At 34.8% G+C, this 62,638-nt stretch overlaps 1 protein-coding gene across 1 annotated transcript; it reads left to right on the top strand.

Annotated features, from left to right (window-relative positions):
- The first annotated feature begins 23,297 nt into the window (after nt 1-23,297).
- On the top strand, nt 23,298-40,696 carry TLR8 (toll like receptor 8). The gene is made up of 3 exons (XM_074299997.1): nt 23,298-23,414; nt 32,350-32,440; nt 37,097-40,696. The coding sequence occupies exon 3, from the start codon at nt 37,103-37,105 to the stop codon at nt 40,202-40,204; it is 3,102 nt and encodes a 1,033-aa protein (XP_074156098.1). The 5' UTR covers nt 23,298-23,414; nt 32,350-32,440; nt 37,097-37,102; the 3' UTR covers nt 40,205-40,696.
- Nucleotides 40,697-62,638: the final 21,942 nt, after the last annotated feature.

The following is a 62,638-nucleotide window of genomic DNA, read 5'->3' as shown; positions in this document are numbered from 1 at the left end:
ATTTTTTCTTCCTTTTATTGTACTGTCACAAATATGAAAATTTCTATAAGAATTGTGAACTCTTTGGGTTCTACATGCATGTTCATTTCTCTTGAAATGAATCTGATTTTCACATAAGTCTTATGACATGGTGATTGCTGTTGATCCTGTGTAGAAGGCAAGGGCAGCTAAATGGCGCAGTAAATAGAGTACTGGGTTTGGAATCTGGAAGATTCATCTTCATGAGTTCAAATCCAGCCTCAGACACTTAATAGCTGAATGATTCTGGGCAGGTCCCTTAAACCAATTTACCTCAGTTTCCTCATCTGTAAAACAAACTGAAGGAATGGCAAACTACTCCATCAGGAGTATCAGGGCCAAGAAAACCTCAAATGGGGTCCTGAAGATGTACCAGGTATTGGGACTACAAGACTGAAAAACAGTCCCTAGCATTTAGCACAGTGCGTGGCACCCAGAAAGCACTTAATAAATGCTTATATTTTATGGCTGATTAATCAAACTCTCATGATCTGATATAGATTGATTGTTAAGGAAGAAAACTGAACAAGGGCTTCTGAGACCGAGAGGTAGGCAGTATAACAGAGCAGAATGAATGCTGGACCTGAATTCAGAATCTCATTGTTTTACCTGGGTATTCTTTAAACTGGTAGAGAAAATAAAATCATTTGATTTAACCTCTTAGAGCAGAGGTAGAGTTTATGGCAGAAAACTCACCTATGAAGGGCTCAGTAATAGGGTGGTAATGTTCAGTTATTTTTTAGTCATGTTTGGCTCTTCATGAACTCATTTGGTGTTTTCTTAGCAAAGATATTAGAGTGGTTTGCCATTTTCTTCTGCTCATTTAAGGAAACTGGGGGAAACAGGGGTAAGTGATTTATATAGGGTCATCTAGCTAGTAAGCATTTCTGACTAGCTTTCTATGCCCTATGGGGGCACCTAGTTGCCTATTAGTAGTTGGACCAGTAGCAGAGTATTGGGACAAATAGGAGTTGTTGGCTAATTTTGCTCATTAATCTATAACTATTATAAGACCTGTAGGGAGTACCAAAAAGCAATTTTGTAAAATGGAAACACTTATTATAAGACTGGAAGAGTAGGGGAATAAAGCAAGACAAGCATTTATTAAGTGCCTTCTGAGTGCCAGGCACTCCAAGGACCCTTCCTTAAAATCGAAATTCTGGAAGAAAATAACACATCCAAGAAAGAGGTTCAAGAGTAGAATAATAATAAGAAAGATCTCATTAAAGATATATGTGATTCCAGTTCTAGTGGGTCACTTTGTTACTTCTTTCTTTTTGCATTTTTCTGCATTATCTAGCCTCTTTTTTATTGCCTTAAAATCCAGTGTTCTCATTTTTATTGAAAAGTGATCTGTGCTAATTTTTTATGGAAGTAGAATTTAAACACGGTGGTAACTATGCCACCTGGAAGATAATGCGTATCTGTCAATATTTTCTTGGATAATTAAGCTTTTTTTTTTTTTTTTTTTTTAATACATTTTAAAAAACAGATCTTGTGCAGATCTGTCATGGAAATACCCCAGTGTTTCAACTAATGAAAATCTACATATACATACATACATATATACATATGTGTGTATGTGTGTGTATACTGAGTGAATGATTTACAAAAAAAAAGTTTGATTATACCTTGTGCAATACTGACTCTCAAATTAGTCTCTACCCTAAATAGAAAAAGAATGAATTTGCCATTTGTCAGCTATTTGATAAGTTCTACATTTGTGATTATTAAAAAAAAAAAAAAAATTCCAAGAGACATACTTTCTGGGTCCAATTCTCATGGTAGGAGAAGGGGTTTACAACATTTACTGGCAGGCCAAACCTGAAAGGGGTTTAGCACCCTAAAAGAGTTAGCTATAACAAAGAGAAAGACACTAAGAGACAGAACATAATAGCAGTTAAATCTTAAAAGAGATTGAATATCTACACCTAGAGAGTATCTTTTATCAGGGAAAATAACCTTAGAGGCTTGACGTCATAGCTTGGCTTTCTGATTGGATAAGTAAAAGTGGAATTTCTAAACCCCCCCCCCCCCCCATTTGGGAGGCCATAATCGAAAGTTCACTTGAACAAAATACCTAAGAACAAAAGGCTCACTTAAGTCTGAGTAGGTCTTTCCTATCTAGCTCCAGAAAGCATTATAATCCTATCAGTGCTGATATCTTCTCTCTGGCAGTCACCTCAGATTGGCTAACACAATGGGAAGTGGATTATTATGTTAAATTAAAATGAGAGTCTTAGAGTAGGCGATTCCAGTCACCCAAGTCTTGGACTAAGAGACATCAATTTCCATATCTCCTGACTGACAAAAAAAGAGGATCCACATTTTCCCAGATCTTTAGGAAGCTCACACAAAGTGTGGGAACGCACCCAAGCCTCGGTAAATCTCTCAAAGACATTTCCCACACTGTTTTGGTTTCTAGATGAGAAAGTAGAAAAGGGGAAAAATCTTGGTCCTAACAAAATAATTAATTATTTAAAAAGGCAAATAGTCATTTCTCACACATTAAATCAATTTTTGGAAGCCTATAAAATGCCTTTTGATTCAATGAATATTAGGATAACTTCATTAAGAATAGAATGAATCCCCCATGACTTTCTTCTATTAAAATACATAAAAATTTAGTTATTTCAGAGGGAAATATAATTTATGATCATCAAACACTTGAAGACAAAATTAAACATTTGTCAAAACGGTCTAAGAGGAAGAGAAACTAAAAATTGCATAACACAAAAACCAAGGCATATTTCAACAGAAAGTTCAGTACAGTGGTTAGTGGTAAGGAAAAGAAATCTAAAAATCTGTCAGCAACTGATGCTAAAAAGAGTTTATGTCTTCTAATTTCTACAGGCCATTTATTAAAGAGTTAACTAATTTTCCTGGAAATTATTTGTAATTGTAAGTTTCTCAGAGCCATAACAAGATAGGAAAATGGTCCTTTGCCACTGGACACGGAAATTTAAAACGGCTGTGTTTACAATCCTTCCATAGTAGCCCCAGGATGTCCAAAGTTGTGCTTCCTTTTTCTTCCCCTCAACTGTACTTTAAGTGACTTCTCCTCCCATTTCTATTATGACAGAAACAAAAATTGTTACAATTCTAAGCAATCCCATATGTCATTCAGTTATTCTAATGTTTAGCAGAGTAAGCTGAATAAAAGTTTTAATAGTAATCATATTTTTTTCAAAAATAACCTGACCTAGATGAACACCTATATTTCCAATGATCAACCATTATCTATTCAACACTACTCCTGGATCACACTCAATCTCCCCTTAAAATTCATTGGCTTTACTATACTATTATTTATTATAGTCCTAATTCCTGAACTTAATAGCTTTTTTAAATAGTATCCTCTAACATACCTCCCTCGGCACCACGACATAAAAAGAGTACTAGGACCTTTTATTGTTCCAGGCATTTGCAGAGTCCAGCTAGAGTAAGGATTTGGAAGGATACGATTTGGGAGAAAGAAAACTTTCTATTAAAAAAAAACAAAAACAAAAACAACACTCATATTTCTGACTTTTCATCCCATTGTTTCCTGGACACTCAAACTCATGTCTCACAATCACAAGCAACAAAATATAAGTACAATGTCTCCGCTATTGAATCATTTTTTTGAATATTCTATTTAAAAACGTACAAAAAGACACAGAAGTTCAAAAGAAAGTGCAAATATTTGAAAATAATGGGCTGAATGTACTTTTTTTTTAAAGCAGTAATTCACTTTTATATGCTGTGCTCTTTTATGCTCTATTTGCACGTAGAAATATTCTTTTTGTGTTTGTAAAGTTCAGAATTTTTTAAAAAATGTTATTTTTAAACCACCTTTCTTCTATTTAAAAGTAATGCCTTCTACTTGTACAGTATACCTGAGAGTTAATGCAGACTACTTCAATAAAAAGAATATTGCAGGGGCAGCTAGGTGGTGCAGTGGATAGAGCACCATCCCTGAAGTCAGAAGGACGGGAGTTCAAATCTGGTCTCAGACACTTAACACTTCCTAGCTGTGTGACCCTGGGCAAGTCAGTTAACCCCAATCACCTCAGCAAAAAAAAAAAATTGCAATAAAATGGATCATGAATTTTTTTGTTTACCAATGCATATAAAAGTTATATTTATGCTATATTGTATTCTATTAATTAATAGTATGTTGTTTTTCTAAATTTACATATATTAATTAAAATATTTTAATACTAATCATCATTCAAGTCTACAATGAATAGTAATAATTTTTACTGAAAAGTCTTGTTTTGGTGTTGATAGTCCCTGACTGCTCAGGATGATGGCTGCTGAAGGTTGGAATGGCTGTGACAATTTCTTAAACTAAAACAAAAATGAAGTTTGCCACATGGATTGACTCTTCCTTTCACATGAACACTTAGAGGCCAGGCGATTTACTAAATTTCAATAATATTATTTCTCAGAGAATAGGGAGACCAGAGGAGAAAGGAAAGAGGAGCAGTCAGAACACACACATTTATCAATTGTTTGCCATCTTTTATGGACATACATCATGGTACCCCAAAACAATTACAATAGTAACATCAAAGATTTCAGATTACAGATCACTATAACAGATAAAATAGAAATGAAAAAAAAAAAAAGAAAATGTTGAGAGAATTTCCAAAATGTGATATAAAGACACAATGTGAATATATTCTGTTGGAAAAATGATACTGATAGACTTGTTTGATGATGGATTGCCACAAAATTAGTTAAAAAATACAATATCTGTGAAGCACCATAAAGCTAAGTGCAATAAAACAAGGTATGCCTTTTTAGTACTTTTCCATTTATAAACTGCTTTTATAATGATGATTTCATCTGATATATTTAACAGCCCTGAGAGGTAGGTAGAAGAGAGAGCTGAAGCTGATTTGTTCTAAGTCACATAGCTGTTCAGTGGCCAAACAAAACCTCAGATGCCAGACTTTGGACTCATAATTCTGTGCTCTTTCCAAAGTGTCACTTTGCAAGCTCAGGGATGAGAGCCTATATGAACAGCCATCTGGACAGAGGTGTGTATATAGAGCAGTGGGTCAATAAACAGGCGCAGCTTTTCTATTTGTTCTCTCCCATCCCTGCCCCACCAATCCCTTTGGAGCTTTGAAGAGAAAGACGACCAGCCATATATATTTCAATTAATGTCTACACCTATGTGCACAGCTCATTGAAAGTTACCCAGAGAGATGGACAGACAAGCAACCCTGAATATATTACTCTGACTTCTATGTACTTATGATCACATTTGGAACTGTGGCCTTCTATTTTCCCTCTGGCATTACTGCAGGTGTTAAACTCAACCGGGATGGGGGGTCTCAGAATAGATTTATTGCCAGTATCATAGGTAACTTGCCCCACATTTGGAGGCTGAAATAGCAGGCCTTAACAGCAATGAATTATCATAACTGACAGTTCAGCCAATTTACAGGTTTGAATCCTCTAACCCATGGAAATTTTCAGAGTCCTTTATGCTTTGAGAATTTCTGCAATGAAGCCATTATTTAGAAGAACTCAGAAGCACATTAGAGAAACCTCGAACAAAATAAATGGAAATATGTGGGGAAAAAAAGATAAACTACATGTTGGTGGTATTGTAGATTGATGTAAATTTTTTGGAGAATAACATGGTAATATAAAATAAAAATAACAAAACTGACCATACCCCTTAGGGTATGCAAGGAAATCTATCTGCACCAAAATATTCACTGTTACTAATAAAAGCAGAAAAATTATAACAATCTATGTATCAAAAAGAGTGACCAAATCATGATATGTTAATGTAATAGAATATGGTGTAATGAAAAATGTTTAAAAATAAAAAGAATGTAAAGAAATAAAGACTCATTATACATATGGTGATTTGAAGTAAGATTGGTAGAACCAGATCAGTACTTGTTTACAACTAGATGTTATTATTGATTATATTATTATTAGTTGTAATAAAAATAGTATACTTATAAATGTGTAACTGATACATGTAGATTGATAACTATATATGTATGTTTATATGTGTATAAGTATGTATTACACACATACACAATAATATATTTATATACACATATGTGTGTGTGTAACTAAGATTTACCATCACCAGTTGTCTTGACTTTTGTGTTACCATCATCCTCTACATAATCCATTTTCATATTTGATTCCCAGAACAACCCTGTTAAGTACATTATCACAGGTATCTTTATCTTCATTTTACATGGGAGGAAACTGAATCTAAGGAAGGTTAAGTGACCTGAAATGGTAGGTACAAAGCTGGAATTGTACTCTAAGCACTGTTGCAAAAATCTTTTATTTTTTTTTTAATTTGTTGGTTCTATTTTGCTAAAGGGATAGCTAAGAGATACAGTGGATAGAATGCCAGGCCTGGAATCAGAAAAAACTTGAATTCAAATAAGATCTCAGTTACTTACTAGCTGTTACATTGGCAAGTCACTTAACCCTCTCATCTAGAAAAGGAGCTGGAGAAGGAAATGGCAAACTACTTCAAGAAAATCCCAATGGGATCCCAAAGAACTGAACAACAACAAATTTTAATAATTTTATTCTTTATTTTGCATGTTTATTTGAGTTTTTTTTTTGGTGGTGTTATATATATATATTAAACTTATCATTTAAAAACAATTTTAAAAAGAGAAAAAGGTCTTATATAACGTTAATACTAACTTAAAGGGAAGTGAGACAAAGAGAAGGAAATACTGAGATCCAAAGGAGACCCAGACTGAGTGAACATGGCAGAATGATGATACAGCCAGATTATTTCATGTCATTTTTTTTAAGGGTTTATTCTTTCCACATTCTTCCTTCTTCCACTTCCCTTCCCATCATTAAGGAATTATAGCTGCATGTCTGCTATCCGTGCCTAAGAAAAATTTTCTGTGATCCACAAAGATGAAAAGAAAATAAAGTACTTGTTACTTGCCTGTGATATTTTATGAAAGGAGGTTAGTTTAACCTTGTGATTTTTACTTTCATTTCCACATCTCATGTTGCAAACCCCATCCACTCTGACCAACAGCTTTTTGGGGTTAATTAATCAGGTGAAGGCCTTTTTGAATTTGTCTGCAGATGACATTGGCCTGACTTTTAGTCTCATTTGAATTTTTCTCCTTATCTCAAATATGCAGGGTTGTTATGAAAGAAACTAGATCTGACTTGCTGCTTGGCATTTAAGGTGGCCTTAATCTGGATCTCTAAATCATTTGTAACACTTACCCAAAGAGAACTTCACTTATAAGATATATTCCTCAAGGATTTTTTCTCCCTCTCCCTATTTTGTGACTGATACACATACATTTCTTCACTCAACAAAAACAATTCTTATAGTTCTGGTGCAGTTCTAGTTCTAGTTTCCGCTTGTCAGGATACTTTCCGGGGTTGCCCACATTGATAATGAGTTTGACACATGCATTGCCAGAGCTAGCTCAGGGTTTGGAAGCTCCAAAGGAAAGTGTGGGAGAGGAGAGGGATTAGACTGATTTACCAAACTGAAGGTCTACAGAGCTGATGTTCTGACCTCATTGTTGTATTCTTGTGAGTCCTGGACAAGATATCAGGCCAGGAAACTGAATCGCTTCCATTTGAATTGTCTTAGGAAGCTTCATAGCATAGGGTATGACTGATGATGGAAAGGTACATGTGGCTCAGTGGTTAGAGTGACAGGTCTGAATCAGGAAAAACTGAGTTCAAATCTGGCTTCTAGCACTTAATGTGACCATGTGTAAAATGAGCTGGAGAAGGAAATGGGCAAACTACTCCAATATCTTTGCCAAAAAAAACCCAAACCAAAATCGGGTTAAAGAGTTGAACATTGGGGCAGCAAGGTGATGCAATGGATAGAGCACCAGCCCTGAAGGCAGAACAGTCCTGAGTTCAAATATGAACTCAGACATTTAACACTTTGTAGCTGTGTGACCCTGGACAAGTCATTTAACCCCAACTGCCTTGGCAAAAAAAAAAAAAGTTGAACATAACTGCTAATTACTAACAATTTCTGTCTATAGAGCAGGGGTGCTCAAATTGGGTTCCATAAACTTATTTTTAAAAGTGTTTAATAACTGTGTTTTGATGTCATTGGTTTTCCTTTGTAATATTATATATTTTATTTTATGCATTTCAAACCATTCTTTTGAAAAGGGGTCCCTAGGATTCACCAAAAGAATCCAAGGGCAAAATATATATACATATATATAAAATAGCTGTCATCAAATGCCAGTTCTGACATTCTGACATTTACTAAGCATGTCATTTAGGCAACACCTAACACCCATGAACCTCAGTTTTCACGTCTGTAAAAGAGATGTGGTGACTAAAACAGAGGGATAATACAGAGTGTCTTTGTACTTCACGGGATTGTTGTGGGGGAAAATACTTCGTTAAGCCCTATCCTAGGTAGATATGAACTATGATAAACAAGAAATAAAGATCTATTGTACATGTAGTGATTTGAAGTAAGATTGGCAGAATCAGACCAGTACTTGTCTACAACTAGAAGTTATTATTAATCATGTTAATTATTATTAGTTGTAATAAAAATAGCATCCTTATAAATGTGTTATTGACTTACTTTAAAGGTCCTTGCTTGAATGAATGAATGAATTTACTAGAGTATTAATGCCAGACTCATTTAGAAATAAGAGCCATTCAACTTTACATAAGGAACCTAATGAGAAGCATATTGACTTAGAAAATAACATATTAACATTATGTTATATTGTTTTTTATATATTTTGTTCAATTTTCCCCAATATTTTAATCTGGTTCAGGGTTCACTTAGGAGTGTTACAGGCAGGGTGTTGAATAACTTTGCAATAAAGTACAATGGAAAGACTAGAGATTCTGGGATCAGAAGACTTGGTTTTAAATCTTGCATGTGAGATGCTGAGAGGATCTTGAACACTCATTATCTTTCTGGGCTTCATTTCCTAATCTGTAACAACAACAATAATAACAGCATTCACATAGCCCTTTACACTTTGCAAGACTCTTTAAAAATATTTTCTCGTTCTACCCTCAGATCCACTTTGGAAGGCAGGTGCTGTTATTAACTTCATTTTACAAATAAGGAAACTGAGGTAGATAAAGGTTAAATGACTTACCCAGTAATGACTGAGGTCAAACGAGTGACCCTAGCTCTGTCTAGTGTGCTCTTTACAGAACCTCCAAGCTCCCTCTATTAAAGAGGGCTGTAGGAATAGAGGGCTTTTGATGTTATCTATCTCATATCACCCTCGGTCCTCTTCAAAAACAGAAAATGGAACAGCAAACTCAAGTCTCAAGTTCATCTCAGTGACTAGCCAAGTTGTCTTTGCCCTTCCAGGTCTTTTTCCTTCCTTTCTTTGTATGAGTCTCAATATTATGTTCCTTCATCTGGCAGGTATTAATATTACCTTTCTGAATGGAATCGAGGTGATTTAAGCAAAATGATTTATTTGAAGGAATTAATTTAGTTGTGCCCCAGTCCCTTCCTCAGGATAGGGAGTTCAGCTAGAGTATGAAGGGAATTTGGACAAGAACTCTGCAGATGATTTAGAGCAGAGACAAGAGACTAATTGAATTTCAGTCCTGTAAATCCTGAAAAATGGAGCTGCTTTTCTTCTGTTAAATTTGCAATTAAAGTACTGTGTCTTTCAAGTTGTGCACCTTGTAGGGAATCCTAAAAAATTTACAGTACTTTACCTAGAAGCTAAAACCCTCACTGTGCTTAGGATGACGATAGTGCCATCTAGAGGAAAATAAAGTCCGTCATACCAATGGCTAAGCACAGTACTTGTATTCTCTCATTTCTATTACTTGTAATGGCTATTTTTATTACTTAGAATCACAGCTTTAGAGCCGGAAGGATCATAGGATCATTCATCTAGGGATGGAAAAGATATATATATATTTTTTATTTTTTATTTCATTATTTTAAAAAAGTGTTTTTTTTCTGGGTATACATGTATATACATTAAAACACACATATTTCTTTATGAATCATGTTAGAAGAGAAAAATCAGAACAAAAGGGAAAAGTTATGAGAGAAAAAAAATAAAAGAAGAAAAAGATGAAAAAAAAATGTGAACATAGCATGTGTTGATTTACATTCAATGGAAGAGATTTAGAGGCTATCTAGTCTATCTCATCATTTTACAGATAAGGAAACTGATTCACCAAAAGGTTAAGTGATTTGCTTAAAGTAAGAGATCTGGGATTCAAACCACCATGCCTCCAACTAACTGTTCCATAAACTAAACATACTGTCTCCCAACTACTTATATTTTGTTAAGTAATCTTCTATTTATAGAATGTTCTTCCTCTTACTTCCTTCAAGCTCTTAGAATCTCTAGCTTTCTCGAAACTCCAAATGAAAAGTCACTTCTAAAATCTTGATTTATTCCTCAATTGTTTGTGTTTTCTTATGTCTAAAATTATTTTGACTTCACTTGTCTGAGCATGGTTTTTCCACCAGTTAGATATAAGCTCCCTAAGGGCAATTTAGGGAACAGTCACTAGGCCAGTTTATCTGGAACATAGTTTTCGAAGGAAAATAATTTGAATTAAGTCTCAAATGTGACATAAGTCTTGAAAGGTTGATCGGGGTTAGATTGTACAGGACCATAAATGCCAAACAGAGGAAGAGATTGTATTTTATCTTATAGGCAATAGGAAGTCACTGGAGATTTTTTTTAATCAGAGAAGGGGCAATGGCCCTGGGCCTTAGGAAGATTATTATGGCAGCTAAATAGTGGATAGACCGGAAAGGGGGGAAGACTGGAAGCAAAGAGATCATATGAGGAAGACCATTTAGGCTAATGTTAGTCCAGGTGAGAAGTGATGACTTTTTAAAAATTGAATGCCATCTAGATAATACAATCATTTCAAACCTTTTTAAACTTTGCTCAGCTTGAGATGTGGCAAAAATTGGTGCCTTTAAAATTGTGTTACTCTAGCTGCATAGGGGTTCTCAAACTATGGCCCGAGGGCCAGAAGCAGCAGCTGAAGATGTTTATGCGGCCCTCAGGGTTATGGCATATGGGCTGAGGGGTGGAGACAGAGAGTGAATTTTTGTTTTTACTACAGTCCAGCCCTTCAGCAGTCTGAGGGACAGTGAACTGGCCCCTATTTAAAAAGTTTGAGGACCACTGCACATTTCTTTTGTACATACTTGTTCAGGCTCAGGTCTCTTACTGACTTAATTTTAACTTCAGAGACCTCTTCTCTAGGCTCTAAAACAGAACTCATATTTTCTGACAAACCTACCCCTCTTCTGAACTTTTTAAATTGCCATCTAGAATACCACCATCCTTCCAACTCTAAACTTGGTATTGTCTCCTCACTGTCACTCCATACATTTATCCAATGAATTACCAAATCTTGTTATTGCTAACCTTTACAACATTTATATATGTTCTTGTTTTCTCTGACACTGCCACCACACTTCAAGCTTTCAACTTTTCCCTGGACTACTAACATTTCTTCCTAATTGCTATCTCTCCCTCAAATCTCTCCCCAGCCTAATCCATCTTCCTTGAAGGTTTGCTTAGAGCCAAAATCTTTCTAGAACACTTTGGACTACCCACTGCTACTGGTAGGGCAGGGGTACAACTTTAAGTACTTAACAAGTAGTTCTCCAGAGAAAAAAATGTATGCAGCACAGTTTTTTAGTTTAATTTTCATCATTACCATTTGCTTTCATTAGTCTAGACCACCAGTGAAATTATAAATCAAGCCATGATTTTTTGGCATTTGCCAACTTCTAATGTACATTCCATAAAAAAGAGTCATCTCCAGCATACCACTGCCTGTGGTCAAATAGAAGCTTTCCTAGTAAGTATTTGTAAGTTCTTTCATGGAAAGAAGTATTTCATTTTTATCCTTTTATCTCTAGTGCCCAGAATAATTCCTGATACATGATAGACACTTAATAAATGTTTAGTGATGAAACAATTCATAACCCAGCTCCTCTCTAATTTTTTAGCCTTCCCTTCATGTACATTTCAGTTTAGCCAAACTGGCCATCTTACTGTTTTTCAAGCACAGAACTCAATTTCCTATCTCTGTGCCTTTACTCTGATGGTTCCCTACACTTGGAATGCATATCCTCATATCCACCTGGTGGAAGCCCTGATTTCACTCAAGCCTCAGCTCAGAGACTACTTTCTACTCAAAGCTTCCCTAATCTCCTCTACTACTAGTGTCTTTTCCAATCCCCCTCTCTAGTAACTTTATATCAAACTTGCATCAATTGAATATACTCATTTATACATACACATAGATATATAGTAGATTAGATGTAAATACAAGTATGACAGAATTCCTACTGAAATATTTAAAATCTTAAAAGATGGTGCTGTTAAAGCATTGCATTCAATATGCCAGCAAATTTGGAAAACTCATCAGTGATCACTGTATTGGAAAAAGTCACTTTATGTCACAATCCTAAAAAAACGGTAAAGCCAAAAACTGTTCTTTTCATTTCAAAGAATGAAGCCAAACAATTGTCCTCATTTCACATGTTAGAAGGTTATGCTTCAAATTCTACAAGCTAGGATTTATTATCATGTCAACCAAGAATTACCAAACAGGCTGGTTTTTGAAGAAGCTGAAAAACTAAAGAACAAATTGCCAACATTCATTGGTTTGTGAAGAAAGCAAAGGAGTTCCAGAAAAATATTCACTTCTGCTTCATTGACTATACTAAATAAAGTCTTTGAGATAGAAGTACCAGATCTTCTGTTTTGTCTCCTGTATATAGGACAAAAAGCAACAGAATTGAATATAGAACAATAGATTGGTTCAAGATTGAGAAAGAAATACAACAAGGCTATATATATATATATATATATATATATATATATATATATATATATATATATATATATATATATATATATATATTATGCCTTACTTATAATTAATAAATGTCTTATTGATTTAACTTATAAGCAGAGTATATCATGCAAGATGCCAGGCTAGACAAATCAAAAGCCAGAATTAAGGTTGCTGGGGAAAAAAATACCAATATTCTCAGATATATAGACAATATCACTCTGATGACAGAAACTGAAAAATTAAAAAGCCTTTTGGAAAGTATGAAAGAGAAAAGTATAGAAGTTAGCCTTAAGCTTAATATGAAATGACAAACTAAGATCTTGGCATCTGGTCCCATTACTTTCTGGCAAACAGAGGGAGAAAAAATGGAGGTAGTGTCAGGTTTTATATTCTTGGGCTCAAAAGATCACTGCAGAAGTTGACTACAGCCATGAAATTAAAAGACACTTGTTCCTTGGAAGAAAAGCTATTGCAAATTTGGATAGCATACTAAAAAGCAGAAATGTCACCTTTCCAACAAATATCTTATAGTCAAAACTATGGTTTTTCTAGTAGCAAAGCTATGGTTTTTCTAGTAGTAATGTATAGCTGTGAGAGTTGGACCATAAAGATAGCTATGGAAGCACTCAGAGTTGCAAGCATGATGTGTACCCCAGCTCACTTTCATATACATGTTTTATGATTAAAGAAAGTAAAGCTGAAATTTTTATAGGGACAATGAATTGGAAACTGAACAGATGCCCATCAATTGAGGAATGGTTCAATAAGTTATGGTATGTAATAGAATGTTATTGTTCTGTAAACAATGATGAGCAGTCTAATTTCAGAAAAACCTGGAAAGACTTATATGAACTGATGCAGAGTGGAACATTGTACACAGAACAGCAAGATTATGTGATGATCAACTATGACGGACTTAACTCTTCAGCAATATGGTGATTCAAAACAATTCCAGTAGATTTGGGACAAAAAAAATTCCATTTGCATCCAAAGCGAGAACTATGGAGACTGAATGTGGATTGAAGCATAGCATTTTCACTTTTGTTGTTGCTATTCTTTGTTTTTTCCTTTCTCATATTTTTTGGGGGTAGGGGCTGATTTTTCTTGCCCAACATGACAAACATGGAATATTGAATATTTTTATATATTTAAATATATTTAATAATATGGCAAAATTAATTATATAATATATAATATATAACTAATAATAAATAAATATATTTAAAAGGATTTTACATGTTTAATCTATATTAAAAAATCTGAGAGAGGTAATATAAATATTTAGAGGCAGAGATATGATTTGAGAGGAGAAATTTAAGAAGTAATTTTTTTAAATAAAGGAAGAGCCACTGAGTAGTAGTTGTAGCATATATACATATATAAATATACATACACACATATATACATCTATACATATATATGTGTATCCGTGATATATATTTATATATTCAGATATATGTATGTGTATATACATATACATGTGTTTTTACAAATATACACTCAAAAAAAATCTGATTGGGGATCAAAGCCCTTCATAAATTAGCCTTCTCCTACCTTTCCAGTTTTTTTTTTTACATTTTACTTCCCAAGACTTACTCTAAATCAATGATACTGGCCTCTTGACTGCTCTCAAATAAGATACTGTCTCTAAGCTCCAAGCATTCTCTGGCTGTCCTTCATGTCTCCTTTACTCTAATTACTGATTTCTCTGGCTTCTGTTAAGTCCCAATTAAAATCCCTCCTTCTGGAGTTCTAGTGATTTCTCTCTGTTCAGAAATATCAAGAATTGAGCATTCCACAAATGCACCAAGGTACCATTAAAGATGGTCCTGGAAGAGCAGCAACAATCAGTATAACATGGTACTGACCAGAGATGCTTCCCAAAGCCCGGGATCTAGACCTCCAAAATCCCTAGCATTCTGATATGAGATACAAGAGAGGGCCATGAAGATCCCAGATCATAAACTTCAGAGATCCATGGGGATCTAAAGCCAGAAGGTAAAGGTAAACAAAGGAATCTAGGAGGCCCGGTACTATCTCATGCAGGATCAACCATTTTACCCACAGGACACAGGGAGATGGAGCTTAGCCCTGGCACAAAGCTCTAATGCAGGAACTAATATTGGAGAGATGAATAAATCAAAGAAAACATCAGCCAAATAAAAAGTGATTGCAAATCTAGAGAGCTCCCAAAGGAAAAGAGCAACTCTGTTACAATTGTAAGCAGAGACATAAAGAAAAAAAATGCTCCACAAGAACTCCTTGAATACCTAGAAGAAATTCAGTATGACATAACAAATGAAATTTATCTTTGGAGGGAAGAACTGGAAGGAAAATTAATAGATTAGAAGAGAAAAAGCTAAACCTTACTCAGGTAATGGACTCTCTGAAAACTTGCATAGACTAATAAAAATCAATAACTATACAGTAACAATAAATATTAAAACAAATTCAAAAGATTGAAGAACCACATAAAAATGTAAGATATCTGATAGCATCTATCTGATGCTATCTGGCCTAGAAAAACAAATTATTTAAGAATTCTTAAACTCTGAAAATCATCAGTTTTCAAAACTAGGACTCTATTTCAAGAACTTGTAAATAAAAATGCCTGGGTCTGTTAGAACCAGAGAGTAAAGTGAATATAAAAGGAATCCACCTATCAACTTATGAAAGAAACTCCAAAAGCAAAAATCCCAGGAATGTCATAGCCAAAATACATAACTTCCACATCTAATTAAAAATAATTCAAACATCCCAAAAGAAACAGTTAAAATGTTAAAGATCCATAATCAGGATCACATAATATCTATTAGCTTCAACTATAAATGAGGGGAGATTTTCAAATAAAATATTGCAAAGGGAAAAAGAGAGATTTATAAGCATAAAAAAATCATGTCCAGAAAAGCTATATGTAAATATATAGGTGGAAAATTGATTTTTAATGGAACAAAGGAAACTTCCAACCATTCCTAATAAAAGGCCATATCTGAGTGGAAATTTGATAGACAAACACAATAGTCAAGAGAAACTAGAAAGCTAAATTTGAGAGAACCAGAAGGAACTGTATGATGATGTAGTACTAACATTCTAATAGAAGAGGAAGAGAGAATTATCTCTTTGGAACTCCAATGTCTTCAAAGGTTATTGAGAGATAAACAAGGAAAAACAAAGGATCTGAAGTCGAATTGTTTCTGAGGTGACAAGAAGGAAAGTTGGAAAAGTTAAGAAAAATCTGTAGATATAGAAAGGAAGAAGAAAAGAGAACTTGCTAGTGGGTCTCATGAAAAGAATATACAAATATAGAGGAAGGGGTAAGGAAAGTAAGCATAAGATGAACCTCACTTATCAGAAATGGACAAGTAAAGATTGAACATACACACATAGACATACACACAAATACACACAAAGAAATACTTTGGAGTAGAAATAGGTCAAATTCAACAGATAAACCAAGGGGAATGGGGAATAGGTAAGAGAAAGGATATTACCAGGGAAGGAATAGTTACAAGGAAAATAAATGTCCTGATCTTGAAGAGGAAATTTAAAGGAAAGAAATAAAAGAAAGAATTATAATTTAATGGGATGCCCAACAAATTGTGGTATTTGAATGTAATATAATATTATACTATAAGTGACCCAAAAAAAGATTATTTCAAAGACTCTTGAATGATATGAACTGAATCAGAGTAAAGAAAGCAGAACCAGTAAAAATAATTTATACAGGGACAATAATAATATAAAGGAAAACAACTTTGAAAAACTTAAGAACTCTGATCCATGCAAGGACCAACCATGACTACGTAAGGTCTATGATAGAGTATGTTCCTGATAGAGAGGTGATGTTGTGTACATGCCATTGGGGCAGCAGATAGAGTGGTGGTACAGTAGATAGAATGCTAAGCCCGGAGTCCTGAATTCAAACGCAGTCTCAGACACTTAACCAGTTTTGTGACTCTGAGCAAGTAACTTAACACTGTTTGCCTCAATTTCCTGATCTGTAAAATGAACTGAAGACAGAAACGGCAAACTACTCCCATATCTTTGCCAAGAAAATCCCAAATGAGGTCACAAAGAGTTGGATTTGACTGGAAAACAACTTAACAACAACATGGCCACTCGATGGATTTATTTTGCTTGATTATGTTTATTTGTTTAAAAAGGTGTCTTTTTCTTACCTTTTTTATTGAGTGGGAAATAGGAGAAGATTATCAATCATGATTCTAAATTAAAAGATGGCCTTTGTATCCCTAAAATAAAAATAAAATAAAATGCACATAAGAAAACAGGATGAAGTTCAGAAGAAAGCATAAACAGGACGATTTTGAAAATAATGTATGGAATTTATTATATACTATTTTTAAAAGCAGTATGAAATGGAGATTCATAGTTTTATATGCAATGGAATATAATTCTTTTTTTGTGTTCTGCAATGTACATGAAGATGCTCTCTTTTTTGTGTTTAACTTTTAGAAATTAACTTTTTTTTTTCCTTTTTTGCTGAGGCAGTTGGGGTTAAGTGACTTGCCCAGGGTCACACAGCTAGGCAGTCTTAAGTGTCTGAGATCAGATTTGAACTTAGGTCCTCCAGACTTTGGGGCTGGTGCTCTATCCACCCTGCCACCTAGTTGCCCTATAGAAATTAAATTTTTAAAAGATATCACATGAACTGAATCTTGAAGGAAGAGAAGGATTTTAGCAGAAAGATATGAGAAAGGAATACATTCCTAAAATGACAAACATTTTCTACAAAGGCAGGAGATGGTATTGCTGTAAGTGTAAGGAAATGCTCCACAGAACAAAAGAAAAATCATAAGTTTTAAAGACAGAAGAAGATACAAAAATTCTCTGGCTTTAAAAGGAGGCATCTGAGCCTCAAAAATTGTGAAAAATAGATTTGAAAAAGGTCAAATAGATTAATGTCAGAACTAAGATTAGAGAGTCCCCATGCTCCTAAAAACATTACAGGCATTTCCTGAATTTCCTAAATAAAGTTGCTCTGCTCAATCTCATTTCATGATAATATTATTAATACTTATAACCAAACTCCATTATAAATGCCTAACCATAACTGTTTTGGTCCAATACCCATTTATAACATCCCCTGAAACTAACCATTTCCAAAATGATGTTTGCACTGCCCAATTAATGATGTGAAATGGTTTATGCCTAGAATAATTACTCCTACATTATAGCATTTAAAATTTTATAATTTATATTATATCACTTTACAATTATGATTTCCTCATAATATCCTTCCAAAGTAAGCAATTAATATGAATGTTATACTTTGTAGATTTTTAGGCAAGGAAACTTCAAAGCATACTGCAGTTGTTGGGATTCTTTCCTGACTCAAATTATCTTTTATTTCTTTTTCTGAATATCATTTGTTTCCTCCAATAGAATGCAAACTCCTTGAGAGTGGTAATAATTTCATTTGTTTTATCTTTATATTCCCAGTGTCTGGGCTAGTATCCATCTTTATATCTAGTAGGCACTCAGTGTTTATTGCGCTGAGCTGAAATGAATAATGCTGTTTTTAAGAAACCAAAACCTAAAAACAGAAGCAACTTATATAAATGTCATTTGTGAGGTGAGGGGTTGTTTTTGTTTTTGTTTTGTTTTGGTTTTTTGTTATTGTTTTAGTTAAATAAAGAACAAAATCCCAAACCAAAATAGACAACTGAGAAATTGATCGGCTGGAAGAGTTGCTTGAAATGTCCATCCAGCCTCAGCACTCTATCCACTGATATACTTAATTGCCTTTCCAGGTCTACTTTTCTGTTAATTTCAATATTATGTGATGATATTTGACTTCAACACACTTTTTGTTTAGCTTCCACACCCAAGAGGCTCCAACTGTTGAGATCCAGTTATTAAAATCACTTATACCTCAATTTATGATAAAAGAAAAATACTGAAGCTAGAAAAAACTTTTGAACAGAATAAAATTGAAATTAAAAAAAAGAAAAAATCATTTGATTCAAGTGAATAAAACACTACTTTACAGATTTTTTTCTTTTTTTTTTTTTAATAGAAAAGTACTTTTCATCCATATATTGAGATAAATTAGGATTCCTAGGATAAAGAAACAACCTTATCTATATATCAGGTGAAGCTTAAAACAGGAAGGTATATTCTTTATGGCTTATCTTTATGAAGAGGGAGATTCACTTCAGAATCCAGGTCAAGGAAGGATTCCCTATGAATGGTGAAGAACTCTAGAGGTTCCTACCCACAAGTGGCATTCTATTAATTGCAGCAAACCCAAGACACTGCAGAGACTGCAATCACTCAAAGAACTTTGTCCTGTCCATCCACACAAGAAAGACCAAGTGGATAAAGAATGCCTCTTGCAGAGATTTCAACATGTCTTTGCACATACGCCTTGTTAGCTCTGGTCCAAGTGTGGATGACAAATGAATTACGAGCTTGGCCAAGAGCTGAAAAAGATGGGAGTGTACTGGATTATTTTCAGAAAATTATTAACACTTCTACTGACCCAAAATTTTATTTGAAAGTAAAGATTCTTCTCTACAATGCAAATATTTGCCAGCATCATTGTATAGTTACTACTTTCTAAGACCTAAAGATTAGTGTCATGCAGAGGTCAATAGAAAGGCATGATTGGTGTGAGCAGGTACATAATCATTGAGGAACTTTTAAAGAAAATAACAAAATTAAAGGACATCATTAAAGAGCTGTATGACCTGGTCACATGGCAAGACTGAAGAATAACAATAATGCAGAGTACTCCATTGGTACTCCTTGAGAATTTTTTTTTAATAAAGGGAGAGGAAAAGTATCTATGTAATAACTGCTCTGTGCTAAGCACTTTACAAATATCTCATTTGATCCTCACAACAACTTTGCAAGATAAGTGCTGTTTCTATCCTCATTTTGCAGGTAGAAACTGAAACAGAAGGAGACTTACTTAAGGTCACATAGTAAGTATCTGAGGCCACATTTGAACTCAAGAATTCCAAGCTTAACAAGCTATCCACTGGGCCACCTAATTGATGGAAGATTTCCAGAATGATGAATGCACTTTTGGCAGAACACAGATAAGAGCTGCATAAGATGGATAGACATGGTTGTGCTTGACCTGTATCAGTGGAAATTGATTGATTAATGAGATCACAAATCATTGTGTATTTGAATAGAAAAGCAAATAACATCCATCCAGATGTATCTGATGCATGAATCTCTCTCCTCACTTTCAATATGGATACTCCTTAGACTAATCAGAACTCACTTGTGTATGAGCAGGTCAACAGTCCCTCTCCCATCCTTGACCAAAAAAACATTTTAAAAGTCCATTTCTCAGCCATTACTATTTTCAATGGGGGCCAAGAAGGAGTTCATGTGTTTCTCCTCTCACAACAAAATCATTACTAAGTTAGTATCTAGTTTGCCGACACAACTTTTGCTCATCATCTGAGACAATAGTCCCATAGCCATGTTGCATTCAGCACTGAGCTCCTGTCTAGAGGGTCACCATTTCTGGTTCCTAGCACTTTTTAGGTGCATTTAATATGCATCCTCTGCTCCCTTCACACCAGCAAGTAGGGATGGAGAAAAAAAATGGAAAAGGATTCTTCCTTACAGAAATAGCCTGGGCCTCCTAGTCCTGGCTAAGCAGTGAGAGGAAAAATAACCAGTTTCCAAGAAGGGAATTACCCCAAGCTCACATGATGTTCAGCACAGTTTTCCCATATACACACACACACACACATACATATACACATATATGTATGTGTGTGTTTAACTATCTCTACACATATATTATATACACTTAATTATACATACCCTCAATTTTTTTATCTGTTTCCAAAGCTTTGTAGATATTAAATATGATTAAGCTGTATGAAAAAAAAAGCCCTATGTGGGTTTCTCAGGGAATGGAGCAAAAATCCATGAGGCTTTCCTCCTACCTTTTTTCCATCTATTCTGTAAGGGAATAGAGAAGTCCTCTTCCTAAAAAGGGCTACAATCTCCAAAGAGGGGTGAATATATCCTCAAATGCTTTCCCAGGTCCTGAGGAAATGTAATATATTCAGAGTATTACTTCCCAACTTATTTAATTCCATGTTCCCCTAGAAAACTCCTTATTATGTCAGTGTGTGCCTGAAAGCATGTAGAAACTCTATATTCCAGATGAAAATTGATTTAGCATGAATTATATTAAAAGTACATAACTACAATGATAAAGAGAAGAAAAATAAATTAAAAAGAAGGAAAATCAGGGACCTCAATGGGGTAAGAGTAGAGCAATCAAAACTTAGATTGAGGAAGCTGAGGTTTTTTCCCAAGAGCTAGGGGAAGGGAGGACAACTTTCTTCCTCTATCTCCCACCCCCACCTCAAGTAGTACTTGTTGCCTGAGCAACTGCTGGTTGGGTCACGTTGGATCACAGGAACGCTCAGCTCCAGGGTGTGGTGGATTTTTGTACCCTTCTCCTAGAACACCCCCTTATTAATAGGTCACCTTACTAGTCTGGGGGACCTGGAGATCAATATAAAATCAACTTGGGGATAAATAATGAAGGCATTTGGCTGCCCCCATTTTACTCTCCTTTGCACTTCATTATTACTCCTTCATTATGCTTTCCTTCTCTAGATTCCTCTCACATTCTTACTTCTGGTGCTCCCCCAAACCTAGCTATTGAAAATACCAACATCTCTTGGAGGTTTTTTCAAGGCTGGCTGATCCTTCTTTTACATGCCCCTAGTACTCCAGGCCAACTCCACTGGCACTTTTAGATCTTCTCTTTCTCAACATGACTCAGGAACTACCTCTGCCTCACTCAAAATTTATTGCATCCTGTCCAGATCTTTTCTGTGGTCATCTCCAGGTCTATAGATCACCCTCCTTCCTTCCCAGTAAGTCTAACCTTGCTCTCCACCCTAAACTCTTGTGGTCATCATGTCCAAATCTCTCATTTTACAGATGAGCAAAAGGCTGAGAAAATTTATTGCATCCTGTCCAGATCTTTTCTGTGGTCATCTCCAGGTCTATAGATCACCCTCCTTCCTTCCCAGTAAGTCTAACCTTGCTCTCCACCCTAAACTCTTGTGGTCATCATGTCCAAATCTCTCATTTTACAGATGAGCAAAAGGCTGAGAAAATTTGAGTGATTTACCCAGAGTAAGTATTTGAGGCTGACTGTTCCTGGCTTCAGAGATCTACCCAGTACACCACATTGTCTTACAAAACTGAATTTGATTGGCAAAGAGAAGGATAAAGAAAGACTAATTCATCCCAAAAGGCATATATCTGGCAAATATTTGTTTGGTGTTTACATATATGGTGTCTGGAAATCAGCTTTGGTCCCAGCATAACTATTTAGCAGGGAATCATGCAGGTGGTTCCAAAGCATTTGTTATTTTACACACAAGTCCCCAACTTCTCAGCACCCTAGACTTTTTCAGTGCCTTCCTCAGTGTCTAAGACTTTAAGTCACAGAGACTAGCCTCTAAATCCAATTCTCCAATTTTACAGATGAGGGAACAGAGGCCCAAGCATTAAATGACCTCTTTACATGTACACAAGAAGGAGATTTGAAACCTGGCCTCTAACCCACTCTACTGTCAGTATTCTTTCCATTGTACCAGACTGCCTCCATGCTGGAGACAGTTCCCACATTGGGAGTGTCCTACATTAGTGAACTCACATTATCATTAGATATTTATTTTATTATATTTGATTGTAATGAAGGGAAATAAATATTAAACTTTTACAGCTTTCCCATGGTTGAAAAGATGAGTTAAAAGCAGACATTTACAACCTGAGCTGTTATTCAACCATAATTTATGATACCAAGATGAACAGACTATGGATTGTTGTTGTTTAAACTAGGGATGGAGCCAGCTAGGTTCTACCTCGCTTGCAGTGCTGATAGTTATTCATAAATACTCCAGCTGCAGGGAATTTGGCAAATGCTTTTTTATGACTCATTTCTTAGCATACTATTGGGAAGTCAAGGTTATTTATTTTCTTCACTTTATAGTTGAGAAAACCAGATATAAACAATATGACCTCCCCATGCTCATTCTGCAAGCCAGTGGTTAGAATTCTAGTATTAAAAATCTGTTGGCTTTTTAGACCACTTAGACCACAGGCCATCTAAAGACCTATGTTTCTTCTTAAAGAAGCCATGTAGATCACATTTTTAATCTCACCTCTCTTTTAAAATTACATTCATAATCTTTTTTAAAATTATTATTTTAGTTTTGACTCAGAGTAAATTCTGAGGAGTATATTTTAAATGACTTTAAACCCAGTCCTTTTTATAATTTCAGTTTTCAATTTTATTTTTAAACTGGTTCAGCCAATAAAGATTTTTTTTTGTGACAATTAAGTAATCTCCACTTCCTTCTTCCCTTGTAAACTTCTGCAATTAACAAGACTGATTCTGCTGCTTGCAAAGGAAGTCATTTCTGGAAGTTAGTTGGTTTACTTTCTCTTGGTGTTTCTGCAGCCTTCATCAAGTATCCGACAAGCTCTATAGACATGAAAACATGTAAAAGGCATTAACAGCAACAACAACAAAAAAACCAAATATGGTAAGTCTCCTCCTTTATTTCAACATTAACAATATACATATTGTAATTTTTAAAATAATATGTTTCTGTCATAATGCAAACTATATTGTGTTATGATTGCTTAAACACAAACAGTCTGTAATAAAAGTGTTAGGAAAAGTTAAGAAGATTTCAGTTCAAATTCTGCTCTTATCATAAGGTCTATCTACAAATTCTCTTTATTTATATCAGCTAACATAATCCTGAGACTAAATTTTGAAATTTGAAATGCTGATGATAGTGTTTGTTTAAATCAGAAAGAAAGTAAAATTCTCAATAATTATGTGAATGAACCAGGATGTTCAGCCTAGATAAAAGGAGACTTAAGTGGGGAAGGGGCTAGAGGAGACAGCGTGATGATAGCTGTCTTCAAGTGTTGAAGAAACTGATAGATTTCATTTGTTTTTGACCCTAGAAGGCAAAACTAAAAACAAAAGTGGGGAGAAATTATGAAGAGGTAGATTTAGGATTGATATAAGGAAAATTTTCCTGTTAGAACTAGTCAAAAGTAGAATGGAAAGCAGTGCATTCTACATCACGGGGCATATTCAAGAAAAGTCTGGCTGCTTATTGGGTAAGTTGCAGAAGAATTTTTGAGCAGTTAGGAGTTGTAATAGCTTGCTTCTGAAGTTCTGAGATTTTATGATTCTTTCAAAATTCAATAAAGAAATTCAGCTTGTTTCTGCTATTTTTGTTTCACAAGGTATAACAATACCCCTTCTAGAACCAAGCAAGAGAAATGTTATTCCCCTTAGGAGAGAAAACAAATTTTCTCTACTCTTAAAGGGACCCAAATAGTATGTCAAGGAACCTTAACTGATCATGTAGCTAGAAACTAGGGAGAAAGTCAATATTTAGAGATAATATTCATCATTTATAAACAATTCATTTGATGTATATATGTTAAATCTTGATATTATTCATCATTTGTGGTACCTTTAAATAAAAATAGTTCCCTCATTTATAACTTTTAGTCAAGTTTATTTTTGCTTTTGTTTGGTCTGAGGAGGTAATGATTACTATCTCTCTTTTTTTTTTTTAAATTCATTTGAGGCATAATAGGGTTTTCGCAAGCTCCTAATTTCAACTCTGTGTGAGTCTTTAATTTTTAAATATGTTTCTTATAAATAATATGCTGCTTGATGTTACATTTTAATTCATTTTACTTTCCTTTGGTGTTTTCATCCCACTCACAGTCAGTTATGATCATGAATTTTTTATTTTCCTCCATCTTATTCTCTTACATTTTTTTTCCTCTTTGCTCTCCATCCTTCTCTTTATCACAGATACTTGCCCTTTCTTTCCCTTAAGGACCTTCTTTTTAATTTCCCTTCTGAGTTTTCTTTGGTTTATAACTAATCCTTCCATAAATCTTCCCTCCCTTTTATTCTTCCCTTTCCCTTTTCCCTGTTATTTCTGTGATTAATTGAATGTATGTTTGAGTCTGTTCTACCTTTCTATGACCAGTTTAGAAGAATGAGGTTCAAGCAATATCTGTGTCCCATATTGCCCTCATTTATATAAGCTTCTCTTGCACATTGATTATCTACTACTTTTCTCTTACTTAAAAAAGTACCCTATTTTCTCTCTTTTTTTCATAATAATAATGATATGCATTTATATGGTGCTTTTAAAATATCTCATTATTCCTCAAAATAACTCTGGGAGATAGGAACTATTAATATATTCATTTTATAGATGGAGAAACTGAAGAATATAGAGAGTAAGTGATTTGTCCAAGACACATAGCAAGTATGCGTCTAAAGCTAGATTTAAATTTAAGCCTTCCTTTCCTCCTTTCCTTCCTTTCTCCTTTCTTTCCTTCATTCCTCCCTCTCTCCCTCCCTTCCTTCCTGGCCTTTTACATCTGATCAACGCTCTATTCATTGCTTCTTTTTTTTTTTTTTCTTATATGGCAGGAAGAGGGGGCTCCTCCTTTTTTTAAAATTAATTTTATAATTATACATTTTTTGACAGTACATATGCATGAGTAATTTTTTATAACATTATCTCTTGTATTCATTTTTCCAGATTTTCCCCTCCCTCCCTCTACTCCCTCCCCTAGATGACAGGCAATCCCATACATTTTACATGTGTTACAATATAACCTAGATACAATATATGTGTGTAAATCCAATTTTCTTGTTGCATGTTAAGTATTAGATTCCGAAGGTATAAGTAACCTGGGTAGATAGACAGTAGTGCTAACAATTTAGATTCACTTCCCAGTGTTCCTTCTCTGGGTGTAGTTATTTCTGTCCATCATTGATCAGCTGGAAGTGAGTTGGATCTTCTTTATGTTGAAGATATCTACTTCCATCAGAATACATCTTCATACAGCATTGAAGTATACAGAGATCTTCTGGTTCTGCTCATTTCACTCAGCATCAGTTGATGTAAGTCTCTCCAAGCCTCTCTGTATTCCTCCTGCTGGTCATTTCTTACAGAGCAATAATATTCCATAACCTTCATATATCATAATTTACCCAACCATTCTCCAACTGATGGACATCCATTCATCTTCCAGTTTCTAGCTACAACAAAAAGAGCTGCCACAAACATTTTGGCACATACAGGTCCCTTTCCCCTCCTCAGTATTTCTTTGGGATATAAGCCCAATAGCAGCAATGCTGGGTCAAAGGGTATGCACAGTTTGATAACTTTTTGGGCATAATTCCAGATTGCTCTCCAGAATGGCTGGATTCTTTCGCAACTCCACCAACAATGTATCAGTGTCCCAGTTTCCCCACATCCCCTCCAACATTCATCATTATTTGTTCCTGTCATCTTAGCCAATCTGACAGGTGTGTAGTGGTATCTCAGAGTTGTCTTAATTTGCATTTCTCTGATCAGTAGTGATTTGGAACACTCTTTCATATGAGTTATCCATTGCTTCTTAAGAAGCATTACTAGGAGTCCACAGAGTAGCAATTGTAAGAGAAGAGTTTTATGAAATATTTCTTTTCTTTGATCATTAAAATACATAGTAAATAGGGATTTCATTATAGATGAGGGGTTTTTTAAAGACCATTTTAGGAAGTTAGGGGGAGGGAGGAGAGAACCTGGGATCAGAAAGACCTGAATTCAAATCTAGCCTCAGACATGTTTTATCTACATGATCTTGGGTAAGTGACTTAAATGCTATCTTCCTCATTTTCTACATAGTAAGATCTTTTTAATTTTAAAAGAAACACATTAAACTACAAGTATTTCTTAAACAAAATTAAGAGATATTTTGTGGTGAAACAAATCTGTGAATTTAAAAATAATAAAAATATATTTTTATATATGTTGGATATAAATGGATGAGTATAATGATTCTGAATCAGTGATTGTGATATATGTTAGATTTCAGGTTGTTTTATTTAAACAATCATTATTTTATCCATGGACTTTAAAAACGGTGTATTTTAAGCTTATTGTTTCATCAGTATAAGGAACCCTTGCTATGCAATTTGGAAACTCTCCCACTACCTCATTGTCTTAGATAATTATCTAAGCATTGGACTGAAAGTTAGAGGGAATATATAACAGAAGCAAATTTGAACTTAGGCCTTCTTAATTCCAAATCCAGGAATTTTTCTATTACTCCACATTACCTCTTATTGATCAAATAATCTGACAACTAATGAATCTCTATTTTATTTAGCACCATATAAAGGTAGCTTGACCTTTATGTCAATATTGCCAGTGGACTCTAATCATACCCTTACTTTGATTTATATCTTCTTAAATGATCACTGATAAATACCAGCATCCAAGAAGCTAAACTGATCTGCATGTTCCCTAGACTCTCCAGCGATCTGTATAATATATCAAATGTCCCATGAGAATCATTTGCATGTTTGATAGATTAGGGAAACAGGCCAAATAGCAGTAATTAATTTGTAGCTACCTAGATTATACCTAACATTCAACTGGGCAACAGCAAAAAGGGGAATTAGCAGGGAGGAGAAGAAGGAGAGTTAAACATTAGCATCCTATTGAGACATATCATGACACTGTAGATAGAAAGCTAGATGTGGAATTAGGAAGATTGAATTCCAATAATACTTCAGACACAAACTAATTGTATCATCTTGGACAAGGTACTTGATTTCTTTTGAACTTATTTTTTCCTCTATAAAAAGTCTTATCACAGGGTTAGTGTGAAGACAAATATAATAAAGTACTTTGCAAATTCTAAAAGTGCTGAGGAATGTGTGCTACTTCTGTACCAGTTGGATCTACCATAGCTCCCAATACAGATTGACTGATTTTATATAACATAGAGGTGCTAAAGAGCATTTGTTGAAGAGTTAGAAGTGCACTGGGTCTTTCTGATTCCAAAGTCAGAGTGTTTCTTGAAAAATTGTTTATGTTGACAAAAAGTTAAAGAAAATTATTGAAGGAAAAAAGAAAGAAAAAAGAAGAAAAAGAAAGAGAAAAAAGAAAGCAATTCAAATGATAGAAGACAAATTTTTTCTACTCTTACAGAGACCCAAATAGTACGTCAAGGAACCTTAACTGATCATTTAGCTAAAACTAGGGAGAAAAGTCAATATTTAGAGATAATATTCACCATTTATAAATTATTCATTTGATGCATATATGTTAAATTTTGATATTATTCATTATTTGTGGTACCTTTAAATAAAATATAGTTTCCTCATTTAAACTTTTAGTCAAATTTATTGTTGTTTTTGTTTGGTCTCAGGAGACAATGATTACTATCTCTCTCTTTTTTAAATTCATCTGAGGCATAATAGAGTTTTCTCTGTTATTTGTATACATTATCATTTCTGGAAAAAATAATTGTTTTCCTGTGCATGCTAAGACAGTTCCTAATGTATTAAACAGATCTTTTGATAGGCCTAATCACTAAAAATTTTGATTTTCCAGCTGATATATTAGCTCACTAGTGAAGTAGTAGGTTTTCTTCTGGAGTATATTAACATAAAAAAGATTTCCTGGTGGTTCTGGGTCCTTCTCTAAACAGTCTTTATAAATTATTCAGCATTAGAACTAAAAGAATCCCAATAAGCCATTCAGAATCACAAATTTTAGAGTGGATAAGAAAGAAGAAAGGAAGGAAGGAAGGCAGGGAGGAAGGAAGAAAGGAAGGAAGGAAGGAAGGAAGAAAGAAAGAAAAAGAAAGAAAGAAAGAAAGAAAGAAAGAAAGAAAGAAAGAAAGAAAGAAAGAAAGAAAGAAAGAAAGAAAGAAAGAAAGAAAGAAAAGAAAGAAAGAAAGAAAGAGAAAGAAAGAAAGAAAGAAAGGAAGGAAGGAAGGAAGGAAGGAAGGAAGGAAGGAAGGAAGGAAGGGAGGAAGGAAGGAAGGAAGGAAGGCAGGGAGGAAGGAAGGAAAGAAGGACGGAAGGAAGGAAGGAAGGAAAGAAGGAAGGAAGGAAGGAAGGAAAGAAGGAAGGAAAGAAGGAAGGAAGGAAGAAAGGAAGGAAGAAAGGAAAAAAAAGAAGGAAGGAAGGAAAGAAGGAAGGAAGGAAGAAAGGAAGGAAGGAAGGAAGGAAGGAAGGAAGGAAGGAAGGAAGGAAGGAAGGAAGGAAGGAAGGAAGGAAGGAAGGAAGGAAGGAAGGAAGGAAGGGAGGAAGGGAGGAAGGGAGGCAGGAAGGGAGGGAGGAAAGGAAGGAAACAAGTTTTTATTAAGTGCCTACTATATATCTTAGAAGTATCCAATTTAATCCATGCTTTACTGATGATCCCACTTCTGCTTTTGTCCCAAGGAAAGCCATTAAACTTTTTTCTTTAATTAATTATTTTTTTAATTAAAACTTTATTTTTCAAAACATATGTGTAGACAATTCTTCAACCCTTCTTCTTTTGCCCTTGCAAAACCTTGTGTTCCAATTTCCTCCCTCCTCTTCCCCTACACCCTCCCCTAGAAACCATTAAATTTTAGAACAAGTCTGCATATGTTCTGTGTCCTTCTCCCATCTTCCTTTTCCCTCATAGACACCTCAATTCAACCTCCATTAAACAGGTAGCTATCACATCTGCTGGGCATCTAGGTGGCACAGGGAATAGAGTTCTAGGCTAGGGTCAGGAAGACATCTCTTCCTGAGTTCAAATACTACCTCAGACATTTACTAGCAATGTGAAATGTGAACCTGAACAAGTCACTTAACGCTGTTTTCCTTAATTTCCTCATTTGTAAAATAAGTTGGAGGCGGAACTGGCAAACCACTCTAGTATAATGGCCAAAAAGCCCAAATCAGGTTAAAAAAACATTGCATATGACTGAAATAATTGAAGAACAACAACAAAAACATCGAGCATGCTAGGCACTGGGGATACAGAGATTAAAAACTAAGCAGTGTCTCCCTTCAAGTGAACAGGAGGAAAGAACATAGACTTCATGCAGGAGTGACATCTGAGCTGAACTCCATATTGCTAACTAGGGATTCTAACCGGCAGAGATGAAAAGGAATAAAAATATATATGGAGGAGAGCCTTCATAAAAGCACAAAGACTGGATAGCAAATTCAAAGCACACCAGAACACACAACTAAAGCCTTTCTTCTTGTAGTCCAGTCATTTTTTCAATCATATCTAATTCTTCATGACTCCATCTGGGAGTTTCTGGGCAGATACTACAGTGGTTTGCCATTTCCTTCCACAGCTCATGCTACAGATGAGGAAACAGGCAAACAATTAAGTGATTTGGCCAGGGTCACTTAGCTAGTGTCTGAGGTCAGATTTGAATTCAGGAAAACGAGCCTTCCTGACTCCAGACCCAGCACTATGCTCGAGACTGTGCACTAATGGCGCCACCTAGTGCCCAAGAAATGCATAGTTCCAATTTCTTTAGGTGACTTTAGCTTATTTAAATACCATCATTCACAGAAGAAAAAACCATTACATTTTAATTACTTTTCAAATAGCCCACTGCTTTAATCAAACATCTCTTTTTATGGTTGAGAGAAGAATTAACAAAGTAGGTTAACTTCTCTTTTTTTGATTTCTCCTAAAATAAAGTGTAAACTCATTCACTTTGCAACTTCAATTTCTTACCAGTTAAAATCACTTTGCTCCCTTTTACTATCACTTTCACAGAGTTTTATTTGTTAAAAACATTATTAAGATATTTTAGCATTTATAAAATTTGTAAATTTACAGTAGAGAATTTTCATTGCAGTCACAAATTTAGTTTTTAATTTGATTACAATGGCATAAATTCCTGCAGACTAGGAACTCTTGCTTCTTATCTGAGTCTTTTTTTCTGTCCTTCCAGCTAGATCAGAGTAAGAAAAACAAAGAGAGAGAGCAGGTTGAAGGTAGAAGGGGTGGTTTTCCTTTTTGGAGGACTTAAAAGTTCCCCAGGAAAACCATAACCAAAACCAACAACCATTCTTTTTCTTTTGGCTGATCAGGCCATAGAAAGAAATTACACAGAAAATGTGAGGCAGACATAATTGTTCTTGCTGCAAATTTTTTCCTTCTTATTTTCCGTTGAAAGTTTAATGGAAAGTAAGTGAGCACATTTTCCTCAAAACAGTCTCAACACCTTTAATTTGATAAATAAGAATGGGGCCTTTTAAGGAGCAGAGACCATGACCTTTCAGATAAGGTATCTCAACAAACCAATAGTTCATTTGATAAGGGTTGTTTAATGACCAATCTCAATTTATTCATAAACAATAATCAAATCGACAAATTTTGGCCAAAATGATTTAATTAAATAAATCCCTTGCAATTTCAGAAAAAAAATTCATGCAATTTAATGATACGCTTTTTTGCCATTTCCATTTGAACCAGAAGTTTTCTTGAATCATGAGAAATTTCTCTAAGGGAGTTCCTGAAGCATGCCACTAAATGAATCTTATTCTTTTAAATACCCTTCCTTGGTTTTATTCCCTTAAAGAATTCTTACACTATAAACCCTGCCTATGGAAGGGATTCCTCTATTTATAGAAAGGAGGAATTCTCCTATCTATCTATCTTTCTTTCTTTCTTTCTATCTATCTATCTATCTATCTATCTATCTATCTATCTATTCATCTATCTATCTATCTATCTATCTATCTATCTATCTATCTATCTATCTATCTATCTCTACATAAAGGATTCCCCTACCAATATCACATTTCCCCTTCCCTGATTTACCTTAGCTTGAAAAATTGAGATTGAGATTGAAGGAGAGTCTGACCTCTGGGTCATGGAGATTTAGAGCATTCTAGGGAGTTCTTCTAAGAGGCTATCTTGAGGACCAGGACCCCTCTTTTGACCTATCGTATGCCATTTGTAACAAATGAAATTGATTAGGACTAAGACAATAAAAATCTGAGTATACTAATTTTAATAGCAAAGCGAGCATTTGCACAAAAATTGGATCCAAGGCCCTTCAGTAGGCATGAGGATACCATTTGGCAGTTAATAAAGCTTTCTTCTAGACAAAAAAGGAACCAATCAACTTACATAATCTTGGATAATGTGGGCATTCTCTCTGTATGATTGGCCAGAGTTGTACAAATTTTGTGATTATTTCTAGAATATCCTAAAATATTCTATGGTTATTGCAAAAATATAACACAACATGTATAAAACATATTATGGTCAGTCCCCATTACCCCAATTTTCCAGAAGTCCTTCAACATCTTAAATTCCCATAATCATATGATTTTACAATAAAGCAAGGCCTTATTTATGAATGAAATCACAAAATGTAAAGAATAAAGCAAAATGAATTTAGTTTTGGATTCCATAGTTTCCAATGATTGTTATTTCAACTTAAATAGAGGGGAAAAGAATGAAGTTTTGGTAGCTACATTTGGTAGTAAGGGTCATGTTGGTGATATTTCTGGAATCTGCTTTAAAGCCATAAAAGTAGCCAGTATTTTCTTTTCTGACCTTGTATAAAAGTAAGCATAGAACAAGATCATAAAGTAATTTTTTAAAAATAAAATTTTTTTTTTTTTAATTTAAGGGGGAAATAAAGAAAAGGTTTGGCAACTGAATGAATGTGAGAAATGAAAGAAAATAGTTGAGAATCCCTAATGCATTCTGACAACTAGAAGGTAAGAAGCCTATAATAGGCCAGTGAACTTCTTGATCAGCTTTCTCAACTGCCCGCATGTCACATCTGGGGAAGTTAGTCACTCAATAAGTATTTATTATGCACCTGTCATACATCAGGCAAGTTTTGGGAATACAAAAAAAAAAAAAAAGGTCAAAGATAATCCTTAAGAAACTAAGGGTCTCAAAAGAGAGACAACATGCAAACAAATGTGTAATAACAAGCTATAGAATAAATTAGAAATAATCAACAAAGGGAAGGCACTAGAATTAAGATGTATTAGGAAAGATATCCTCTGGAAGGCTGATTTTTAGCTGGGACTTGAAAAAAGCCATGTAAACCAGGAGGTGGAGATGAGGTTGGAGAGCCCTTACTCCTCTTTTCTAGGAGGGAGATTAACCTGCCCTTCAAGCATGAAATGCAATCACTTGACTATGGCAGAAATTCAAATCCCTTCATCTTAGATTTGTGGTAAAATTCTCCCCAATGCACTTTTATTTAAAAATCCATTTGTAAATTTTTAAAAAATTACTACTAAGAGTTCTATATATAGAATGACAATTATATGATAAATAATTATATAATGTATATTATATTTGTTATATAAATTTAATATTTGAATTAGTTATAAGGAGGCTTAATTGCTCATTTTAACAAACACATATTCTACGCACAACATTATTATAGGCACTAGGTTGACATTCAAGCTTACTTATGTAAATTTTTTAAATAAAATTTTCTTTGAACAGAAAACAAACAACTTAAAATTTAATTTTCACAGTTTTCTGGAACATGTCTTTTGAATGAAATATATATATATATATAAAATGTTTATCTATCTATCTATATACATAGAATATGTCTATATTCTAGAAACTATATAGAAATTATGTCTTTCCTTGGATTAGCTAAATTCTCTGTATTTAAATTACCTTCTAAAAATATGGTTATATACAAATCTGTTTTGAGTCTTTTTTTTTTTTTAAGAAAAAGGAAGGCATGAAAACTGAAAGACAACTGTCTTTTTATTAGCCCAGGAAATATTAACACAGGTCGTCAAGAAAGTATCCTTTTTTCTTCCCTATTCTACCTTGTTTCCTCAATAGTAAAAGGAAGAAAATAATAGCACATTTAACTGCCAGGGATTTTTTGAAGATCAAATAAGATGATATTTGTAGTGCACTTCACATAGTGTCTAGAGTCTCAAGCATACCTCTGTGTAAATTTGTTTGCTGAGAACTTTGAAATGCTGAAATGCACTCCTAACTATCTGATAAATCTCAGGAAGCATCAGGAGCATTGGCCATTTTCCTAGAGCTTTTATTAATGAATATTCTTTATAGCAGGCCTACTGAATTTTAATCCAGAAACCTGTCCAATTCCTGGAGTGGATCTTAAGGATGTCTCTTAATGGAATAAATAAATATTTTCTTTGATTGACTCTTGCAATGGAGCATCCCTGTACCTAAGGTGGGGAGAGGGGGAAAGGCTGTTCTGTCCCAAGGGTCAAATATTAAATGAGAATATTTAGCAAAGTGCCTTCTTAGTTCTCAGCCTATAAAAATCCCTCAGTGGAAAGAGACTTTGAGAATTCAGTTAGGAGGATTGGTACCACTTGCCTAACACCATTTCCCATTCAAGACTCTGGATAGGGGGCAGTTAGGTGGCAAAGAGGACAGAGCACCAGCCCTGAAGTCAGGAGGACCTGAGTTCAAATGTGATCTGACACTTTTAACACTTCTTAGCTATGTAACCCTGGGCAAGTCACTTAACCCCAATTACCTCAGCAAAAACAAAATAAAATAAACTCCGATAGCTGTTACTTGGATTCTCCCAGCTATTGGAATCTAGATGATCCTCAAAGTGAAGATGTATGTTGTCTGTTTATTTCTTATATTGTCTTGGAGATCACCGTGTCTGTTAATTGCACATTACTTTTATTTTATGTTTCCTCTTTTTCCTTATATCTTGTTTAAATCAAGATCCTGAATAATAACAACTTATATCCACCCTCTTTAAGACTATGTCTGTTGAATGTGAATTCTGAAAATAGATTAATCCTACAGCACAATATAAATACTATTTTTTATTAATATATTTTTGTTTGTGTTTTGAAAAAAAAAAAAAACCTACTCTAAAGCAAGTAGCTGCTAAATCAAAGTAATTATTACTCTCGTTGTCTTAAGGTACTTCTTTAAGAGAAAAATACCACACTTACAAACCATAGCGTTTCAAATGGGGAAGTTCTTAGAGTTATCAATGAAATTTCAAGTTACTTCAGTTTTCCCAGATTCCAAAATGTCATCACCATCAAACCTAGATTTAATGGCTCTGGGTACTAGTGGGAAGCTTCTAACAACCTATAATTCCATGCTGATTGGAAAGAGAGCTTTAGTAGGAAATCAAAGGACTGGTTAGCTTTTTTGTTTTGTTGGAGATTTTGTTTTTTGTTTTTTGCAAGGTGATTGGAGTTAAGTGATTTGCCCAGGATCAAACAGCTAGCATTAAGTGCCTAAGGTCACATTTGAACTCAAGTTCTCCTGACTCCAGGGTTGGTATTCCATCCACTGCACCACCCAGCTGCCCCTCGTTTTGTTTTGTTCTTCAGTTTCTTTTCCCAGGAAAGATATTTAATCTCTCCAGATAAGTTTCATATTTCTAAGAATTTGTGAACTCATCATTGCGGTTATTTTCTCCAATAATGAAAATTACAACCCGCTTTCACCTTTGTATTGAATGAAACTTTTGACCATGTCTTCTGGCAAATCCTCCATGGGGAACCCACGAAATGTTCTGATGGATCCCCATTGGTTCTCTTGACATTTCTGCATGTATACCAGTGGAACAAGAGGTCTGTTCATTGGCTATCTCCCTTGACCTCTTCCTATGTCTAACCCACCTCCTTTCACATATCTTCCTGATGATGATAAAGATAAAAAAATATAAAGATAAGAAAAAAGATAAAAATAAACACCTTGCTTGATATTGGTGAATCTATACTGGAAACTGAAACTAAAAGATTTAGCACAGTGCCTGGCACATAGTAAATGTTACATAATTATATATATATATATATATATATATATATATATATATATATACACATACATATAAACACAAATAAAATAATATGTAATATATAATATGATATATTATATTATACATAATATAATATATAAATGTTATATTATCCTATATAAATGTATTTTGGGTGGCACATTGGATAGAATGCCAAACCTGAATCCAAGAAAATCTGAGTTCAAATCGACTTCAGACTCTTACTAGTTATGTGATCCTTGGCAAGATACTTAATTTCTTTTTGCCTCAGTTTCCTCATTTGTGAAATGGGGATAACAATAGCACTCACCTTCCAAGGTAGTTGTGAGAATCAAATGAGATAGTAAGTGCTATATAAATGTTAGCTTTAATAATATTGTTGATAAACATTATTAATTAATATTGATGTTGATATTATCATTATATATAGTCCAGAGTTCAAATCTCAGCTTTGCCATTTGCTACTTGTGTGGCCTTTGTTTTGTTATCTATAAAACAAGAAGTTGCATAAGGTGGCCTTTGAGGAAGTGTTCAACACTGAATCTATTATTCTTATGGTTGTCCTAGATCATCCTTTCCTTTAATTGCCAAATCCTTAAGAAAAGTTGTTTGCATTTAACACCTCACATCATCTCCCATTTTTTTCTGGAGAAACTCATTTTGTTTTTTGACCCCACACTTCAACTGAAAATATAATTATCCCTTCCCATATCACTAAACTTAGTCTTCTTGACTTCAAAGCCTGTGCTCTCTCCACTCTACCATCTAGCTGTCCCAATATAGATTTACTTTTACTATCAAACGAGATAATGTATGTAAAGAGCTAAATTAATGTTGACTGTTTTTATTTATCTTTATCTCTTCCTCCGGCCTTAGACTCTTGAATAGTTTATTTTATGTAGGATCATAGATTGAAAGTTGTAGACCAGAAGCCAACAAAACCAAACTGATCGTTTTAAATATAAGGAAAATAAATCCCAAAGACTAAATGATTTGCTTAAATTTACACAGATTTTCAGTATTAGAAGCAGAATTTGAAACCAGGTTTGTGACTTTGTAGCTAGCATTCTTTTCCAAAGCACTAATGCTGCCTTCATAAATTTTCTCTTTAAAAAATGAATAAATGAATGATATATTACAAAATTTACCACTAAAGCAATACAGCTTATGTCAGTAATAAGTGTGAAAAGACCATATTGCTTTGGTAGTCACTTACAGAGTTAATGAAATCTACCAATACTTCAGTATCATATAAATTTTCATCTTAGTCTATTTTTTACATGTAGGAGTCCTGTGAAGTAAAAATGAAGGGGAAACAGCCCTAATTTGACATAATCAACTGAACTTGAAAAACATATTCTTTAAGAGAGGTACCTGAGATCAACCTACATGGTTATTAAACCTATTAAAAACTATCAATTACTGATACTTAAAAAAGGAAATACTTTTCATTTTTAAACTTAATTTTTTTATTAACAAAAATCTACCTAGTCTCTCTCCTACTTCCCCCATACATATATGCACATATACTCCCAATTAAAAAAAAAAGAAAAGAAAAGCCCTTATTTTAAAATCCTTTCTAATTTCCTTTTTCCCTCAGGTAACCATGATTCTCCAATCCTTAAACTTCATCTGTTTATGCCTTCTGGTTGTTTGCAGTCCAGAACTCCTGGATCAGAAAGTTAATTTAAGGGATTATCCCTGCAGCATTAAAAGGCAGAACTCTTCTGTTATTGCTAACTGCCTAGCTTGTCGACTTCATAGTGTTCCTGAAGGACTGGACCATAATGTGACAGAAATTGATCTTTCTTTCAATTTCATCAAGAATATAACAAGTAAATCATTTATGGGATTGATCAATCTTACTAAGATCAACTTAAATAGCAATGCAAATTCTCAAGTGGAGAATAGGAATTTTATGAAAATTTCAAATGGGGCCTTCTTTAACTTGACAAATTTAAAAGAACTACTACTAGAAGACAATCATTTACAGAAAATACCTGGTCATTTGCCACCCTCCTTAACAACACTCAGCCTTGTACTGAATAACATCTACCACATCACCAAAAACTGTACTTCTGGACTTACTCAGTTAAAAAGTCTCTATTTAGGTTGGAACTGTTTCTATGGCAATGAGTGTAAAAAAAATATTTTGGTAGATGATGGTACCTTTGAAGATCTTGCCAATTTGACCGTGTTATCATTATCTTTCAATAACCTTTCTCATGTGCCCACCAAGCTTCCATCATCTCTCAATGAACTTTATCTCAGCAATAACAAGATCAAAAATATCAGTCAAGATGATTTTAAAAATCTGGGAAATTTAAGAGTTCTGGATCTTAGTGGGAACTGTCCAAGGTGTTTCAATAACCCATACCCATGTACACCCTGTGAAAATGGTGCTTCAATTCAGATACACCTTGATGCTTTTCGGAATCTGGGCCAACTTACCCATCTAAATCTCTCCAGTACTTCTCTCAGAAGCCTACCTGCTTCCTGGTTCAGCAATATGACAAATCTAGAGGTGTTGCTTCTGGAATTTAATTACTTAGTAAAAGAAATAGCCACTGGGGACTTTTTTACAAAATTGCCCAAATTAGAAGTTCTCGACTTCTCTTACAACTATCTTAAAAATAGTTATCCACGATATATTGGTATTTCTGGTAATTTCTCTAAATTAGTCTCTCTCAAGATACTACACCTCAAAGGTTATGTGTTCCAGGAACTCAGGAAAGAAGATTTTCAACCCTTAACAAAGCTTCAAAACCTACACTCTATCAACTTGGGTATTAACTTCATCAATCACATTGATTTTACATTATTTGAAGAGTTCAATAATTTAAGTCTAATTTATTTGTCAGAAAACAGAATATCACCCCAGGTAACAAATAGCTTCGGTCAAAAGAATAATTCTCTGTCATTCTCTAATCATGCAATTCATCAACGTTCTATAGATTCTGGTAATGGTCATTATGGAATAGATCCACATAGAAACTTTTACCATCATACTAATCCGTTAATGAAGCCAGAGTGTACATCTTATGGTAAAGCCTTAGATCTTAGCTTAAATAGTATTTTTTTTATTAATCACAACTTATTTGAAGGTCTTCATGACATAGTCTGTCTGAATTTATCTTCCAATGGCAATGCACAAGTTTTAAATGGAAGTGAATTTTCATCTATCAACCGCACCAAATATTTGGACTTATCTCACAATAGGCTGGACTTTGATGATGATGGTGCTTTTCAGGAATTACAGGAATTAGAAGTATTGGACCTCAGTCATAATGAACATTACTTCCGAATAGCAGGGGTGACCCATCGACTAGGATTTATTCAAAATTTACCCCAGTTAAAAGTTTTAAATTTAAGCCAGAATGGTATTTTCACTTTAACTGAGAATCAGCTGATAAGCAAATCCCTGAAGGAATTAGTTTTTAAAGATAACCGCCTAGACATCTTGTGGAAGAAAGAAGATAAACGCTACGTTGCAATTTTTAAAAAACTCTCCAACTTGACTTTGCTTGACCTATCTATTAACAGGCTCCACAGGATCCCAACTGAGGCATTTCTCAACCTACCCCATAGCCTTGAGGAGCTGAGATTAAACAATAACCACCTGAGTATCTTTAATTGGACATCACTCCAACATTTTCATTCCCTCAGAGTGCTTGATCTACAATCTAATTCACTATCTACTATAAATTTTGATCTGTCTAATTCTTCACTGAAGATCCTTTTGCTGGGGAAAAACAGAATTTCACATCTCCCTGATGATTTACTTTCTAAGGCTAAAGGACTTTACCAACTTGATTTAAGTTATAACCACATAAAAATGATCAATAAATCAACATTTCAAATGAAGGCCTCGAATCATCTTAAGATTTTAGAGTTAAGAGGAAATCCCTTTGATTGTACTTGTGAAATTAGTGATTTTCGTCAATGGATGGATGAAAATCTTAATGTCACAATTCCTAAATTGGTAGAGGTCACTTGTTCTACCCCTGGAGATCAAATGGGTAAAAGTATTATGGAATTGGAGTTAAAGACCTGCATTTCAGATGTTATTGCTGCCATCTTTTTTTTCTTTTCATTCATTATTACAGTGAGCATTATGGTAATAGCTACTTTTCATCATTTGTTCTATTGGGATATATGGTATATTTATCACTTGTGCTCAGCAAAAATAAAAGGTTATAAGTCTGTTTCCACATCTCAAACATTTTATGATGCTTTTATTGCTTATGATACCAAAGATACTTGTGTTACTGACTGGGTAATAAATGAGCTTCGATTTCAATTAGAGGAAAATGAAGAAAAAAAGGTTCTTCTTTGTCTAGAAGAGAGGGATTGGGATCCTGGAATAGCTATTATTGATAATCTCATGCAGAGCATTAATCAAAGCAAAAAGACAATATTTGTCTTGACCAAAAAATATGCAAAAAACTGGAATTTTAAAACTGCTTTTTACTTAGCCTTGCAGAGGCTTATGGATGACAATATGGATGTGATCATTTTTATTCTCCTGGAGCCAGTATTGCAGCATTCCCAGTATCTGAGACTGAGGAGGCGGATTTGTAAAAGCTCTGTTCTCAAGTGGCCGGATAATCCAAAGGCTGAAGACTTGTTTTGGCAAAGTCTTAAAAATGTGGTCTTAACAGACAATGATACAAGATACAACAATTTGTATGTTAAATTCATTAAGTAACAATAAAAAATAGATCTATTCCAAATAGGAGGCAGAGAAATAATTGTACAACTTCCTGGTATGGTTTTATGATATAGTTTAACACATTTGTTTTAGAAAGAAGTGTTTCATGCATTTTCTGCTACATGGACTACAAAATCACCATTTACAGTTTGTCAATGAACAAATGATATGATAGGACTGGGGTTCTCTTATTTCCCTGCAAGAAGCATTAGTTTTGTTACCATAGAAGCAACAAATCTGTCTCTGTAATCTGTTTAATCCTTGCCTCCCTTGGACACATTAAGGACATTCAAAAATCCCACCCACATGAGTTGGGGCCCTTCCAATTTATTATTTGTACGAAGACCACATGATTCATCTTTGTAATCTGATGATCAAATGCTTTTCTGTAAGGAGACAAAGGGGGGTGCATCTATATAAACGAAATGCCATATTTGTTGTATATCCTTGCTGTATATTAGGGCAAAGTAAACCTCCTTTTGTTAAGTATGCAATGATTTACAAATGTCTCATTCCTCCTCAATACTGAATTTGAATTTGCAGAATTCTGGCATCACACCTGTACGTCACATTTAGCAAAGTCAATAATTGGGATGATATATGATATAGTCTCTTGTCTCATGTCATTGTTAAGTTGGAAGAAGGATGGGATGACCAGATGTAGGATACAGATGAGTGGAGCCAAGTCACAAAAGTCACAGAGGTAAAGGGGCTACCGATAGGAACTAGGTCTCTGAAGAAGAGGTTCCAGTTATTATGGGGAACAAAGCCATTAGACAGGGGAATGAGAGTAAAAGTGAGGATAAAATTTGGGAACTTTCATCAATGTTTTAAAAAAATTGTCCCCAGGGTAATTTTGTTAATATTCTCAAGAAGAGAATGTTTCCCTTTTCTGAGAGAAGAGGGAATGTATAGGTCTTCTCCAACAAGGAGCTAGGATGATGGCATGAGAATGGAATAATGACTCTTAGGGACATGATCTAATGGAGCCAATGCTGATGCTTCCTTGTCAGATTTCTATGACTGGGATTGGAGGAGGGAAGAATTCTCTGAGAATTTACTTTTACAGAATCAACTAAATTTAGACTTTTGTCTCTTTCTCAGAAGGTTGAGACTGGGAGTTACTCTTAATCTGATATCATAATGGTGAATTTTCATTGTAGCCTGTTACAAGATGGGGATCTGCAAAGGAAGGGATGAAGTTCTTAAAGGAAAGGAGTTGGAAAGATTATATTTAGGTATAACCTATCCCTTTGGCCAGTCTGAATCAAACTCAATTAGAATTTTCTTTCTGAGTAGAAATTTTCCAGAAAGCTTCAGATTTTAGCTGAAAGTTTCCTCCACCACAAACCTAAATAAGTGCTGGTTGATAAATTGGTAGGAGAGTTAGGTAGCACAATGAATATAGTGTTAGGTTTAGAGTCAGGAAGAGTTACCCTCCTGAGTTCAAATTCAGCCTAGAACATTCACTAGCTGTGCAACTCTGGCCAAGGCACTTAATCTTATTTCTCTGTAAAATCAACTGGAGAAAAAAATGGCAAACCATTCCAGTATCTTTGCCAAGAAAATTTCAAAAGGAGTCACGAAGACATACAACTGAAATGATTAATCAATCTACAACAATAACACAATTGTGACTTAAACAAATATTAGATATAAGATTTTTTTTTCAAATCATAGAAATGGTTACCCTGTTAGATGAGCAGAAGGTAATGACCCCAACAAAGCTTTGTGTGTGATTTCTCAACCATGCAATTGATAAGAAAGCAATCAATGGGAGTGCTAATAAAACCATGCTGGGAACTAGAAAACTATGAGAGCCTCTAATGTCTAATCAATCTGATTTATTTGGGGGACGCTACAAAAAGAAGATCATGAACAAGAGGAGATATCTTGGGCTCTTTCAACAACCTTTGTGCATTTTACTATGAATAGGGCCAAATGGAAAACCATAGGATTATCTGAACTCCATGTAATTTACACAAAACCATATTGGGTCCTCAAGGCAGTGAAAAATATTTCTTCTTTAGTGATGAATATGAAAGAAACTGGAATAATATTTTATTATAACAGATCCTCTTACAACAATCCTATGTTTCCTGTGAAGAAGGCACCTGGCATCTGAGGAAAAGTTCAGTGCATCTTTATCATCCTTCTATGGGGCACCATGAACTCAAGAGGCATTAGATCAGATGGTAACCCAAATGAGGGACAAGGTGGGAAATAAATCCCAGGAAAATCTAGGGTCCAATCTACTTAAGTTTTAAGGAATACTATGACTTTTGGAAAACCCAAAGGATTCTAGGCACAGGCACAGTCTGGAATAATACTTGGTTCCTCACGATCTAAGAGGTAAGCCAGAAGATTTATTAGGTTTGAATAACCCTAACACTCCCCACTCAGGTCTCTTGTTGCCTGAGTCATCCTGAGTTACCTGCAAGTCTACCCCCTTTCAATTAAGCCCAGAACAGGCTACATTTTGGAAGCTCTACACGAGGCTGTTGAGCTGCTTCTATGACCCTGAAAATCCTGTTTCAAGAAGTCTCTCCAGGATTGAAGGAGCTAGAATAAAAAAAAATTAGACTTATGGAGTCCCCAAGTTTTCTAGCAGTCACTCACTATACTACTTTTGAAAAGCAGTTACTTGCCTATTATCAAAGCCCACCTTCTATTAAACAGATGATTTAGGGTTACGTAATTTTTCTTTGTCTAGAGTTACCTGCATGGGTTGGGTAATGCAAGACACCCCCTCTAGCAAAAAAAATGGAAATTTTGTTGTTCAGTCATTTTCAGTAGTATCTGACTCTTTGTGACCTCATTTAGGGTTTTCTTGGCAGATATATTAGCGTGATTTGCCATTCCCTTCTCCAGTGCATTAAAACAAACAGAGGTTAGATGATTTGCCCAGTGTTACTAAGGTCACTGACTCTAGACCCAGTGCTCTGTCCACCTTTCTGCAAATAGAAACCAAAATCACATGAAAAAGCACATACAAATGGGTACAAATTGTACCAAAGACCGAAGTCTCCCATCCAGATCCTGGAAATCTGTCAGTTCTATTGGACCAATGAATTCCAATCTGTAAGGATTTGGGTCCTGAGAGATGACATTTTGTCTGATTTACTAAATGCTCTGTCCATATGAAAAAGGCACACATAGCTGCACTTCACTAGGTCCTAATCTGGTAACAGGGTAAACCCTAAAGATAAGGAATCCTGACAAGTTCCAGTTTGCATGTTTAACATGTTAGGTAACAGGAAAAATCTTCATCTATGCTAATTTCTGGACAAAGGACATAGGTCTGGCCAAGTGTTCTGTGGCCTGGAGAGCCCAAGACTAGACAATTGAGAGTTGGAAATTCCTCTTTGGAGTCAGAAGTAATGAAATAATTTTGTCATTGCCTCCCACAATCCTAATTTTTTGTGCGTTGATAAGCATCCACCAGAAACATCATATGTTAAAGAACCAGGTTGGAGCTGTTACAAGAACAGCAGAATTGGTGGAGTAAATCTATCGCCAATCTGGTAGTAATGCCATATTATTGTAGGTATAAGTCTATGTAATCCCCTAAGGATGGGGTAGCTATTCCTACCCCCCAGGAGCTTTGTACCAATTGGATCACCCATCTAATCTTTGATTCCCAACTAAAAGTAAGAGGTGACTTTTTAAAGAAATGAGATTGTAAATCAATACATGACTTTTGCAAAGGAGTGAGGAAATAGATTTGACCACTAGGGTGCAGTATTTCCACACAAATATGACCCACAACACAATTAGCACTCTACGCAAATTATTGTACTTTTCTCCTAGAAACGGTTCTGAAAATCCTGTGGTTTGAATTCTAACATTCGTCTATGACCTGACGATAAAATATATTCCCTCATAAAGTAATATCATCCAGAGATCTTCAATTAATTTATAATTCCTTCAAGCAAATAAACTGGCTAAAATATCTAAAGCTTTAGTCCAATATCTAGTCCAATTTCTTTATTTCACAGGTCAAGAAAATTAAGTAATTCATCCAAGTCTTATAAATTGTAAGTGACAAAGGCAGATTCAAACCAAGGGCCTTTGATCCCCAGATCCACTATTCTTCCTCCTATGCTTATATTGTATATTCTCCAAGCTCAAGAAATTATTATATTCTCTCTTGTATTAGCATGATTTGGGTTACCTCCCCTACAGCGATTTGTCTCATTCATTTTTTATAATGCTCTGGATGGACATGAAACAAAGTAGGCCGATCTTCTATAGAAGCAAAGCAAGGCAATAAGTACTTATTATTTAGCACTTGCTATATGCTAGGCATGGAGCCAAGAGCTAAGGATAAAAAAGTCCCTCTCATCAGAAAATCTATAATCTAACAGGGAAAATGACACACAAAAACTGAAGGGTGAAGGAGGGATGCTCCAGGATGAAAAAGCTGCAGGAGTTTAGGGAAGTTCCAGGGTAAGAGGGAAACTGAGGCAGGCTGGTGAAGTCTTGAGTTAGGAGCAGAATCCAGAGAGAAAGGAAGCATGGAAGCCCTGGTCCTGTCTCCAAAATGGAGGTTCTAAGAAAAAGTTTCCGATGGTTTCCGAGGGGGCAAAAAAAGGTAAGGGATGTTTCACAATGAAAAGATCCCAAAGGGAAACAGAGTCACAGTGGTGAGGCAGTAGAAAAGCCAAGAGATCACCAAAATTGTTGAAATTAACATCTTTGAAAGCAAAATATAAACATATACTCCGATAGACAATGAAGCTAGGAAAGAAAGTCACAATTTCTAATTCTTAAATATATATATATATTACATAATATATATATATGTTCTTATAAATAAGAAATAGACCATATTCTGTGCATATTAAAATAACCAGTGAGCCTTCTGACAAAGGAAATTATTCTTATTATGAGCCCATAGTATTATATTTATTGATATGTGTTATAATCTTTGAGGTACATTTATTAAAGTGATAAGGAGGATTATTTATATTATTTAATCTATCCTTATTCTTTTAGAATAAATTATTGCATTTTACAATGTGGACTTTTCATAAGCTATCCATAAAACTATTTCAAGCACAAAGAACTATATTTTATGAACTTTCTCTATTGTTTGTTTAAAAGTTGGGGCAGCTAGTTGGTGTAGAGCACCATTCCTGAAGTCAGACAGACCTGAGTTCAAATATGACCTCAGACACTTAACACTTTCTGGCTGTTTAACCCAGGGCAAATCACTTAATCCTAATTGCCTCAGAAAAAAAAAGGCATAGTTTTATGTTCCAAATTGTGTTTTAAAATATTCAGGATGGAGAAGAGTTGAAAAAGCACCTTTCTCCATTCAACAGAAAGAGCAGGTACTACTGGGGCAGAATGCTGCAAATACTTCTGGATGGATTCACTTGCTAATTAGTTTTACCTATTGGTTTTGCTATTAAGAGGTCACTTGTTAAGTAGAAGGTAGGCAAACAGATGGCACATATGGAATTAAATCCAAAAAATCCCCATGATGGACTAATTGCTATTTCAAGACCATCTGCTCCTTGCAAGGCTCCTGTTCTTCCAGCCCTCACCTTCAACCTAGCACTCAATCACCTTATATTGCCATGAAACTTCTCAGCTATCTTCATGCCCTATGGCATGTTATTGCTGATGTGCCCCTTCCCGTCCCATTCTCTTCCAACCTTAATTCTGAGAACAACAATAACAAAACAATTATTTTTGGAAATGAAACATCACTCGCTCAATAGCTAATCACCATGTAATGGTTTTCCTAAACAGTGTGCTATAGTGATGCAATCACACTGAGATATTTAAGGGAGTCTCAGACACAGAGGACTCTCTCAGTCACAGATACAGAGAAGACTCGAGATTCTAGATTCCAGACTCTTGATTCCATCTTTAACCTGCAATTATTCTACAGAGTCACTATAATCAGAAAGCCACAAGTTTTGTCCAGATTCTAAACAAGTCCTTGCTACAAATTTCCAATCATTAAGGGTTAAAATTTCAAAACCCAAATTCTCTAATAATATCTTAACATAAGACAATGTAGACCCATAAAGAGTGCAAGTCTTTTTTCAGATCTTTGATAATTTCCAGATCAAAAGGAGTGCATCTTCTTTTTTCTTGAACTGAAGAGTCAAACTCTTCAATCACAGGGTATGCTTCTATTCTCAAATCAGATGTATCCTGTCCTTCCTCTTTAGTTTTAACTAATGCCTTTTGTAATCCTGTCATATTGGGTGGATAAAGCTGCTGCATGGGTGGTGCTGGTGGTATCACTGCCCTTCCCCCTCCTCTTCCTTGAAGGCAAAATTGAGGGAAGATGGTCAGGAGATAGGGAATGCCCTAAGGGCATAACTGAGCTTTGAAAGTGAGAATGAACTAAGAATATTCTTTTTAAAAATAATAATAATAGGTTTTTATTTTTCAAAGTACATGCAAAGATAATTTTCAACATTCAATTATTGTAATGCACAAGAAAAAAGCGAAGCAAAATACAATGCAAGCAAACAACAACAAAATGTAAAAATGCTATATTGTGAACCACACTCAGTTCCCACAGTCCTCTCTCTGAGTGTAGATGGCTCTCTTCATCTCTGAACAATTGGAACTGGTTTGAATCATCTCATTGTTGAAGAGAGTTACAACCATCAGAATTGATCCTTATATAGTATTGTTGTTGAAGTACACAACGATCTCCTGGTCCTGCTCATTTCACTCAGCATCAATTCATGTAAGTCTCTCCAGGACTTTCTGAAATCATCCTGCTGGTCGTTTCTTACAGAACAATAACATTCCATAACATTGAATGATTGATTAATAAATTAATATAATTATTGTGCTATAAGAAATGATGATGATAATTCAAATAAAATAGGAAGATATAAAAAAGATGTAGAGTGAATAAAATAGAATCAATCTATATTTCCATTTATATCAATGACTATATCTCTATCTTTAGATATCTCACTGACAATCAATATGTAAATACTAAAATAGCAACACAATTCAGAAAAATGCATAGACAAGACTTTGCTTTGTTAAATATAGGGATCTAACAAAAATAAACCGTAAATAAAGGAGGTTTGTAGTTTCATGCAAAATTTTTTTGTTCTTGTCTAAATATTTGTATTCATTTGTGATATATTTATAACTTAAAAATTATTACTAGAAAAAGTCTACTATAGGCAGGTTGAATTATAGTGACTAGTATTTAACTTAGCCTCTAAGCTGACTGACTAGTTAATGGACAAATAAATAAACAAATTTATAATTAAGACAATTTTTAAAAGTAGTACAATATAAATAAACTATTTTACAGTTTGCTTTGAAGTGTGTTATGCATCCAATGAATAATTTTCTACATGAATTACAACCTTGAATCCTAGTTATTATTGTTTCAGAGCTCTCAAAAAGTTATCACCATATCAAGAAACTGGAAAATCCCCACATAGGCACTTCCTTTCTAGTTCATCACAAAGTCTAAAAGTGAAGAGGATAAATGCTAGAAGAGAAAGAATTAGCACACCTACTGACAGACCTAGCTGTCAGAATTAAATTTAAGATCCAAGTGAAGGCATAAATAATTCTTGCAAAAGAGCAGAGCTCAAATCTAGAGTGGGTAAGGTGTATAGAAAAAATGCAGCTAGTAAGCAAATGAAAGAATTCAATTCAATTTAACAAAAATGGATTGATTCTGAGCAAGTTACAACCTCTCAGTGATCTAGACGACCTTGAGACTATTAGCTGCATATATGTAGCATTTATAATGGGGCCCCCCAAAACAAAGTCAGCTAGACATTTCCTTTAGGTATCCATTAGAACCCAAAAGGGTGGACTATCATTTTCTAGTACTGTCAGACAAATCCCCATTCTGGTATGTTCTCCCTACTGTTAATAACCAATGCGAAAGTATCATTTAAATCAACTAGCATCTATTAATTTTTACAAAGGATTATTTCCTGGAAAGTTATAGCAAGAGAAGAAATTACAGAGTGTTTTCCTTCCAAATATCTGGAATGCTGTACGCTATATTCTCCCCCATACCATCTCAGTCCCTGGGGAGAGTCAGCTCAAACTAAAACTAGATGTCACAAAGCATTTATTCCATGAAGTTCACTTCCAAATGTAGCATAGCTAATGGAGATGTCATTACTCCCGCTTGGCTGCCTTTGATCCATAGCTTATATTGGGTCAACCAACTAAGGACTTCACTTCTCAATGGACTCAGCTGTCCACAAAATCTGGTACAGGCTCCAGCACCCACAACTCTAGAGACTCCCAATTTTTTAAAGCAAGTCAGGTCAAAGTCCAGTCCAGCATTCTACCTAAAAGCAAGTAATAACAAAACGCTGAGGCAAAGAGCAAAGGCCTATATTGGAGGGCCAAATCTTGGCCCCTAAGAGTAAGACCTGAAATCTTTTTTCCTCTTTACTTCCCCATATAATTTCTTCAGGAAAACCAGTTAAGCCCGAAGGAGGGACTTAAGATGACCAGTAGAGACGTACTAAATGTCTATTTACCAGTTAACCAAAAAATCCCACCTTGACCATGAAGTAAGCAGACTGAAAACAGAATATCTAAATGTATTCTGAATATGGGAGTAGAAAGAGCCCTTCCATTACAGATCCTGGCTCCCCAGATTATACACTATGAAGGCCAGCAGTAGAGAGATATACTCTTCATACTCTAGGTCCCCTAGATCAATTCCCTATTTGCATGTAGAATATGCTGATCTGTATTCTGATCTGTAGAGCACAGATCCAGCCAGTCACAGTTCTAAAAAGTAAAAAAGAATTTATGTTCACCTCTTCTAAGGAAAATTTTAACAGTCAGAGGATAGGATAGACACTAAACTATACATTCATTTAAAAAATAGTAAATATAAGTATCAATAATGTATTAATGTAGATACAGATAACCTTTTACTAATACTGATTCTACTAAAAAGAATTTGCAGATTTAAGATATAATATAGCCATAAAAGGGGCAGAAAGATAATCCATGGCCCATACCTAGTCTCTACCCTATTTTTTCAGGTTGTGACTCTTAATCTATTATATTATCTTTACAAAAAAAAGAAAGAAAGAAAGAAAGAAAGAAAGAAAGAAAGAAAGAAAGAAAGAAAGAAAGAAAGAAAGAAAGAAAGAAAGAAAGAAAGAAAGAAAGAAAGAAAGAAAGAAAGAAGGAAGGAAGGAAGGAAGGAAGGAAGGAAGGAAGGAAGGAAGGAAGGAAGGAAGGAAGGAAGGAAGGAAGAAGAAGAAGGAAGGAAGGAAGGAAGAAAGGAAGGAAGGAAGGAAGGAAGAAAGGAAGGAAGGAAGGAAGGAAGGAAGGAAGAAAGAAAGAAAGAAAGAAAGAAAAAGAAAGAAAGAAAGAAAGAAAGAAAGAAGGAAAGAAGGAAAGAAGGAAGAAGAAAGAAAGAAAGAAGGAAAGAAGGAAAAGAAGGAAAGAAAGAAAGGAAGGAAGGAAGAAAGGGAGGAAGAAGAAGGAAGGAAGGAAGGAAGGAAGGAAGGAAGGAAGGAAGGAAGGAAGGAAGGAAGGAAGGAAGGAAGGAAGGAAGGAAGGAAGGAAGGAAGGAAGGAAGGAAGAAAGAAAGAGATAAGGTTAGCTAGCTTAGTTGGATATTAAGCTGGCTAAATGAACAGACCCATAGACCTAGTAAATAGGTTAGTGTCCACTCAAAATGAGGAGTATATAGAATGGGTCCAAAGTCCTGTCCTTGATCATGTTCTGTTCATCACTTTTACCAATAACTTGTACACAAACACAGATGCATCCTCATCAAATTTGCAGATGTGAAGCTACGAGAGATAACTTACATAGTGAAAAACATGTTGGGAAGATGTTAATAAATCTGTCAATCACCATTTATTAAGCACCTTCTATGTGCAAACAGAATAAAAAAGATCCTGCCAGACTGGACTAATGAGCTGAATCTTATAATGTTAAATTTAATATCAGTATATGTGCAGCTCCCTCTCCCTCACTCACCCAACCCACACTGACACTGGTAGGTTGGGATTCCAAGAAATTAGCTGACTACTTCTCTCCTCAGGGAGCTAGGGATAGAATACTCAATTAATCAATCAACAAGCCAATGTACTAGGGTCATAGGAACACAAAGGCAAAAATGAAATAGTTTGTGCCCTCAAGGATAGGGTAAAAACATACAAATATATACAAAATATATTTTATTTTTATTTACAAAATACACTTTTTTAGAGGAGAGGTATTAGCAGCTAGTAAAATCAAGAAAAGTCTCTTGTAAAAGGGGACATTTGAGCTTTGAAGAAAACTAGGGATTCTTTGATGAAAAGGCAAGGAGATAATATATTGCAAGTATGGGTCTAGGCTTTCCAAAGGCATGGAGATGGAGAAACCATTTCTCTTCATTCTCTAATTATTCTACCCAATCCCATTTGCCACTGAGGAAGGCCCTTATGGGGGCTTTTCCCATATCTCATCAACACAACTGCCATTGAGAATGAGTTTTTCAGAGAATTTTTCTTTTATAGTTGAGAAGTTGATTTATAGACAAAGGATGGTACCAAGAACACTGAGAGTGAGGTGACTATAGTTGAAGGGGGAAAAAATTGAAGTTGCTTGTATTTCTCCTGAAAAATCAACAAGTACGCCAGACAGTTAAGCAAATTTTAATATTGATAAGCAAATGTCAGTGCCCCCAAAAGCTAAAGTCTCCTTCCAGAGGCCTCAAAGATTTTTGTAAAGATTTTTTAAAGTTTTTAATCTTAGTAAATAGAAGGAATTTGACTTCTTTGTTTTTGCTTTTTAAAAAATTTAGAAATTCTTATATTAGTTTCATATTACTGGCCTGGTTGTCTGGCAGGCAATAGCATATGCTATCCTCAGGTTCATTCTATCTTTTTCTTCCAATTCATGGTTTTCTGCTTCATGGCTGATAAATTCATTTTTGCCCCAATTTTTCACCATATTCTTATAGGATAATGTTCATATTGTCATAGCTGTTTTTTTGTAATGAATACACATGGTAAAAAAAATTTTCAGTGACTATATATAAAATACATATTTCTCATCTTATACTTTAAATTCATCACTTCTCTGTAATGAATGGCATAGTTCCTAATTAGTCTCCTTAAATCATGAATATTCATTATATTGATCATAGTTCTTACAGCTTTCAAAGTGCTTTATTTTTAGTTTTTTTAAATAAACCTTTTTGCTTCATTTCCTTCTTTATTATTTATAAAAATTCTCAAAATTGCTCATTCTTATTATATTGATGCACTATGTACTAACAAATTCAACTCTCCTTACAAATGTTATCTCATTTTTAAAAATAAAAATAATGGACTTTTTTCAATAAATTTGATAGTTAAGACACTTACAACAACCTTGTAAGGTAGATACTATATTTGGAAACTGAAGACTAGATTTCATGTGATCTGTGATTTCAAATTATGATACTTCCCTGAACATGACTATTGCTTTCAATTTAATAGAAATTTAAATTTTTTATAATTCAAATTTTAAAATTAAAGTCAATTTCAGATACATAAAAGGGAATATTGGAGAATTTCCCGTAATCTATTACATTCACAAAGAAAATCCTTTCTGACCTCCAAAATTTAAGATGCAGCTCCTCAAATGCAAATCCTCAAATCAGTGATTCTAAACTCACTGGTCATTACCAATATAAGCCTAGAGGTGGCGGCAGCAGCTCTCTCTTGCAATCTGTGCTCTTCAACTTCCAAGTGCCTTGGTGTTTAGACAAAAAAAAAAAAAAAGTCTGGAAGTGAAGTTTATTTGTTTTTTTGGAAATCTGGAGTCTCATCTGTCTGTTGACACAGGCATCCTTGTGTTTATAACAAATAGTAATAGTAAAAGGTAACGCCTATAGAGACAGGTTGTTCGAGTGGTTAAAGAGTTTTATTTTGTAAGACTATGAGTCACACTATTATCAGCTGAGACTTACCAATAAGGCACATAATGAATGGAGGGAAAAAAAACCAAAAAAGTTTAATTTATCAACAAACATTTTTAAAGCTACCTACTACGTGCCAGTCACTGTCCTAGACATTGGGATTATAAATATAACAAATTAAACAATCCTTGGCTGGAAAACTTCATGAACTATGGTTTCTCATTTAGAATAAAATGAGTAAAAAGTGTTCTTCTAAGTGAAGACATTCTGAGTGTGAACAGCAAATCAAAATTGGAATTTCCTATTGATTTGTTTTTGTAGGGTTGGGTTTTTTGTTTTGTTTTGTTTTTTGTTTTTTCCTAGGCTGTTGGGGTTAAAAGGCTTGCACAGGGGGCAGCTAGGTGGTGCAGTGGATAGAGCACCTGAAGTCAGGAGGACCTGAGTTCAAATTTGCCCTCAAACACTTAACACTTCCTAGCTGTGTGACCCTGGGCAAGTCACTTAACCCTAACTGCTCCTCACTTTTTGTAATGGCCTTCTATGCTGAACAGGCTAATCTTGTGACAATATCTTAAATGGATTGCAAGGCCTTTCAGGATATATGTTGAGGCTCGCCTGTTTACCAGCTGTTCAACTTTTAGTAACCTTTATGGAAAACTCGATCTCATGGAAATAAACTATTATCTCCTTGTTCCATGAATATTTCTGACTGCAAGTCTGAGCAATAGTGAAGCTAGATGGAAATTTACAAACATGATAAAAAATATATTTATATATAAAATGTGTCCCTTATGTTAATCATAGACAGATATCCACCAAAAATGTTTTGTCAGCCATTACTTCATTGCTTTTTAAAACCTTCTGTACAGCCTCGATTATTTATAAAAACTAGAACTGAAACTTTTAAAATGACCTTTTAGGATCCACATTACAGATACTGGAAATGGATGGATTAGTATTCAGTAAAAAGCAAAATCAAAACTTGATCAACTTCCCTTCTTTCCAAAAGAAAAAGGGAACAAATAAATTTTGTTTTAATCTTTCTAATGAGTTACTTTACTTGTCTTTTTTCAAACTTTAAAAAAAGTAATTAGCCTATCATTAAATCACTGTTAAAAAAAAAAAAATTAGTGAAGTAAACAATAATCTGCTCAGGGTCACACAGTGAGTGTCTGAGGCCAGATTTAATTCTTCCTGACACACTCCACTGTGCCACCTAAATCCTATTTTTACATGTAAAGAATCTTAGGCCCAGGGTTATGTTAGACTGTTAGACTGTTAGAATGTTAGACTATAAACCCCTTGAGGGTAGGAATAAAGTTTCATTTATTCTTTTATCTCTCCTACCACTACCCATATTTACTTCAATATTTCAAGGACCTATCATCTAAACAGATCACAGACAGAATTTCTGTGGCTAAATAAATTCCTTACTCCTTATCCTTCAGGGTATGTCTGAGACACACAGAGAACAGACAGTGAATTTGGTCATCAATTTGGACATGAGGAGGCAAGCAATCTAGAATTCATTTGGAAAATTTTGTCCAGGGATTTTAAAGACTATATGTTTTCCCCTAAAATAATGGTTCACCTTTAAATATCAGTATGCTTCTAGTGGCTCTGGATGGCCGGAAGTCATAGAATTTTAGTACAATCTCTTAAACATTAATGTTGAGAGCTACAAATGGGGTCACTGAGAGGCACAAAATAAAAAGGAATAAGAGAAAACTAGTGTAGACTTATACAGAAGAGACATGAAGGATATTATCAGAGAGATGTAAGCTAGAAGATTAAGGTAGGCTGGCAGAAAGGAGATTTAATAGAAGTGCTCCATTGGTACCCATGCAAATCAGGAAACTCAAAACAGCAAGATTTCAAACTTTTTGGACTCAGGACCCCTTTATACTTAAAAATTACTGAAGAATTACTCAATTTTCTCAGTTTTAACCCAATTTTCAAAAATTATTCAATTTATATAGACTATGTTTATCAATATTTGCATGATTGGAAGGGAAAGCTGACAGATTTTTAAAAAATACTTATTTAGCTAATTCATTTAAAAACAATAAATCCATTGCATATTAATATAAATGATAAAACTATGGTGTAGGGGAGGGAAGAAAAGCTGCCTGAGGTTGAACTTCTGGAAGGAATTCAGAAAACAACAGGAAGAAGGGACTAAGCATACCATTATTCACAATTTGAGATTAAAACCTGATTATAATAATAAACTGCTAAAAAAAAAATACAGCTCTTTTTGTGGTAGCAAAGAATTAGAAAGTGAACAGATGCCTATCACTTAGGGAATGGAATATTATTGTTCTATAAAAAATAATGAACAAGCTAATTGTAGAAAGGCCTTGAAAGAATGACAAGAACTGATGCTGAGAGAAACAAGTAGAACCAGGATTATATTGTATCCAGTAACAGCAAGAATGTATAATGATCTTGGTTCTTCTCAGTGGTTAAGGATCCAAAGCAATTTTAATAAACTTTAAATAGAAAACGCCATCTGCATTAAGAACAAGAATTAGGGAGATGGAATGTAAATCAACACATGCTTTGTTCACTTTTTTTTTTTCCCCTCTCCTGTGGTTTTTCCCTTTTGTTCTGATTTTTCTCTCCCAACATGATTCACAAAGAAATGTGTATTTAAAAAATAAAAAGAGGACAGCTAGTTGGTGCAGTGGATAGAGCACCAGCCCCCAAATCAGGAGCAAAAATATGTAAGACAGTCAGGAGGATCTGGCCTTAGACACTTAATACTTCTTAACTGTGTGACCCTGAGCAAGTCACTCAATCCCAATTGCCTTGGTTAAAAAAAAAAAAAAAAAAATAATAATAATAATAATAATAATAATAACAATAAAATAAAATTTAAAAAAATAAATAAAATAAAAATGAGTAACCAAAGGAAAAATAACATAACCATAGGTAGCTACTATGGTATAAAAGATCAGGATTCATATTCATTGGAAGATAGGTTAAAAAAGTTACTCCTACTCCAAAGAATAACCACAAGCCCCCCAAAAAACTGTTTTCTAAAAAAACCAAAGTAATAATAAGATTATCAAGAATGGCATTGTTTTACTTTGTGTCCCCCCCCAGGTAATTGGGGTTAAGTGACTTGCCCAGGGTCACTGGGCTTACAGGGGGCAGCCAGGTGGTGCAGTGGATAGAGCACCGGCCCTGAAGTCAGGAGGACCTGAGTTCTAATTTGCCCTCAAACATTTACTACTCCCTGGCTGTGTGACCCTGGGCAAGTCACTTAAATGTTAGGAAGTGTTAGGTGTCTGAGGCCAGATTTGTACACAGGCCCTCCTGACTGTTTTACATATTTTTGTAAATGTTTTTAAAGCCTAGCTTCACAAATGACAGCTGGATTCTCCTGTTTCTGCATTCAATCCATTAAAATGTGGATTTGGGTTGAAGTCTAGGAAGAAAACACAGACTCATATGAATATGTAGTTGGAAAAGGGAGGTATAATTTAATAGGCAAATAATTCCTTAGTTTTGTTATGGAAATGGTTTTGACCCAATGTCAAAATCCCTGAAAGTATCTAGAGAAAGTACTGAAAGAATCCCTAATTTAGAGGAAGGCTCCTAGTCCACTGGATGGCCTGGAGGAAGAGGATTTAAGAGACTGTGGTAATTAGAGCAGTTCAGGACTGGGTGTGGTTCAGAGTTAATCCATTTATCAGAGGGAGTGTCTGGGAGTCATAGAAAAAGTGGGCCTTTGGAATGACTCCTTAAGAAAGGAAAGATTGCCCATCTGCATAGGCAGGGATCTTGATGGTAGCATCTGGCTTCATGTTTGCATTTGCCCCACCATCCCAAGAGTTGGTAGTATATGTATTATTAGCCTTATTTTTGCTATTGTCGTTTTGATTTTTCAAGATCCCACAGGATTTTCCTAGCAAAGACACTGCAGTGCTTGGCCATTTCCTTCTCCAGCTCATTTGACAGATGAGGAAACTAAGACAACGTTAATGGCTTGCTCAGGTTATTCAATTAGTAAGTGTCTGAGGCCAGATTTGAAGTCAGAAAGAAATCTTGACTCCAGGCTTAGAGTCTTGTCCCCTGTGCCACCTAATTCCCATTTTACAGGTAGAGAATCTTAGGGTCAGAGAGGTGATATGATTTGCCCCCAAAGACCAAATTTGGGTTTCAATGAGCTAAATGACTTTGGACAAATCACTTTGACTCCAGTTTCCTAAGCTCCTGAGAAGTCTCTTTCAGCTCCAAATCTATGATTCTATGACCTTAATTCAAATCTTGCTCCTGACTCATCCAGCTCTGTCATCATGGACAAGTTACTTAGCCCTACAAGTCCCCATCTCTCCAGGGTGTCCCCAAAGTCTTAAGTGTAGTTTTTAACTATTAAAGCTTAAAATGGCCTTAAGACTTTATGAAACTATTTAACATATATTGGTCAACCTGGCATCTGGGGGGGGGAAAGCGGGGAGAAAATTAGAACAAAAGGTTTGGCAATTGCCAATGTTATAAAATTACCCATGCATATATCTGGTAAATAAAAACTATTAATAAAAAAAAAAGACTTTATGAAACACTCAGTATTTGTGGATGGCATTTCTACAACAGGAAAATTTCTACAAATCAGGGTCAGCTCAAACAATGATAGCAATCATAGTAATGATAATCCCATGGTTGATGCTGACTAAAAGCAAAAAATATTTCTTAATCTGGTCTATTTTTTTTCCTGGAAACATATTTTCTTTAAATTCCTTTGGTTATTTCATTGGTTATATTTACAAATAATGATAAGGTGCTTATCATTACAAGAATCCTCCCAGATTCTCCCTTCTAACTTGTTCTCCACAGCCTCACAAAAACCATTCTTTTACTATTTAAACAATACTTTGGAAACACTGTCTCAAGGATGCAGAAAAAGGGGTGGGGGAGGAGTTCCACATAACAGTAGTTAGGATCCTGGGTATGAGACCAGATAGGGAAAGTTACAAGAATAGTTAAATTCACCTCTCCTCCTCCTGCCTCCAAGGCCTTGAATAATATTTTTTCCCCATAGTGGATGCCTCAAAAAGTATACTGACTAAAAATAGATTGACTAAAGGGAAAAGGATGCAAAAAATGTTTATGGCAGCCCTTTTTATAGTGGCAAGGAACTGGAAATTGAGTGGATGCCCATCAATTGGGGAATGGCTGAATAAGTTATAGCATATGAATGCAATGGAATATTATTGTTCTAAAAGAAACGATCAGCAGGATGATTTTAGAGAGGCCTGGGGAAACTTACATTAGCTGATGTTAAGTGCAATGAGCAGAATCAGGAGATCACTGTACATGGCAACAGCAAGATTATATGATGATCAATTCTGACCTATTGGCTCTCTTCAGCAATGAGGTGATTCAGGCCAATTCCAATGGTCTTGTGATGAAAAAGTGCCATCTGCACCCAGAGTAAGGATTATAGGGACAACGTACATGACAACATAGTATTTTCACTTTTTTGTTACTATTTGTTTGCATTTTGTTTTCTTCCTCATTTTTTTCCTTTTTGATTTGATTTTTCTTGTGTAGCATGATAACTGTGGAAATATGTATAAAAGAACTGCAAAGGTTTAACATATATTGGATTACTTGCCACCTAGGGGAGAGAGTAGAGAAGAGGGAGGGAAAATTTTGGAACACAAGATTTTGCAGGGCTGAATGTTGAAAGTTATCTATACATATGTTTTAAAAATAAAAAGCTTTAATAAAAACAAAAGAAAAAATAAAAATAGATTGACTTTGTAGTGAGGATGGAAAAAGGGAAAAATGGCTAGAAAGGGGGCACACACAAATATGGCATACAACTTTTCAATAATCCATCTCCCTTATGGGAGCCCACTGACATAATAATCATGAAAGTGAGTCCCTTTATTTTTAAAGGCAAAAAAAATTAATTTTTTTTGGAAGGAGGGGTGCTTATACCTGGGTAAGATAATAAATGAAGAGATGGTAGGAAGTCCCTACTTGCCCTACTTTAAATAAATCCCATTTCCTCCCTCACTGCTCATATTTCCCCCCACTCCCATTTCTCCAGTTTCATCTGCCTTTATCCATATGGAAGGCTACAAAGGGACTAAAGTCAGACCAAATAGAAAGGAACCAGGCTGGCAAGGGAAAGGTTTTGTCACATCCTCATTATTCCCATCATATCTAAAGGATCAGAAATTAATATACTTCTGGCTTTTTCCAAATTGCCTCTGATTTGTCATTCTCCAGGATAATTCCTAAAACTCAAATGTCATCACAATCTCATTGACAGGTACTACCTCCAGTGTTATAGGATAATAGTAATACATTTCAACCTGTTTAAATTTTGTGCATCTTCTCTCACAAATTCTCAATAAAGGGGCTATTCAATTTATTGTAAATCTCTCAAAAATAAAAGGAAATATAGTTTAGTGGAAAGAAGATTGGTTGTCATTGAATCAAATGACCAGGACTTTATGTATCTGTAATCTATATGGTTTTGAGATTTTTAATCTCTCTGAAATTCATTTGTAAAATGGAGATGGAGAGTACAATTGATCCCAAAGACACCTTCTGATACTAAGTGATTCTATTCTGTAATTCTGATTCTATAGTCTGTGAGTTTATAATAAATGGAGGAGCTCCCCACCATTCAAAATCTAGTGAGAAGAAGAATTAAGAGTAATCTCTTCCCTTCCTAGTTTCTTAAGTCTTGAATTTCTTATAAAGTTGCTGTGAATTTGGTTTTTTTTTCTTTCTCACTCTGGATCCTTTCCCCAGCTTGTAAGACCAGCTGAAGGATCATCCAGCCATGTGTCCATCTTCTGTGAGCGTCCTTTCTCTGGCCAAGCATTAGCTCCCCCAGTGTGTGAACAGCTGTGTCTCCCAACCATCTGCTCAGAAACTCTTTCACTTTTAATCAAGGTTTTCCAGCATGCAAATCTTTTTGGCCTTGTGGGTTGGAGGACACAGAATCTAAGCACTGTAACCTCCAGGGATGATTTCTGAAGGGCTGATGGTTTCTCCCTAGGGTTTGGTGATATGCCTAGAAACCACCATAAGCCAAAGCCAGGTAATGACACTTCTCTATAAATGAAAGTATGTTAATAGGATCTATGGGAAGAATAATCTTGATGATGATGAGTATGATAAAATTATATTTAATAAGAGTTAATCGCATTTCTTCTATGCACGCTTTAGTGTAGTTTTCAACCATTAAAGTTTAAATCTGCATTAAAACTTTGAGATGCTCTGTATTTGTAAATGGCTTTTCTACTGCGGAATTCCCATTTGGGAATTAAATCAAGTTCAGCTCAAACAATGATTGCAATCATAGTAAAGATAATCACATAATTGGGGCTGATTAAAAGCAGGATTGTAATAAAGTTTTTTAAAAGAGCATACAAATTACTTGCAAACCTTGAAGTGCTATAAAAATGAAAGGAATAATTATAATTATTAATGATGTAAAAAGCATAGTACTTACTGGACACTGTTAATAAAAGAGGAAACAATCAGTACTCTCAAGAGAAATGTAACGTGCACACAGACATGCAAAGAAAGCATCTATAAAATAATCTGGATGTGGAAGGAGTGAGGGAGGAGATAAGGGAAAAGCCTCTTAGAAAATAGTAGCTGCTGTTAGGGACAAATGACAACAACAGGGTAATGTCTTGCAAATGAATTGGATATTATTGAGGCAGAGTGGTGAACTAAATCTGGAAGAAAGACAAAGATTCTTGAATATAAAAGTGAGGACATAGTATTTTCCAGGCAAAAGTGACAGCCTGGGCAAAGGCATAGTGTTGGGAAACAAACACAAACTACAAGTAGACAAATTTATCTGAAACACAGTATATGTCAGTTGTTGAATTCAATTAACAACAATAGAGTGCATACTGTGTACAAAACATTATATTAGTTGCTATGTTGTCATTCACATCTCTTTGTACTTCTTCTATACATCAATACATATATATATATATATATATATATATATATATATATATATATATATATATATATATATATATATATATATATATATATATATATATATATATCCACAATCCCAATGATAGGTACTTCCCTCATTCTTTCACGATAATATTAATAGAGTTCATCTAGTGCATCCCTTGTTAATCTTTTTCCATAAATCCTTAATATGAAGGATACCCAATTTATTGGAAGCATTCGTCTGGTTTCTTTTTTTATTCTTTCTTTTTTTCCCTCTTTTTTTTTTTTTTCCTATACTCTGTCAAGGTTTTATTGCATGAGCCAAGTAGAAGAGTACAATGTACAGATGAGATAGGGAAAAATAATTTTTTTGTTCTCCTCCTCCTTGGGCACTCATAATTAACCTGTATTTCTTAGCTTATAGATGATCTTCCAAATATTTTCTTTTTTTAAGATTTTTATTTTCAAAACATATATATAGATAATTTTCAACACTCGCCTTTGCAAGACCTTGTGTTCAAAATTTTTTCTCCCTCCCTTCCCTCACCCCTCCTCTAGATGTCAAGTAATCCAATATATGTTAAACATGCAATTCTTTTATATATTTTATTTATTTATTCCATAATTATCATGTTGCACAAGAAAAATCAGATCAAAAAGGAAAAAAAATGAGAAAGAAAGCAAAAAGCAAGTAAACAACAACCAAGAAAAGGTGAAAATGTAATGTGATCCACACTCAGTTCCCACAGTTCTCTCTCTGGGTGCATTTGTCTCCATCGCAAGACTATTGGAACTAGCCTGAATTACTTTGTTGTTGAAAAGAGCCATGTCCATCAAATTGATCATCACATAATCTTGTTTGTTGTATACAATATTTTCTTGGTTCTACTCACTTCACTCAGCATCAGTTCGGGTAAGCTTCTTTGGGCCTCTCTGAAATCATTCTGCTGATCATTTCTTATAGAACAATAATATTCCATAACATTCATATACCATAAGTTGTTCAGCCATTCCCCAACTGATGAGCATCCACTTAGTTTTCAGTTCCTTGCCATTTCAAAAAGAGCTGCTACAAACATTTTTAGGCAAAGGGGTCCTTTTCCCTTTTTTTGATCTCTTTGGGATATAAGCCGAGTAGAGACACTGGTATATCACAGGGTATGCACAGTTTGATAGCCCTTTGGGCATAATTCTATATTGCTCTCCAAAACAGTTAGATCACTTCACCACTCCACCAACAATGTATTAGTGACCCAGTTTTCCCACATCCTCTCCATCATTCATCATTCTCTTTTCCTGTCATCTTAGCCAATTTGAGAAGTGTAAGGTGGTACCTCAGAGTTGTCTTAATTTGCATTTCTCTGATCAATAGTGATTTAAAACACCTTCTCATATAATTAGAAATGGTTTTAATTTCTTCATCTGAAAATTGTCTGTTCATATCTTCTGACCATTTATCAATTCTTCCCAATACTTTCATGCTTCCTTAATCTTAGACCAGCAAGCAATCAGGAGATTCTTCTGGCCTAGTCTGCCTTCAGTTTATGAATGTGCTCTTTGAGTATTCTTGAACACATTTCCTTTCATCTTTAAGTACAGGCTATAGTACATATAGTGGTCAGTCTTTTTGGATTCATGATATCTTTAGAGTAGACAGAACAGACTCCATCTCCAGATCACCTTCTCAAGCACACAAAAATCAGCAAATACCCCTTTCTCTTACTAATGCCCATGTGCCTGCCCCTGAGTGGAGTCAGAATATTTTGATTCTTGTTTTTGTTATCATTATGGTCAATTACACTTTTTTTTATTAAAGTTTTTTATTTACAAGATATATGCATGGGCAAGTTTTCCAACACAGGTGACCCTTGTAAAACCTTTTGTTCCAAATTTTCTCTTTCTTCCCCCCAACCCCTCCCCTAACTGGCAAGTAGTCCAATACATGTTAAATATGTTAAAATATATATTAAATCCAATATATCTATACATATTTGTACAGTTATCTTGATGCACAAGAAAAATCAGATCAAGAAGGAAGAAAAAGAAAAACTAGGAAAGAAAACAGAATGCAAAGAAATAACAACAGAGGCAGTGAGAATGCTATATTGTGGTCCACACTCAGTTCCCACAGTTCTCTCTCTGGTTGTAGATGGCTCTCTTCATCACTGAATAAGTAGAACTGGTTTGAATCGTCTCAGTGATGGAGAGAGTCATGTCCATCAGAATTGATCATCATGTAGTCTTGTTGTTGCCATATGTATAATGATCTCCTGGTTCTGGTCATTTTACTCAGCATCAGTTGATGTAAGTCTCTCCAACTCTCTCTGTATTCATCCTGGTGGTCATTTTTTTACAGAACAATAATATTCAATAACATTCATATACCACAACTTATACAGCCAATCTCCAATGGATGGGCATCTACTCAGTTTCCAGTTGCTAGCCACTACAGAGGGCTGCCACAAACATTCTTGCACACATACAGGTCCCTTTCCCTCCTTCAAGATCTCTTTGGAATATAAGCCTAGTAATAACACTGCTGGGTCAAAGGGTATGCACAGTTTGATAACGTTTTGAGCATAATTCCAAAT

The sequence above is a fragment of the Sminthopsis crassicaudata genome, chromosome 3 (assembly GCF_048593235.1).
Source record: "Sminthopsis crassicaudata isolate SCR6 chromosome 3, ASM4859323v1, whole genome shotgun sequence".
Classification (NCBI taxonomy): Eukaryota; Metazoa; Chordata; class Mammalia; order Dasyuromorphia; family Dasyuridae; genus Sminthopsis; species Sminthopsis crassicaudata.
The sequence above is the reverse complement of the archived record's forward strand: the minus strand, read 5'-3'. Positions and strand labels throughout refer to the sequence as shown.

What these genes read in the sequence shown, in the direction of transcription:
- TLR8 (XM_074299997.1), top strand. Translation starts at nt 37,103, where the DNA reads ATGATTCTCCAATCCTTAAACTTCATCTGTTTATGCCTTCTGGTTGTT.